This window comes from Cajanus cajan, chromosome 3 (genome assembly GCF_000230855.2).
Source record: "Cajanus cajan strain Asha chromosome 3, NIPB_CcT2T_4, whole genome shotgun sequence".
In the NCBI taxonomy this organism is placed as follows: domain Eukaryota; kingdom Viridiplantae; phylum Streptophyta; class Magnoliopsida; order Fabales; family Fabaceae; genus Cajanus; species Cajanus cajan.
Window position 1 is genome coordinate 53,550,082 of NC_138519.1, and position 72,089 is coordinate 53,622,170.

Below are 72,089 nucleotides of genomic sequence, written 5' to 3' on the forward strand. Positions count from 1 at the left end.
ATTAAATATCCTTTTAATGGCCTTACCAAGACTCAATGGAGAAGGCAACAGAGAATGAGAAAGGCAACTTTCGAGGGACACAAAGGTAATCAATGTTCGATTCCTGTACCTTACGAAAGTGGGGTATCTAAGAAATTCGCAGAGGATGAGGAAAATTTGATCACGGATTGTTTTGAAAGTGGTTTCGAGGACTCTCTCGAAGATATTTGCGGAGTGGTATCAATCTTACCTTCTGAATATGCTGAAGCAATGGAATCTGTGAATGAACAGGAAGACATACACTGTGAAGATTTTTTCGGTGACCCCAACTATGAGTCAAAAATAGTATGGGTGAATCAAATATCTTGAGTCATTCCAAAGTTCAATTCAGCAGTGTTCGATTCACCTACCCCAGAAATGAAGGACCATCTGAAACCTTTATTGTTGACCCTTATGATCGAAGGAATTGAAGTCAACAAAGTCCTAGTGGATGGAGGTGCTGCTATAAACATACTCCCACAGACATTGCTGAAACGTTTTGGGAAGACTTTGGCAGATCTGAAACCTCACAATATCCTTATTTCTGATTATGCTGGAAAATCTTCTCAACCAGAAGGGATGATATTGTTAAATGTGCAAATTGGTAGTGTGAGAAGGACCACCATGTTTATTGTCACTCCCTCGAAAGCTAACTTTAATGTGCTATTAGGAAGAGAATGGATCCACGGAATGGGAGCAGTACCTTCAACAGTGCACCAAAAAATATTTTTCTGGAATGATGATGAACAATTGGAAGTGTTGGATGCAGATCAGAAAGAGTATGAGACGAGAATGTATTTCGCGGATCAACAAATTACTGCGTTCGTGAGAACTAAGCCTTTCGATGCCACAGACCCAGATGTCTTGGAGGCTGAAGAGGGTGTTAAGAAGACTTTCTGTTGGGATGTTCGAAGAGGATTTGTTATCCACAGAGCCAAAATTGAATCGGCTCAAGTGCGAGAATGATGAGACAAGATCCTTGTTCGAGCTTCTTAGCTTGAATTTCAGCCTACATGGCCGAGAAACGGCCAATGAGGCTGAGAAAGGTAGTGAAGTCGAAAGAGCCCAAGGGGGCACGCATTCGATGAATATCGAAACTATAACGGCTCTGCGGGCCAAAAAAAAGCAAAAAACCAAAAAGAGGTAATCGAAACAGCTGCGAAAGAGTCACCCAGAGTAAGACTCGAGGATGAGCAAAAGAGGGATTCGGAAGGAATCAAAGAAAGACTTGATTGTGTCTTTGACGATGCTCCTCTAGGATTCAAGAAAATGGAAAATGATGGGCTTAAAGTGGAATCTCAGGATCCTCTCGAGGAAGTTAATCTAGGTACAATCGAAAAGAGGAGAATGACCTATGTTAGCAAACTAGCGGAGAAGAGTGTTAAAGAACAAATTGTACAGGTCCTGCACGAATATAAAGATTGCTTCGCTTGGGACTATGAAGAAATGCCTGGTTTGGATCAAAATTTAGTAAAACATAGGTTGCCTATGATTTTGGGGAAGAAACCAGTGAAACAAAACCCACGAAGGTTTGCTCCGCAGGTGATCAAAAAAATCAATGAAGAGATCGAGAGGCTACTGAAGGCCAAATTCATTCGTACTTCGAGGTATGCTGATTGGGTATCAAACATTGTGTCTATTATAAAAAAGAATGAAAAAATGAGGGTATGTATCGATTTTCGAGATTTGAATGTAGCCACGCCTAAGGATGCATATCCCATGCCTATTGCGGAAACAATGATTGATGCCGTCGCAGGTAATGAAATTTTAAGTTTATTAGATGGATATTCTGGATACAACTAGATTTATATTGCTAAAAATGATGTGTCGAAAACTACCTTTAGGTGCCCAGGTGCCTTGGGAACTTACGAATGGGTAGTAATGCCTTTTGGCTTGAAAAATGCTGGTGCAACATATCAAAGAGCAATGAACTTAATTTTTCATGACTTGATCAAAAAATTCATGCAGGTTTATATTGATGACATAGTGATTGGATCGAAACGAAAAGTAGATCATATACAACACCTGAAATTGTCTTTTGAAAGAATGAGGAAACATGGGCTGAAAATGAATCCATTGAAATGTGCTTTCAGTGTTTCAGCGGGGGATTTCCTAGGGTTCGTCGTACACCAGAAAGGCATTGAAATAGATAAGAACAAGACTTGAGCCATCATGGAAACTAAGCCTCCTTCGAATAAGAAGGAGTTACAGTCTTTGTTAGGTAAGATAAATTTCCTTCAAAGATTCATTTCAAACTTATCAGGAAAGACTAAGGTGTTTTCCCCTTTGTTACGATTGAAAAAGGAGGAAGAATTTCGATGGGACGAAAATCATCAAAAGGCATTCGAGGAGATCAAGAATTATTTGATCAACCCTCCAGTGATGGTGCCACCCTCTGAAGGAGGAAAGCTAAAATTGTATGTCTCGGCCAATGATTCTAGTATTGCGGGCATGATGTCGCAAGATGACGAAAATGGCATCGAGAGAGCCATTTATTACATTAGTAGGATGTTAGTCGAGGCAGAAATCAGATACACTCCTTTGGAGAAATTATGTCTGAGTTTGTATTATGCTTGTACAAAGCTGAAGCATTATATTAAACCTTATGATGTATTCGTGTTCTGTCGAAATAATGTGATTAAATATATGTTATCTAAACCTATCCTGCACTCTCGAGTTAGGAAATGGCTCTTGCATTGACCGAGTATTCGTTAGCGTTTGTTTCCCTCAAAGCCACAAAAGGACAAGTAATCGCTGATTTTCTCGTGGATCACTCGAATTTAAATGAACAAGTTAATTGTTTAACCAAGAAATCATGGGAATTATTTTTCGATGGATCGAAACACGAGTTAGGAGCAGGAATTGGATTACTGATTATTTCACCGGGTGGGATTCCCACCAAATTCTTATTGAGAACAAAATCTGAATGCTCGAATAATGAAACTAAATACGAAGCATTGATTACTGGGCTAAAATTGCTTAAGGACTTGGGGGCAAGGAACATAATCATTCGAGGTGACTCGCAACTCGTGATTAAACAGATAACTCGAGAATATAAATGCATGAATGAAAAGTTACTTGAATGCAATTCTCGAGCTACAGCTTTGTTAAATTCATTCGATGAGGTCCAATTAGAACATATTTCTCGTAACGAGAACGAAATTGCGAATGAACTAGCTCAGATTGCATCCGGGTACAAGATAAGCAGGGAATGTCTCGAATCTCTTGTTTGTATAAGGAATGAGTTGAGTGACGAACACGAATGCCTCACCATTGACACCTCAACCATTCAGGACTGGAGGAAAGAGCTAATCGAATATCTGCAAAGTCCAAATTCGCAAGCTGAAAGAAAAGTTAAATATCGAGCTCTCAATTATGTGATATTGAATGATGAACTGTTCAAGAGAGGTTTCGATGGAGTTTTGTTTAAGTGCCTCGGAAATCATGAGAGCTACATAGCCATGGCAGAGGTACATGAAGGGATTTGTGGTGCCCATCAAGCGGGGGAGAAAATGAAATGGACTTTGTCCAGAAAAGGATATTTTTGGCCAAGCATGTTCAAAGATTGTATCGAATTTGCAAAAGGTTGCGAAGAGTGCCAGAAACATGGCCCAATACATAGAGTACCAGCAATCGAGTTGCATGCGATTGTTAAACCGTGGCCTTTTCAAGGTTGGGCAATTGACGTAATTGGCCAGATTCATCCTCCGTCAGCAAAAAACCATAAGTACATAATCATGGCCATCGATTATTTTACGAAATGGGTGGAAGCAATTCCTGTAAAAGAGGTTGACCAGAAAGAAGTGATAAATTTTATTGAAGACCATATTATATTTCGATTCGGAATACCCCAGACAATAACTACAGATCAAGGAACGGTGTTCACAGGTCGAAAAGTGGTCTAGTATGCCCAGTCGAGAGGAATCAAAATGATTACTTCGACACCCTACTATGCACAAGCTAACGGCCAAGTCGAGGCTGCTAACAAAGTGATCATAGCTTTGATCAAAAAACATATTTCGGGGAAACCTCGAAATTGGCATGAAACATTGCTGCAAATATTGTGGGCTTACAGAAATTCACCCAGGAATGCCACTCAAACTACGCCATACAAGTTGGTGTATGGTCACGAAGCAATCTTGCCTATTGATATCAATTTGCAATCCATTCACGTGCAAAGGCAAAATGAGTTACCAGTCGAGGATTATTGGAATTTAATGTATGATAAACTAATTCGACTGGATGACGAAAGAATGATAGCCATGCAAAATGTCATTCACCAAAAAGGAAAAATAGCTCGAGTTTATAACAAAAAGGTCAAGAGCAAACAATTTTTGAGTGGAGACTTAGTCCTAAAAGTTATCCTCCCAATGGACCAAAAATCTCGAGATCGGAGTAAGTGGACCTATAATTGGGAAGGACCATTCATTATCGAAAGAATCTACTCGAACAATGAATATTTGATCAAAGAATTAAATTTGAGAAATGCAAGTAAAGTGATCAACGAAAAATACTTGAAGAAATTTCATGAAAGTAGCATGTACTGAGACGAGTGTTCAAAGAGATAAAAAAAAAGGGTACAAGCGGATAAATATTAAATATAGGCATCTCTAGGGCTCTCGATCATTTGCAGAATTTGGATTTAAGTGCTTCATATGCCTGGTAGGCTTGGTCGAGACTTTGCTTCCGTGAAGCACACAATACCTCCAATCTTCTCTTTTGATCCAAAGACTTGGAGAGTCGGAGAGATATGCCTTTCCCTTCATCCCGTAAACCCTTTTGCTTCAACATGTTATCTTGGCTTTGGAGCTTCAAGGCAGCATGTTTAGACTTGATCGAATCAAACTCTCGTTGTAGGGTAGAAATGGTACGCTCCGCATCTTCCTCAGATTGCTTGAGCTTCATAAGTTCAGGAACTATCTGAGAAGTGGAATCCTTGATCGAGAGAAGTTCAGTCTTGAGCTTTTCCAATTTAGTTCGATCCTCTTCCGTATCAGCCTCGATATGAACCATCTCCTGATTCAAAGTAGACCACTTCGTATGCAACTCGGAGGCTGCAGCAATGGTATGCACATATTCATTCAGCTCTATGGTTACCTCCGGAGGAAGATCGGGATATGCATTTAGATCATCAACCATCCACTCAATCTCTAGTTTGAATTGAGGGTCCATGAGAGCTTGGTCAAGATGATCCACATAAGCCTTCGAACGAAAGGAGGATAATAGCAGTTGAAAGCTCGCAACGGTTTCCTGGGTCTTCCCCGAAGCCGAAGTCCCACTAGTCCAATTCTCCAAGACCTCGAAAATGTCGTCTTGAGCAGCTTCGTCATCAAAGAAGCTTATGAGGTCTATGTCATCTGGAGGAATAGAAGAAAGTAGAGTGTTAGAAGGGGTAGCATGAGTCGAACTCGCAAGTTGACCAGAAAGAGGAGTTTGTTTATCCTCAAAAGCTACCTCTACACCTGCATGAAAAGGATATTTCAGTGAGAAAAAATATTCTTTGGGGGAATACCGTGATGTCCAAGAAGTAGTTACCTACCTTGTCCAGAGGACACCCCTGTGTCGAATATGAAGGAAGGTGCACCACCTTGCACAGGACCAGGAGGGGAAGGTTCCTTAGTTGGCATGGTGACAGGAACGGTGGCCGTAAGAACATTGGAAGAAACCACCTATTTTGAAAAAGTAGTGTAACAATGCACAAGTTCGAGAGCGACTAGAAAAGTGAGAAATCGAGATTCAACAGAACATACCTCAGGACGTTTAGGAGGAGATGCTGATTCATGAATTTCGATAACATCGCGAGAAGATGGAGCAGCAGTAGGAGAAATGGGGGCACTTTGAGGGCTCTCAGAGGAAGACTCAGACGCCTCTGAATCAACCTTTTTCTGGAAAAAAGAGAAATCATTACAGAGGACAAAATCAAATCAAAGAGAAGAGTAAGGAAGGTCCAGAAAATTAGCACATTACCTGGACAGGGGATTTCATTGCATCCTTCATAAGCTTCTCAGTGGGAACTTTAGGTCTGGGGATAGACCTAGTCGAAATTGCCTTTTGTTTCCCTTTGTCTCGAGAGGATCTTTGAGTAGTGGAAACTTGAAAAATGTTAAAAGAGAAAAGAGATCAGTATGGCATTTGAGTAGCAATTTCGAGTGCGCTCAGAAAGATAACTTACAGATTGCCTACTTTGAGAGTTTGAACGAAGTTTTTTCTTAGGAACTTCAACCTCCTACAAGAACAAAATGCAAAGTCATGAGCGACCATAAATTCAGTGCAATTCCGGAAGAAGGAACATATTACCTTCGAGCAAGACCGAAGTCGGTCAAAAAGGGTCTTTTGTTTTCGAGGCTTCAACGAAGTATCATCTTCGTCATCCTCTGAAGTTGTCTCCCGTTGTTGAGTATCCTCGAGATCCTGAGGAACTTTTTGGGCAACAGCAGCTATACGAGAAGAAAAGGGAAAATGAGTAGAGATGTGACATTAGAAGCCAACATAAAAAGAAAAGGCAAAGTTTAATTACCAGGATAGACAACAGTATTGTCAACCCAGCATAAAGGCTATTGTTTATCCCTGGGAAAATCATACACAGAACATCTCGTACTCGTCACTCGATCCTTAACAGGAATGTTCTTATTATCCTCATACGAGGGATCAAGGGTTTTCACCCAAGGAGGATAATCAAGACGTTTCGCAAGGCCGAAAAGGGCATTAGGAAGAGGAGGTATGTCCTTAGGACAAAACATTGCAAAAGTAGTTTGACCCTGAGGATCAATGACTTTATTTCGACGGATGTTCCATTGTACCATTCTAGTCAGGGATAAAGTAGCATCGAAAATAGTTCGAAACATATTTTCGGGGCGATAACAAACTCTGTAATATAGTTTGAACTGGGAAATAATGTTGCGATTATCATAAATACCTGAAATCTTCGGGCCCTGCAGAGAAAAGGGAGAATTCGTAAGTTTCCGAGAAAAGTCCTCGAAGGAGAACATCTTGTCGGTGTAATAACTACACCACCATCGAAGGTAGTAATTGGACACCAAGAATGCGGGAAGAAAAGAACAAGGGGTAAGGTTCAATTGGGTGGAAGGCGTCAGGATGAACTTCAAAAAGCCATCATAATCAACATCTTCTACACAAACATCAAAATCAATTCTATCCTTTGGGAAAAGAGGTGTCGGTCTAATCTGACAAAGCCTGAATTGACGGGCAAAGATTTGAGGCTGATAGGGATAAACTCTTACATCCCTTTGTTTCATCCCAGTGAAGATGAGATCCCAAGATAGGAATCCCATCCAGATTTTGAACATCTCCTGGAAAATCTGTCCTACCTGATTATTACCAATTAACCAGGAAAGCCCTACCAAATCAGCGCGGATGAAAGGAGCCAAATCATTCGAGAACTCCTCGAATTCAAGAATTGCTTGGACATAACAGGCAAAACCATCAACAGATTTTTTCTTGGGAGTCAAGGCAGTCAAGCGAGCGCCTTCGAGAGAATATCGAATGGAGGCTTGAAGAGGAAGAAGCTTCAGTTTCTTCTCGAAAATGGCATTAAGCCATAATTGCAAAAGCCAAAGTGGCCCTGTGAGGTTTCGAGGGCCAGTCTCTCGAAACAAGCTTTTCGAGGCTTCATCAAGACAGTTATAAAAAGAGGCAAGTAACAACTTGCTCAAGCAAATCTTTTTCTTCAGATGCAAAGCCTGGGCGAGTGTGTAGTAGTACTTGGGAACTTGCAGAGAAGGGGTACAAAAGACACAAGCAGACAGCCAATAGAGCAAGAAGGCAATGTGCTCAGAGTTAGTAACAGGAGTACCTTCTTCGCCATGATGTGCACTGACAAAGGCCGAATACTTCTTTTTGTCCCAGACGATCGAAGTTTCGGTCATCGGAATCTCTTCTTCAAGAGTGTTAGGAAGATAACGGTCCCCCAAGGGTTTCAGTCCCATGATGGCAGCGATATCCAAGAGAGTGGGACAGACAAAACCACAAGAAAATTCGATAGCACGAGTTTCCCTGTTCCAAAAGAAAATAGCAGATAATAACATCTGAGGATCGAAAACGTTCAGATAGTATTTCGATAATTGAACGAAATCGAATATTCAAGCTTCTTTCTAAATAGATTGCTTCGAGGCCTCAATACGTTCCAACCATTGAATGTGTTTGTCCTTAGGAGGGGGAAAAGCCTGAAACATCTTCGCAGTATCCGAAAAAAGAGAAAGGTCGATGGTTGGAGAGTAAACGAAAGGAAGGGTGGAATCATCTTCCGGAAGTAAATCATTATGAGTCTTCTTCTTGCTTGGATTCGAAAAGGGACCTAGAAAAGCATGCATTGATCCGTCAGAGAGCGAAAAAAGGAGAAGTACCTGTGATTGGAAGATTTTGAGACTGGCTTCCTCCATGCCAGGGATAGGAACGAATGGGTTAGCCCCTTCACTTAAGTAGGAAAGAGTTGCGTTCTCCGTCAGCAAAGGAACAAAAGGAGTAGGGGAAACCGTCGAAGTCGCAGGTGTAGCCGTAGACGCGGATGCAGCGGAAGTTGCCATGGGAACGAGAGGAAGATGATGAAGAAGTCGAAGGTAAAAATGAGATGAGTGCGAGGGTGCAGTAAAACGTACTCAGAAGGTCAAGGTGAAAAGGTTATATGAAAGAGCAAAATGGGCCAAGGCGTAGTAAAAGCCCGCTGTGAAATTCAAAAAGGGGGAATTCAAATTTTTGGGTAACCGAAAATATTCGCTAACGGACAAATTTGAAATCGCGTCAGCATATCCCGGGGAGGCAGAATCAGTGCCGCCAAATTTACTGCAGCAGGTACGAAAAGGAGAAATTTGGAATTAATAATGTCAGAGGCATTTAATTCTCGTGAAGAACACGTACACGTGGCTCTTATCAGATTAGATGATTGAGGTATTAGAAAACATTCTTTCTCAGTTACCTCGAAACAAATGTTTTCCAGGGGGCATTTGTTAGTACCGGAAAATGAATTCGGAGACACTCGAAACACAAGGGTGCTCGAAAATCTTATATGATCGAGAGAAGTTTCTAAAGAAGGTATACGAAGTTTGAAGAGAATCAAGAGATGCGCGAAGACAATTTTAGTGAAACTCTCGAAATCCTCGAACCAGGAAGGGTGCTGCTCAGGAAAAGGGCTCACAGCCTAGCAACCTCTCAAAGTACAAGCAGAATCAGGAAACATTCAACTATAGTTTTCGTTGGTTACTCGAAATCCCAAGAATCCGGACATATACGAATACACTTCATAACCTCTCAGAATGGAGAACTTAAAGGAGACACGAATTAGGAGCGATTGAAGTAACATGGGATAAGTGTCAAAGGCTGCAGAACGGTTTGGGAAAGTTAACGAGCAGTTCAAAGAATTATCCAGAGACGGGCCCAGGAGCAGGCCACTACGTGGAAGTTTAGAACGATTATGCACTTCCGGGGTGCGTCAGAAACAATTATTTTTCCCAAATCTTTGTCTATAAATTAAAAGAGCCATGCTCGTAGCAAGGGGTTAGAAATCTAATTCCCACAATACCTCACACGCACTCCGTAGCCTGCGCATAAGGCATATTGTGCATACGAGACAGCTTTGGGTACGATTTCTTGACCACCTTTCTTTTCCTTTTTTAGGAGTAGCGTAGCATAGCCTAATCTAGCCTAGTGTAGTGTAGTCATTCTGAACATGTTTTGTTATCCTTACGAATTGTAATTATGTTACCATTTAATGAAGGATATGATTTCTGCAGTCAATATACATGTCATCTGTTCAATTCAGGTAAATTATTACATGCATGAATTTGATTGTACAATTACCATAGATCTTTTGATGTGCTGAAACAAGCATAGATCTTCTGAAATGCTAAAACTGGCATAGATCTTCTGACGTGCTTGAAATAGTGAGCATAGATCTTCTGATGTGCCAAACCAGCATAGATCTTCTGAAGTGCTCGAAACAATGAGCATAGATCTTCTGACGTGCTGTAACAACACCCTAATTTAACTCTATTCGTTGCTTGTATGAATTTATTCTTTCACGAAAATTCTTCGATTCTGTCATGTCACGAACACGCATAAATTGAAACGTGAACTCGTGCTAGTTCGAACAAAAAGAACCTACGAACGAAATCCTCCACAAAGAACTTCCCATTTCTTCTGGAGTTTCTTCTTGGTCGTTTGACCATCTTCCGTCTGAGTCTTTATGTGTTACCTTAGATTGTGCTTGCCATGGTCTTGTTCCTGATTTGACTTGTTGAGTGCTAATGTTGGCCTTTCGTTTTGTATCATCTGATGCTTATGCCTCTTCGTCATTTTACTTGTTCTTATGTCTTTCTGAAACACTAACCCACTTGTTAGAGATAACAACGTATATTATATTTGTCTCACTCAAAACCTTTTTGGGAAACTCTTCGTTTGACTTAACAAACTTGCAACAACCAATCAAATTAATTAAAATTAAGAAGTTACAAAAAAAAATACATCAAGAAATATGTGTTAAAACATAAGCTGCCTTTTTTCTCAATTGGAAGAGCTTTCACAATAGCTAACTGTTTTGGAGTGTCAAATAACCATTTAACAGCTTTGGCCCATTAATGTTGATTAAGGTTTGGTATCAAAGCTACTTCAGCTAACACTTCTTGAATAAAAGAATCTTCATCAATCATAATATCAAATGCTTGAACAAGTCATTTTAAAGATTCAGCCACTTTTTTCAACAAATTAGCTATTCCATCTGTTTCTCCTAACTTTCTCCTTTGAGATTGTGTGCTAGTAGAAGCTGAAGATTGACCCCTTCTTTGTGTAGTAGAGCCAGGTTCATCTAAATACATGGTATCACTAACATCCTCTAAACCTAATTCCCCTTCATTTATTTCTCTGCCCATGACCTCATCAGCATCCATAACAATCTCAACTCCATGTCTAGTGGCTCTATCTTTAACACACAAGTCCATTAATCATTCTAGTTTGCAATCACCTTGAATCGGAATTGTCTTGCTTCTTTATGGGCCTTGAAAACAAAAGAAATAAGTCAATAATAGAAAAAATAATACTTACATTGCTTTAAATAATGATAATATAAAATTACTTACATTGACATACTCATTCCAAGCATTTTCATTGTCAATTGTAATCATGTGTTTTGTGTCATCCCAATCAAATCCACTTTGACTAAGGATGTCACTAACAACTCCATACCATGATCTCCAAAGTTTGATATGATTTTTTACATTCTTCCAAGTGACTTGGATTTTGAAGTTGATAGATAACACTACAGCTGCAGCATTGTATGCTACCCTTTTCCAAGCTCCATCACTCTTGTTGCCCAAACTTCTTTGATCTCATAATACATTAGCCAATACACGTTCCATCTTCAAATTCCATGAGAAATAACTTCTTGTTTCTTCATTATTTCTTTGTCATCTTTCGCTTTCCCTTCACGTTCTCTTTGGATGAATCCATTGAAGTTAATACCACCTATTAACCTATATATAAAAAATGTCACATACAACCCACAAAATTAACTTGATCAATCCAATTCATAATTCTAGATCATGTAAATATTTTTTTGTAAACAAATGGAAGTTAGCAAAAGACAATATTTCAAGAAAAAGTTTTCTTCAATCAAGTACAAAAAAGTCCATCAAGTACATAAAAAGTCTTTCTTCAATAGAAAATTACATCAAAAAAAGAAAAAACTCTCCCTAAGCAATGTTTCTTCTAACTTGGTAGTTAGCAAACATATTCATTGCTAATATATCTTGAAATCTTGTTTACTCCTCAGTAACTTGAATAGTTGCAACCTCGTCTATGACATTGTTTTGAACTCTTTCTCTCCGTTGGCTAGTTAGCTCCTCATCAGCAATAGATAAGAGCTCCAAGTCTTGAACCTCTAAAGTTGATCAATTTGTTGCTCATCTCTTATAAAGTTGTATAACACAAAACAAGCATTAATATTTCTTATTTGTGTCTTTATATCAAAAAATGAAGGAGTTCTTAATATACTCCATCTTTTTTTCAGTATTCCAAAAAAACCTTACTATTGCATTTCGTGCACTTGAATGACGAAGATTAAATAACTCCTTGAAATTTTGAGGGGTGTTTCCAATCCACTCATTCAGATGATATCTAGTCCCTCGATATGATGCTAAGAATCCTGGACCATTAGTATATCCCGCATCCACAAGAAAGTACTTACCAACAATTTTAAAAAATGAAAATTACAACTTGGAACTAGATAAAATTAAATAAAATACTATTACATGATATTACCAGTTAGAATTTCAAGTTTATTTTGACGACATAAAGCATCTCGTAATACTCGAGAATCTCCTACTGACCCTTCCCACCCAGGTAACGCATAAATAAACCTTAAATCTGGACCACAAGTTGCTAACACAATTGTAGAAACATCACCTTTTCTATTACAATATTTAGGCCTATCTTCAAGAGAAACTGTTACCGGAATATGTGTTCTATCAAGTGCTCCAACACATTTCTACAAACAACACAAGTGTATTTATATATTTAGTTTTTCAAAAAGGTTTATTATGTTAGAAAAGAATGGCACAATCCAAGAGGGGGGGTGAATTGGATTCTATGACACTTTAAAAATTTTCAGTGTTCTTAGGATCTTTATTTCAATTTAAAATTTTCTAATATGAACTCTCAAAGAAGTTCCTTGAAAGACTTTCTAATGGGAATGAGTCCTATATGCTTTCTTGATTAATCTTTGATAAAGTTCAAAGTTAAGAACACTTAATATGCAACACTTTGATTTAGTTTAAAGCAATGTTGTGCATATAAACATATTAATCAAGATTATTCCCTTTAACACACAATCAAGATATTACTCAAAGTAAAAGATAAGGGTAAGAGAAGAATGCACAAGTCTTTTATCATGGTTCAGCCACTCCACATGTGACCTACATCCAGTTCTTAATCATAACCTGATCAAGATTTGTTCCACTATCTCAATGAAGAAGTTTTACAAGCATACCACACATGCATATACTCCTACATTCAAGATAACCACTTTCTTGACCCCAAGAAAGCACCTCTTGTAGAAATCCACTACAAGAATTCCTTACCACTTGAGACACCTACTCAAGATTTACAATTATTCACAAAGAATTAAAGGAACGAATTCACCTGGAAGCTGAACAAATCAGACTGTGAATTTAGAAGCAAATCTCAATCTTTCTCTTTCAAGAATGTGATGATGATGATGATCTCTTTCAAAGCATTTCAAAAATGTTTTACTTCTTGGTTTCACAAAGAAAACACTCCAAGAAGGTCACAAAGACTTCACAATAACGTTTTTCTCTTTTTAATTGGTAACTCATTCTCTGTTCTGAAATTTCAAAGTGTAAAAACTATTTATAACATTTTCAGAACCAGATAATCGATTATTTTAAAGAATAATCGATTATTTGGTTCTTCATGATTTCTGGAAATCACCCAAGAACATAATAATCGATTATTGTGCAGGATAATCGATTATTCCAGAGAGTGCTTCCTGGGATAATCCGTTATTTCACAAATAATCGATTATTACAGCAAGGCATCCTTTTCACCTATTGCTAGAATAATCGATTATATTTAATGATAATCGATTATTTTGAGTCAGTTTTCAAAAACTCAGTTTTCTATCTCAAAATAACTTTCCAAGTATTTAAATCATCATTATACTTACTCTCAGTCAAATTAGGTTAAGATTAACTCATGCACAAAGCACACACATGCAAAATAAGCTAAACAAATCAATACAACTTATGAGTTATCCCTATTACACAACATAATAGCCATATTTTATTCTTTGACTTGTTGATGTCCTTAGTCAGCTTTGATTCTCAGAATCCATATTTTTTTATCATCAAAACTTTCATTCTCCAAGTTTGAGTTGATTCACCACTCCATGAATCTCAACATATTGTAAGTTTGACTAGCCTTACAATTGATAAACTTACGTCAAACCACTTCCATTTATTTTCACTTGGACCTTCTAGATAGGTATGAAACTTCAAATGATCCTGGCTCACTTTCATTACAGCTTTAAAGACATTATTAAATTGTCGGCTTATTGTTTCTTTAGATCTACAATAACTAAAGTGCACTACTCTGTACTTTAGGTTGTGAGTAAGGATATGTAAAAACATTGCCACCGCTTCAGTTATTGGAACATTTCTTGTTCTTACTAACCCCCCCTCTTTCTTGTAAAATTCTACAAAGCTTGAAAAATGCACTATTACTGAGCCTTAACTGTTCAATGCAATCTTTTTCTGCCCCTCTATAAAGATGATTAAGGAAACTACGCCACTCTAATTCCCAATTATAAGTTGGTTCCTTAACAAAATAATTATTATGATACCATGTTACTACTCCCATAAGCATATAAACCACACAAGAAACAACAAATATGATTATCTCCTTAAACTCTTCTCTTTTACGATTTCTTGAAGTAATTTCAGTATTGTCGCCACCGGCCCAAACGGGCCTCGGCGGTCGCGAAGACGGTCGAGCTCGCTTATTATTTTAGTTTTGAAAATGTATTGGATTATTAGAACGACTTGTTCTCAAACTGAGACCTTGTCGATCTTATCCAATTTATTTATTAAAATGTCTCACCAATCCATATTAATCCCAAGCGGGACCCTCCATGGATTAGTGGTTTTCGTAAAAGGAGGGTTCATGGAGTCGCCACCAATGTTTTACTCAAAACATTGGAAAAAGGGATAAGGCAATTGATTTTATAAATCAACTTTGGCCATTACAACCAGAGTTGGGTAAGGGAGTCGGTTACGCGTGGGGAAGGTGTTAGCACCCCACAGCGCCCCTTTCGGGTTCCCTATGACAGATTATTTTCTAAAATAACAGCGTAAAATTACTAAATTACCCCTATTTATTCTAAGCAATTATAAATTAACTATCTACATGATGACAGTTTAAATATGCACACAGAAAGCAGTAAAAGGAAGGATTTAAAAAGAAACCTCTTGAAGCGTGCTTTTATATATTGAGTAAAACTGGGAAGCTTTTTGGCGTTCCCTCGCTCTACAAGCTCGCTCGCTCCTTCCTAAAACTTTTAACTATGGAAATCCGGAGGATTTCCCTTCGACTAGGTTCGATCCTCAAGCAAAATGGCTCGGGGCTCAAGAACTTTGTCGGATCAACTCTCCGAGTGATTTCTAGGGCAGAACACTGCTCAAAAACCCCAGAATACTCAAGGAGAGGGTTGAAACTATGTGAAAAAGTGTGGAATGACGTCCAATTGACGTCATATTTATAGGGAATAGGCGCAATACGGCCTACAGAAGCAATACGGCCGTATTGAAATTTTTGAACTTCAATACGGTCGTATTGAGTTCAATACGGCCGTATTGAAATTCAGAAATTTCAATGCGCCCGTATTGAGTTCACTGCGACTGTATTGAAGCTTCAATACGGCCGTATTGATTTCAGTACGGCCGTATTGAAGTTTTCAGAAACTTCAATACACCGTATTAAGTTCACTGCGGCCGTATTGAAGCTTCAATACGGCCGTATTAAGTTCAGTACGGCCGTATTGGGCTTCATTCCCTCCACTTCCTGATTTTGAGCTATTCTGAGACCTCTAGACCTACAGAGAACCCTCCTAGGGCCTTCCAGGAGTCCTTCTGGCTGATCTTCCTTCAGTCTTCGAGAGTCTTCAAGCTTTATTTCCGACCCGGACAATTTTAGGGGTCTACAAGTATTAACTATGCTAACATCCATTTCTTCTCAATCTACACCCTGTGAAACTAATATAAGAGAGAAAAGGCTAAAATAATTAAAATGGAATATAAAATAATTTCAAATATATAACAGTGTCATTGGTATTCCTGCTATCATGGACTGGAGGAAAAAAGGTGTGGTGACCCCTATCAAGGACCAAGGAACACGTCGTAAAATATTTTTATGCAATAAAATAGATAAATAAATAAAAAGATAGAGAAAATGAATGATATGACAAAAAGAGATAAATAATAATAATAATAATATGCAAAGGGTATTGTATAAATAATCATAGGAACTCAAAAAAATACAATAGAACTTTTGTTTTTTTTTTCCCTTTTACAAACAGACTATTTTTGCCAAGTTTATATGTTTCATGAAATTGTTGTAGCTCTACTAGAATTCTTCTTTGACTATATTAATGGGAAAGCATAAAGAAATCTCTAACATATGCTTAACGAAAAAGATAAACGTACAAAAGTCAATATTACTGATAGGTGATATATTATATATAAGACTAATATTTAGCTATTAGCATATATTCATTTAATTGATATACATAGATGTGACTGATGATTTCAGTGTGCATTTAACCTGTTTCACTAAATTAACATGCACGATCAAAATCAATTTATTCCACTCTCACACATATATAAAAACTAGGCAATTAATTTGTTCTTTTGACATATATATATATATATATATATATATATATGTAAGTATTAACAATTGTGATTTATTTATGGGTAAACTGTGTTTTACATTCCTAAATTTACTGATTATAATAAATATGAGGATCAAAGTCATTGTTTTTTAAAGTATAGAACTAAGACCAATTTTGACTGAAACTTCACTTTGATGACCAGAGATTTCGGACAACAACCGAAGATAAAGATCTAAGTCCTGTTTGGAATGAAAGTTTTTACTTCAACATTACTAATCCAATGGTTCCAAAGTACTCCTTGGGAAGGCCAGGCTCACTAGAATCTCATTTGTGCCATATTCTGATTGTTCTTTTGCATTACCCTCTTGAAAAGAAAAACATTTTCTCCTGTTCCAAAAAAGAGATTGGTTTGAAAGCAAACAATGAACAAAAACACTAGTTTAAGCCTACAGCAGATGCAAAGCCAAGTGTAACCTTTGGGATGTTTGAGATGAAATCCTCACAGGCTCCTCCGAAATTTGTTCAAGCATTTGGAGGGCAAAGCCTCCAAAAGCAGAGTTTGTAGTGAAAGAAATTAGCCTTACTCTAGGAAGGGGTAAAGTTGTTGGTGGAAGGGTTATTCGTGGGAATAAAGCATGACCAATAACCAATTACATGAATCAATATATAAAGTCAATTAAATAAAATATAGTGTCAAACATGAAATTGAAAATAAAACATAATATCAAAGATGAAATTGAAAAAAAATCTCTTGATCGAAAATGAATTCAATAAAAAATCAAATGAAAACCTAGATTTAACAGAAAATAAAGATGAACCTGAGGTTGAGAAAGAGTGCGAGGATTGCAAATGAGAATAAGGATAGTGAATGAAAGAATGAGAATTGTGACCAATGAGAACAACGAGTGTGAGAATCGCGAGTGCGAGATCCAGGATTACAAGTGAGAGGAGTTTGTGGCTTGCAAGAACGTGTGCAACGGATGTGCTTCACGGAAGGTGGAATTTAAATATCTCAACTTTTTGGTAGAATTTTAAATTCCACAATTTTAGTGAATTAGAATACTCTATATAAATGACACAATTTTAAATTCTTTTAAAATTTCTTATCCAAACAACATATTTAATACTATTTTAATTTCTTTAACAAAATGAATTACCTCATTAAAATGACTTATCCAAACACACTATTAAGCCTAGAAAAGAAAAGAATGGACTTTGACCTCACAAGTCAAGGTCTAAGTCCCAAAATAAATCTTAATACTAGTTGTGCCTCATAATACAAAGGCTAAACAAAAATACAAAATAAAATCCTAATATCTAATGTGCCCCAAAATACAAAGGCAAAATTGGAAAATAATGCAAATAACTAGATAGGCTTAAGGAGAGGGTTCAAAATCCACTAATATTTTACTCAAAATATCGTAAAAATAAAATATTTTGAAATTACAATAACGACCTTCATAGCCTAAATTGGATTCGGGAGTCGATTAAGTGTAGGAAAGATGTTAGGCACCCTATAATGTCCTAAATCGGTACCCTAGGATGATATTAGCATAATAATAAATAATAATTTAAATACCTTATCCCCTTTTATTATTTAATATTATTTACATGACAAAAAATACCTATTATCTACATGATTATTTATTTGCATATAAGAATTATAAATAAAATAATAAAATAATAAATAAAGAAATAAATTAAATAATAATTAAAATAATAAATAAAATAAATAAAAACAATAAATAAAAGAGAAGAATTTAGAACCTCCAAAGCAAACCTTTTATGAAGGAACCTTCCCAAATACGTGCAAGGCGCGTTTTGTCAACCCTTCACTCTACAAAAGTCTTACTATCATTCAAATATTTATATATAGAGGGGGGAAGTTATGCAGCTTCAAGTCCTAATCCCTTGGCTAGAGGGTTTCTTATGTAGTCAACTAGGAGGCAGAAGCATAAGAGAGTTATTCGATGAGGGACTAAATTTTATAAAAATACAAACTTTTTCTAGGCACCATGCAGAACCTCTAGAAAACTCGTTAACCGTCGGATCGTCCTTCTTTTTTTATGGTATTCTAAAAATGTATTGGTATTCAATTTCAATCGTTGGATGGTTGAAATTAGGTCTATAGTGAGAGATACTATCATAGAAAAAACATTGACTGGTATAAGACTCCTGTTTTCTAGCTACAATGTGAGGCCTCTAGAGAATTCATTTACCGTTGGATCATGCCAAAAATTTGGATGATATCTTTTTAATACATTGATCTTTAACTTCAATGATCGGATCATCAAAATTAGGTCTTTAGCAAGAGATATTATCTGAACAAAAATGCTGCCCAACGCAAAATTTTCTAAAAAGCGGAACGAGTCGTTCTGGTTTTGGAACAAGTCAGTCCAACACTGGGAATGGCCCGTTCCAATTTGGGAATGGTCGTTCTGTGCCCTAAATTAGTGTTTTTGAGTTTTTTGGGGCTTATAGAGCTATCTTGGCCCGTTTAGGTTCTCTATTGGGCCCTTAGTGGTCGTACGTGTTGTTCTTTCCAGCTATAGTGCGAGGCCTCTAAAGAATTTGTTAATTGTTGGATCATGCTAAATTTTTTATGATACCTTTTCAATACATTTATCTTTAACTTCAATGGTTGGATCATAAAAATTGGATCTGTAATGAGAGATATTATCATAACAAAAATGTTGCCCAATGTGTTGCCCCCTCAAGGGCCGTTTGTCTCGCTCTAGTAGACCTTTGTCCTTGGTTTGGGTACCCCGAACGAAATTCAGTGTCTACAATGCTTCAAGGATGGTCCTTCATCAACTTCACTCATAAGGCCTCCAACCTCCAATGGAGAAGACCATCCATAGTAGAAGAACAAGATGGAAATGTTCATCAAGTCCACCCAGTACCAGTTTTGGAGAATCATCATCCAAGGTGACATTGAGGTAACTAAGCCTGAGAGCCAGTACACTCAAGAAGACTATAACATCTTGTAGGAGAATACTAAAGCAACATACATACTTGCTTGCTCTCTACCCAAAACTAAGTACAACAAGTTTTGCAATTTTTATACTACAAAGGAAATGTTAGATGTCATCAGGGTAACACATAAGGGCACTGAAGATGTTAGACTCAAACGAGCTGCCACTCTTTAGAGGCACTATGAGTTGTTCTTAATGAAGGAGAACAAAACCATTGACAAAATGTTTATAAGATTCCAAATAACTCTAAATGGATTGAAATCCCTAGGAACTGATTTCTCTAAATGGAATTGTTCTATGAGTTGTTCCCAAGCCAACGCATCAAAGTGTTATTGAAACCAGGTCGATCTTTAGGAATAAGCTTGACGAGCAAGGTAAAATGGTAAGAAACAAAGCTAGATTAGTAGCTTAAGGCTATAATTAACAAGAAGGTATTGACTTTAATAAAACCTTTGCTCTAGATGCCAGACTCAAACCTATTAGAATTGTGCTAGCTTTTGCAGCTCATAAGAGTATCAAACTTTATCAAATGGATGAAAAGAGTTCCTTTTAAATGGAATTAGTGAAGAAGAAGTGCATGTCAAACAACCTCCAGGTTTCGAAAATTTTAAATTTAGAAACCATGTTTTCAAACTCAAAAGGCTCTTTATAGTATGAAACAAGCTCCTTGAGCTTGGTATGATAGACTAAGCAACTTCTTACTTGAAAATGAATTTAAGAGAGGCAAGGTTGACACAACCCCTTTTAGAAGAGAGTTTGGAGCTAATTTTATTGTTGTTCAGATATATGTAGATGATATTATCTTTGGTGCTACTAATGAATCTCTCTACAAGGATTTGTCAAAGCTAATGTAGACCGAGTTTGAAATGAGTATGATGGGAGAACTAATGATGGAACCGACTTCTCCATGAGAGCTAGTGGTTGATTCCTTCTCTTCTCCAAGGTTGATATGATGTGAAGGATGATCTCTTCAAGGGTATGGAAGTGGAGGATTTGGTGTTTGGGAAGGTGAAGGGTGACGCACAAAATGAAGGAGACAAATGGATGGTGTTTGGTGGTGTAGCTCCTTTAGGCTAGCTCACTTCACTTAGGATGATGAAGGCCAACCAAGGAAGACCCAAGCTCACTCTAGGTAGAGAGGAGAGGATAGGGGGCCATAGAGTTCCTAGGGGACTAAGGAAGGAATGAAGAGGCACAAAGGCTCACTCAAATTCATTAATTTCCAAAGTGGCTACAAGGTGGGTTACCTAGAGTACTTATAGGAAAGAAAGGCATCTAGGGTTTCTTGGGAGCATTTGGCCAAAATTTTGGTATCCAAATGCACCCTAAATGAACCCTAAATGCATCCCAAATGAAATGGGTCTCATCCCTCCTAAAAGACTAAAGTACCCTTAGGTCAAAAAAAGAAAGAAATGGACTTTTGACCTTAAAAATAAGGCTTAAGTCCTAAAATAAATCCTAAGGCTAATTTTGCCTCATAATACAAAGGCTAAATAAAAATACAAAATAAAATCCTAATATCTAATGTACCCCAAAATACAAGGGCAAAATGGGAAAAGGAAGCAACAAATTAAGGAGATGGCTAAAATTCCACACACATGATGATCATGGCTTTTGGTGTGGTGTGTTCTTCATCTTCCTCTACTCTCCTAGCCATGGACCTTGTGATAGGCCCTATATGATGCTTCAAGGATGGTCCTCCATCAACTAAAGTTTTTCTTAGGTCTACAGATCAAGCAGAAAAATGAAGGGATCTACATTCATCAACAAAAATACATCAAGGAACTCCTCAAATGATTCAAGATGAAAGAATGCAAGCCAATGCCCACACCTATGCATCCATTTGTTGGGCTGACAAAAGATGAATCTAGAACTTCTGTAGATTAGAAAATTTATAGAGGCATGATTGAGTCCCTACTCTACCTGACTACAAGAAAACTTGACATCATGTTTAGTGTTTTTCTTTGTGTTAGATTTCAATATGATCCTAAAGAGTCTCAACTAAAGTCTGTAAAAAGAATATTTAGATATCTAGTAAATTCTACTAGCCTTAGTCCATTTTATGAGAAACTCAATAATTTCATATTAGCAGGATTCTGTGATGCAGACTATGTTGGGCATAGAGTTGAGAGAAAGAGCATAAGTAGAGGCTATCACTTCTTGGGAAACTATCTCATCTCTTGGGCAAGAAATAAGTAGAACTCTATAGCTCTCTCAATGGTAGGGGCAGAATATATCTCAATTTCTAGGTGTTGCTCATAATTACTACGGGTCAAGTATCGATTAGAAGATTATTCAAGTCTTGAATCCAATATATCTATATTTTGTGATAACACTAGTTCTATAAACCAATCCAAAAATCTTATTCAACATTCCAAAGCTAAGAATATTGAAATAAGATATCACTCCATTCGTAATTATGTTCAAAAAGGAATTTTTGACATAAAATTTATTGACATTAATCATCAGTGGTTTGATATCTTTACAAAGGCTTTAGTTGATGAACAGTTTATGTTCATCAGAAAGCACCTAGGATTAAGATCATCTGCATCAGAATAAATGGTTCATACTTCATCTGATCATTTTGTTATTACATATGATTATTGTTGTGTCTGTCACACTTCATCTGAACACATCTAACATGGAAACTTTATACAGCCTATATGCACTAATGTGTTGTCTAAGTGTACTACGAACTTTGATAATTGTGTGGAACCCTCAGAGACTTGTCAACTCAGCATCAGTTCTATCTCATTTGTCACGTTGTCACGTCTTTCTATGTCCTTCTTGAAGTTATTTGTTTCTATTATTATAAATTTTGTTGTTGTTTTGTGTATGTTGTGTTGCCTTCCTATGCCTATAAAACTTACTCCTCTCTTCTTCTCATCTCATCCAACTCCTTTTCAAAACTCTTTAATATTTCTCCTACTCTTCTCATGTTTTTCCAAATGCTTCACTTAACTTAGTTGACCAAAAACTTGTGCCTTCATTAGCATTTCCTCAATGACAACCCTCCTCTCTGGGAAACCCAATTAAATGAATCTTTTGCCAAGTCATTATGACTCTAGCATCTCATTCCCAAATTCCTCTACCACTCCATCCACTCCACATTCTTCTCTTCTGCTTCGTCATTCACTTTTTCCTCCTTCGTTTCTGCTTCTTTTCCACTTTAATGCTAGTGGAGCCCTCGGCTTTGCTAGTGACAAAAAGGGGGAGACGAAATCCACCAAAACAAAGGGAGAAAAAGATGTTCAAATTTCCTTTAGTTTCTCATGTGTTTTTCTTTTTGTTTTTATCTTTTCTTTTTCTTTTGTGTTATTTTCCGATGTTTGTGTATATTTCTCTGCTATATGATATAAATGATATTTTTATTTAACCATACATGTTTTCAAGGGTAGCCCTCTATGTTGTGCCTTATGTCTAAAATTTCTTGTAACTACTTTTTGATAATTCTTAGATCTAATATGATACAATCTGTCTATCAAAATATCATATCACTTGACTAATGAGACTAAGAAAGTATGAAGAATCAAATGTCATGAGAAAAATATCATATCTTAATCAAATATTCTCATATGATCTCTTGCATCTTGGCTTGTAGACACCCAATTTCGTTTGGGGTACCCAAACCAAGGACAAAGGTCTACTAGAGAGAGACAAACGACCCTTGAGGGGCCTCACACGTTGGGTAGTATTTTTGTCATGATAATATCTCTCTTTAAAGACTTAATTTTGAAGATCCGACCGTTGTAGTTAAAGATCAATTTATTGAGAAGATATTATCAAACTTTTAGCATGATCCAATGGTTAACGAATTCAAATGAAGCCTCGCATTGCAACTGGAGAAAAGCAGCACGTACAGCCCCTAAGGGCCCAATAGAGCACCTAAACAGGCCAAGATGGCTCCGGAAGGCTCAGAAAACTCAAAAAAATTGATTCCAGGCGCGGAATAGTCATTCCCAAATTGGAATGGGTTGTTCCCAATGTTGGGAAATCAGAATGACGTGTTCCCTTTTTCAAAAAATTTTGTTGAGCAACATTTTTGTTTTGATAATATATCTCTCTAAAGACCTAATTTTCATGATCTGACCACTGAAGTTAAAGATCAATGTATTAAGAAGATATGATCATATTTTTAGCATGATCCAACGGTTAATAATCTCTCTCGAGTCCTCGTATTGCAGCTGGAAAAATATGAATCGTATACTAGACAATGTTTTTGTTATGATAACATCTCTCACTACAGACCTAATTTCAATGATCCAATCATTGAAATTGAAGACCAATATATTTTGAGAATACCTTAAAATAATCAGCACGATCTGACGGTTAACAAGTTCTCTAGAGGTCTTACATGGTGCCTATAAAAAGATTATATTTTTATAAAATTTAGTCCCATATCGGATAACTCTCTTATGCTTCTATCTCCTAGTTGGCTATATAAGAAACCCACTGGCCAAGGGATTAGGAAAAAAAAGTTGCATAGCTTCCCCCCTCTCTATATAAACCTTTGAGTGATAGTGAGGTTTTTGTAGAGCGAAGGACTGCCAAAACGCCCATCGCACACATTTGGAAAGATTCCCTTATAAAATGTTTGCTTCAGAGGTTCTAAATTCTTCTCTTTTATTGATTCTTTTTATTTATTTTATTTATTATTTTATTTATTATTTCATTTATTATTCTATTTATTATTTTATTTCTTTATTTATCATTTATTTTAATTATAATTCTTATATGCCAATAATTAATCATATAGATAATAGGTAGTTTTAGTCATGTAAATAATATTAAATAATAAAAAGGGATAAGATATTTAAAATATTAATTATTATTATTACGCTAATTTCATCATAGGGTACTAATTTAGGGTATTATAAGGATGTTTAATACCTTTCCTACACGTAATTGATCCCTGAACCCAATTTTGGCTATGAAGACCTTTATTTTAATTTCAAAATCTTTTCTTTTTCCAATGTTTTGAGTAAAACATTGGTGGGGACTCTATGAACTCATTTTTCAAAACTATTATTTGAGGATTAGTCTAACGTCCAGGCATTCCTTAATTAATGAGATTTTTCAATAAGGTAGTCCAAACCATTGGTCGTAAGATCAAAATTCTTCGGGTTACGACATGGTTATGCATAACTCACATCAGTCTGATAAATTTTAATTGAACTTTTCATATAAACTCTTTTTGAAATATAAAAACTCTTCTCAAAGAAAAAGAAAATTGCTTTTAGAATAAAACAAAGAAATATTTTTGGATGTTTGTCACCATTAAAAAGGGAGAGATTGTTAAATCAAAAATCCTGCTTTAAGATAATAGAGGATCCTTTAAGTTTTAATGATTATAAACAAAATATTTTCTTCAAGCAAAAGTCATCATTTTTCAAAGATAGAACATATCAGACGAAATGTGAAGAAAATACATATCATCTGTAAGATGAAAGAAATCAAATGAAGCATACAGTGTATCTGATGACATCAAATAAAAACTGTTATACAAGACTAACATTATAACATCTTTTAATATATTATTCCTTGAAAGATTGAACAAAAAAGAACTTCATAAGTTTTGAAATGCATTAAAGAGGAACAAGAAAAAAATTTTGTGAGTAGCCAAAAAGCAAGATCCCATATATCACGAAAAGGGTATTGAAAAAGAGTATTATATACCCCAATTGCTTTACATTGACACTTCTCTGTTGCATTCAAAATGAAAGGAAATGATGGTAAGTGGTTGTCTAGATCAGATAAGAGTTGAAAGTTTCATTGATAAGCATTTAATGCGAGCATTAAATGCGTCAATGGTAATCTCTAGGATCAACAAAGAAGACAGATGAACCAACCTATGAAGAATTTTTTAACGTTTAAATCCAACATTGTTGCAACGGTCATCTTCTCTAAATCTACTATATAAGGATCAAGCCTTCATACTAAAAAACGAAGGACACTAGAATACTTATAAAAAGAAAAGGCATTGTACATAAAAATTTCAACATTCATTGAGTAGTTCAAACTGATCAAACGCTTTGAGAAAAAAGCTAAATCACTACAAAGAATATATTCATTGTAAATATCATATATAGTTCTTTGTAGTTTATTTATGTTGTATTTTTCATAGCATCATGTCTAGAAGAGACGAAGCTATCATTGTAACTCTTGTCAAATTTATTTGTAAGTGTTGAGCTTGAAGAGGTTTGTTGAAAGAATACTTGGGTTTGAGCTTGGAGAGGCTTATTGAAAGAATACTTGGGTTAAGCCTGAAGAGGCTTGGTGAAATAATACTTGGTGTTGAGCCAGAAGTGGCTTGTGAAAGAATACTTTTATCTTGTACAAGATAGTGGAACTCAATCTAGTTGGATTAAGAATTGGATGTAGTCTCTGTGTTTGAGATGAACCAATATAAAACACTTATGTCACTTTGTCTATTGATTCCCAGTATTTCGTTTGTTACAGTTTTACTACTTCACTACAAAAAATGCGAGTTTTTGATATACACTATTCAACCTCCCTTCTAGTGTATATCTTTTTCTCCAATAGTCTTGAAAACAATTTTTCATTCATTTCCTTTAATTCTTATTTGGTGATAACCACTTTTAAGATCAACTTCGAAAAATATAGTTGCACCATGAAGCTTGTCAAACATGTCATCCAACCTTGGAATTGGGTGTTTGTACTTAATACTAATGTTGTTGATGGCCCTAAAATCTCAACATATTCTCCATTTGTCATCCTTTCTAGGCACTAACAACACTGGAACAACACAAGGACTTAGAATCTTTTGAATATAGCCCTTCTCCAACAATTCGTGAACATGGGATTTTATTTCTTTTATTTCTTAGGAGCTAGTCCTATAAGTTGGCCTATTAGTAGGCTTGCTACAAGAATGAAATCAATTTGATGTTTTGTCCCTTTTAGAGGTGGAAGTCCCTCTGAAACTTCTTGAGGAAATAGATCACCAAAGTTTAGAGGGGACACTAACCTCCATAACCTTTTCCTTCCCATTTTCACTCTTTAGGGTTTTTTTTTCCTTTCATTTTTTTATCCCTCTTGTTTTGCATTTGTAATTGATCCTCAACCATTTGTGAGGGTGAAAGAGATGAAACACAAATTTCTTGTCCATGAGTGTGAAGGTTATTTTATTGGTAAAACTATTATAAATTTTTTTCTTATCAAATTGTCATGACCTTTCCAACAAAATATGGCTTGCTTCCATAGGTACTACATCACATAAAATATCATCTTTATAGTTTCCTATGAAAAGTGTTACCACTATTTGTTGATCCACTACCATTTCTCCTTTGTCATTTAACTATTGAAGCCTATAAGGTTTACGATGGGGAATGATAGTGAGGGCTAAATAGTTAACCAACCTTGTACTACAAATGTTACAATAAGAACCATTATCAAAATGAGTGAGCAAGTTTTATCTAAAACTTTGTATCTTGTATGAAACAAGTTCTCCCTAAGAGTAAGGTTAAGTTATTCAAGATTGGTGCTCAAAGTAATGGAGGCCAAGGAATTCTTTGAAAAGAGATGTCATAATTATATTGTAAGGAATATGTCAATGTGAGGGATAGGTGACAACATGATGCCTTGCACTAGAAATTATAGCTTGTAAAGCTAAGGGATGAACGGAAAGGGGTCTCACACTAGTGGGAATACCTTGGGGTAAAGTGTTAGGTGGTTGCAAAAGTTAAAGGTCAAGGTAGCACCTTGTGTTGGAATCTCAACCTAATCAACTCGACATCCCTGAAAACTGCTCTAACATTACAAGATTGGTGTGAAAGTAGATCCCAAATTTGGACAAAGAAAGATGTGTCTCATTGGTATATTGATATTCATCCAAGGGATGGAATCATACCATTTATTAGTCAAGACATTTGTGCTCCCAATCACTTCTAAAATGAGGTAGCATTGATCCATATTGTGTTAGTGTCAAGTAAGTGCAACTAGAAAAAATTCTAGTTCCCACTTATAGTTTTGTGTGTCTGATGGTAAGTGTTCTTACCTTTGTATTTAACAAAGTTAGTGTCCTGTAAGTACAACTAGAACTAATTCTAGTTTTCTCCTATAAATTATTATGTGTCTTTTGGTAAGTATTTTTACCCTCAGTATATATATAAGTTGATATTATTAAAGTTTCATTCCTTTGCTTTCTTTTTGTGCATGTACTTGATGAACATACATGAAGATAGCGACCAAGCATAGTGATCGGGTTAATTTAACAATATGAATATCAAGAAGATTGTGACGACTGTCAAAAAAATAAGATGCCTAAAGACTATTTTCACTTATACTTGTGTTTAGGGTAAAATAGAATTTTGTATTATTCTAGTTAGGTTTTATGAAGTTTAACGAAAATAGTTAATACATATTTTTACAAAATTTATTTGTAATCATATTTATATTTAAGAACATCATGGTTCTTTATATTTTATGGTAATAACATATTATAATAAACGTGAAAATTTTATCACCATTTTTATAATAACAAATAAGTAAATAGTTAGTAAGGAGTTGTGTCTAATGTAACAGGGTGTTACATTTATACCCCTTTTAAGATAGAGTGTACCCAATAAAAACACACATTTTCCCCTGAGGATCAAGTTTACTTCAATTTGGTACATTAACATGTAAAAAAGTTGTGGATCCAAATATTTTTAGGGGTAACTTAGAAGACAACCTATTTTTTGGAAAGTGGCTCAAGAACATATCAAGAGGCGTATTGAATTTTAAAACTTTACACCACATCCTATTAATTAAATAAGTTGTTGTTAGGATGATCTCACTCCAAAGGTATTTAGGAACCATGTTCTGAAAAAGAATGGCTTTAGAAACTTCTAAGAAATGCTTAATTTTTCTCTCGGCTACCCCATTTTATTAAGGACTATCAACACAAGAACTTTGATGAACAATGTCTTTTTCCACAAAAAATTTGTTGAAGTATTATCTCCCATTATTACTTCTAAAAATCTAGGTTTTTTTTTTTAAATTAGGTTTGAACCATAGCAAAAAAAGGTTTTAAAGATTACTTCAACCTCAAAATTTTCTTTCATCAAATACATCCAAGTTAACCTGGTGCAATCATCAATAAAACTCATAAACCAATTTGTACTCGTAGGGGTGGTTACACGACTTGGCCCCCAAGCATCACTACCAATTATGGTGAAAGGATTATATGGTTTATATGCTTCTGTAGGATAAACAATTTTAGCTACCACAATGAGAGTTCCATCAGCAATTTTGATTTTGTTATTCCCAACATAAGGACTATAGGAAGAAAATAGTTTTGAGCAATCATTCAAGTGATCAATGGCTCTAGAGTTAGTTACCTAAGGATTTTATGATATTTGGGTAAAAAGAGTAATGGTGAGATATGTATCATTTTGGGCCAATGAACAAGAAGGATTTACTATCATTTTTGGAGAAAATACGAGTGCTCTAGTTTTTCCTTTTTGAATAGGGTTACCTCAAAATTAGATGAAGCCTCTTAAGTGTCCTTAACCATTGTTTAGAAGGATGAAAAAAATATTACAAGAATGAAAATCAAAATTTGCTCATTTTATAGGAATTAAAATCATATTTAAGTCTATATATTAATATAATGTATATAATTAACTAATGTTTTGAAATTATACAATTTTTAACCTATTTAAGTGACATGTCATGTATCAAATGGTATATATTTATTATTACTAAATAAGTAAAATTATATGTATTATTAGTAAATTTATAGATAAATTAATAATTTTATAAATATAAATTAATATATATATATATATATATATATAAATTAATATACTTTTACAAAAATATGTCTTGAGCATGAGGTCAACCTAGTGGTCTCAAGTTTGATTCTTGTCCATGTTAGAATAATACTTGGTCTATGAAAGTTACGACTCATAAATGCAGATTAATTTTTATTTGTTGATTTTGGGACATTGTGTGGACCATATCCATAAATAAAGAAATTACTTTTAAAAGATATATAATATTAGATAAGATAAATATGTTGAAAGAAAGTTAATTAAAAATATCAATACTTAAGTCACCAATTAACGCCACATCAATAAAAATTATTAAATTTTTAATAAAAAAGACTAAAATTATATAATTATAAAATTTGAAGACTAAAATTATTAAATTAAAATTTAAAAGATTATAATATAATATATAAAAAAAATTAAAATTGTTCTATTAAAATTTGAGAGTTAAAATTATACATATGCAAGAGAGAGATAAAATCAACCGAGGAAAAAAAAACAATTGAATAATCTCGGACTGGTAGTAAAAGTCCACTTTGGACACACAATCCAGCATGTGATAATGCAGGAGTGAAAAATAAGCAGATAAGGCAACCACTCAGAATCACACACACCAATCACCACTTGGAGCCAGTGAAGGCTCAAGAGAATGGCATCAATTGCTGGCTTGCATGGTTCCTCCCAGGTTGTGTTGGAAGGGAGTGGCTCCACACGGTTGAATGTGGGGAGTGGAAGCAGGGTCACACGTGCGGGGTTAGCAGCTAGAGCACAAAGTAGCCGCAGGCCAGTGCTTTCTCTTGTTGCTGCTGGTTTGCCCACTGCCTCTTCTGTTCAAACTGATGCCAAGCCTCCCCCATCTTCTGCCCGATTGCGTAAGTCTCTCTTCCTCTTATACTTCAATTTCTTTTCAAAAAATAAAATACTTTTTTTCAATTTCATTAATTAGAATGTATTTGTCAACAATGTGACATAGTTGGTAGATATGTTTATCCTTAGTATGATTTGATTCCTTATCTGTGTATGAAAAAACAATTATTCAGAAATGACAATCTTTTTTAATGGATTTCAATTCCTTGAGGGAGTAGTCCTTAGCTTCCTATTAGGGACATATTCTAGTTTACCAAAAAGAGTTAGAATGTATTTTATCTTGTTATCCAGTTTCAGATTGTTCGGGGTGATAAATTTATCAATTTTATGGAAATTATCTTAAAAGTGGAGTCCATCTAAGATGAATTCAAATTGATTGATAATATAAGATTTTTCAAGTCTTGTATATGGAAATGGTGGGAAGGGGAGATGCCACTAAAGGTAATCAATCAAGTTCTCTAATGGAGATTAGTCATTAGTGAAGTCGGTAAATACTTTATACTAAAAATATGGTTACCAAAAATTGATTTATGATATAAAAAAATTTATGGAAAAGTTGTTTCTTTAAAGTTGAACTTTTTCCCAAAGTACATTTAATGTTGATCACTAAATTGAATAGTTAAGATTAACTGTTTTTTGCCTTCTATCTCTCACTTGATGTACATCGTGTATGTGTGTGCAATGATCAAAACTTGTCTATTGGAAATCATTAATGGGTCATGGGTGTTGCAATGAATGATGAGTGATGGAAAATGGAAATGAGGTAGAAGAATCTGGACTCTGGAGGTAGAGTTGAGATTGATTTTAGCAAGTTTCATTTATGAAAACTGGGTTAGAGGCCAAGACAGGACACCAAAAAGGAAAAGTCAGAAATGGGGCTGTGACATTATAAGTATTGTACTTATAATTTTCATGTGACATTCTAGTGTTGTACCGAAGTACAATAGGTTTTGAACAGAAAATAGGTCATGCATGTCGCATCAAATGATGAGGGATGAAAAATAAAGTTTAGAGTTAGACAACTCAAAGTGAGACAGAATTGAGTTCAATTTTAGGATATTTCATTCATGATAAAGGGTTTAGAGGCAAATACAAGGAAAATAAGTTGTTATTACTATTAGGGACATAAAGAATGGAGTTTGTAGATAATTATGACCATGATTTGTGTGTTATGGAATATGGCATGCAGCTGGAACATTGAACTCAGATGAAGCAAGAGACCTTAAGCTGCCACTGAAAGAAAGGTTCCCCCTATACCGGCAAACATTAACAAAGTAGATACTACTAATGTAGAAGCAACACAAAACGGGTGTTTGTTGTGTGCTTCTACTCCTCATGTCATCTTTTCATTGTAAGTTTTTCTCAAACACCATCCGCATCAAAATCCAAAATTTGGATTTGAATGCCACTTTCATACCTCTATGTATATGTTCAATGTTCTGTGAACTATGTTGGTTTTATGCTTCTTCTTGATGTTAATGTTAATATGTAGTGTTAGATGTAATGTGATGTTTGATGTTATATGATATTATAATGTTTTATTAGATGTTAGAATCAGTCTTCTAATTCCGATTGAAAGTTTAAATTCTCACTTGTGTGTTGACCTGAGTGGGAGTGAAATTCAGTATAAATAAGGTTGATCATTGAACTAATTGGAGCTGGCAATGTTGCTTTAAGGTTTACTAACGTGTGTTTGGTTCCATTCTAAATTTTTCACATTTACTGAGGAGCTAATAGTAACAGTTTTGAGGAGCTAGTAACTATGGCTTCGGCATCCCGAACATCATATTTTACTTCTCAAGGGGTTTCCAAGTGATACCAACACAGTTGGGCTCAAGTCCCTTTAGTAGGGTCTAGGGTTTAAGCCTTGTAGCCGGAAAAAAAGTGGTTGGAAAGAGAACTTTCACTAAAGGTAGTCAATTATGTTTTTTGCGAAAGTTATTCATCGATAAAGGTGGTGGGTTTTTGCATGAATAGCATAAACTAAAAAATGGGTTTCTAATGATTAGAAAAAAATTAGTTAATGGAAATTTTTGCAAGTACTAAAAGGGTTATACTTTCTTGGCCAGTGAATTTCCCTTGTGCTGTCCTAGGAACTGTATTTTGTCAAAGGAAGCAATTAACTCATGGATGCACAAACCAAAAATCAAAGGATTACCTGTAAGAATGGCATGTGGATTGATATGCTTTTGCGAAATTTCGTGAATGGATTGTCATTTGGTGGGTTGTTTTTGTCTGTGATGACAGAGTCATGCTGCATTCTGAGAAGGCATTGAGGAGGACTCTCATCCTTTCTGTCTTGGTCTCAACTGGTGTTTTTCCAGCTTTATCTTCTTATGGGAAGACAAAGAGTAAGAATCCGTATGATGAGAAACGTTTGCTACAACAAAATCAGCGGATACAAAAAGAAAACAATGCACCGGAGGACTTCCCAAATTTTATTAGAGAAGGTGAGAATGATTTTTTTTTATCCATCTCTTTGATGATCAGTAGCTGATTTAGGAGCCTAGTGTGAAATTTATTTGTTGTGTACCTCTTGGATATATTGTAGTCTGATTAATTGTTATACGTTTCAGGTTTTCAAGTTAAAGTAGTGTCATCAGATAACTATGTAACGAGTGATTCAGGTCTCATATACCGAGATTTTGTAGTTGGTCAAGGTGATTGCCCAAAGGATGGTCAGCAGGTTTTTGTTTTATTATTTTTCCAATCTATTGCTTATTCCTTTGTAAATTAATAAGTCAATCGTTCAGCAGAAGCACTTTACAAGAATATTAGGCAATAAGCATCAATGAGAACTAGAATTGACCCTATGTAGTGTTTAGAAACTGGCTACGCCTCTAAGTATTATTAGAGAACGGAAAGTATATTTTGCTTTAGAATTAAATCATTTGTTATATGTTAAGGAAACCATGGAGGCAATTATTTTCTCTGCGGTATTAATTGCATACTAAGTTGTTTTGAGGAATATAATTTGTTGAGATGAGGATATTTGGACATTGATATTTGAGTGGTTTAATTTGGGAGGTAATATAATTTTTCTCCAAATCTATAGCTTTTTCAGCTATTGATGTATGTCCATCAAACAGTTTGTCTTTGTAAAAACTATTGCTTTTACAGTTGTCTTTCAAGTAAAATGTTTAGCAATCAGCCTAAAATTTCACTATGACAACAACATAAAAAAAATTCTTGGATTAAGACAATGACTTCTTGATGCTTTTATGTTATATATGCTAGCTTTTGTGTCAATATAATATTTGGTTATTTATGTTTTCCAAATTTTTAGTGCATATCAAAATAAACTTCCGGTTGCTATAAAATTGTATGTTTTTTAACTTCATTTTATCATCCATCTATATTGGGGTCAGACTTTCATTATCCACTCGGGCAAGGTGATTAGTTGAAAATGGGAAGCTATCTAAAAAAATGTCCTTTTCAGCACTGCAAAACTTCAAATTTTAGAACACATTAAAGCTTGACTTTAGTTTAAATTGCATATACTAATTTTCTTGTTATCTGATTGTACTTGCAGATCACTTTTCACTATGTTGGCTATAACGAATCTGGCCGTCGTATTGACAGCACTTATTTGCAGGGTTCTCCTGCCAAAATTCGCATGGGTAACAAGTCATTAGTTCCAGGTTAAAATTTCTATGATTTAGTACTATGAATTTCCTTAAAACTTTATTGAAATAGTATTCATCCTTTGCTTGATTTTTATCTCTCCCTTAAAGAACCCAAAAGGGGAGGAAATAAGTGCACAAGGAAGTGAAACAAGTACATTTCCTGATGTAGGATTTGAGGAAGGAATTAAAGACATGAGACCAGGTGGGAAGAGAAGAATCATTATTCCCCCTGAACTTGGACCACCAGTGAGTTTTAACATCTCTCATTTTCTTTTATGTTCTTTCTCTAACTTATTTTGTGGTCTTTCCATATTATTTGATATTGACTACTTAGAACTTGGTGGTGCATGCTAAGGTCAAAGAATTTTTCCTTGTTAAAACACACCAAATTATCATATTACAATTTACAGCACTGAAGGCACATTTAACTTTGACATTTGGTAGGATCTAGTTTGGACAAAATAAATATCTAATCAAAAATGAAGAAATAATCTATTCGACTTTGGATATATACAAACTTGCTGGATCTCTTCCTCTGGTCTAGGAAAAAGCATACCTAATGTGTAGTGTTATGTTGAGAATTATTATCTTAACTACTTTTTGTCATTAATTATTGTTTCCTTTATTTTGTATCTGATTTGCTTTATTAACTATTGATATATCATAAATGTGTATAGCATTTGCTGAAATGGATTCTATAGATTTCTCTTTAAAAAATGTCTGATACAATGTTAGAATCAAATTGATGCACACTTCTTGCCCCCAATCCTTAGAGGAGCTTTTTATGATTAATGTTGATCCTTTCATTTAAGTGGGTCTAATTTGATCTTTTACACCGCCAAATACTGGAGAAGTTTCGGCAGAAGAGTGAGGTCTATTACTTGGATTAAACTTACTCTTTCTGTGATAACTAATCAGAACTATTATTATGTGATTAAATAATCTGTTGAATTCACTAAAAGTAAAACAAATAAAATTATCTGTTGGGAACTGTTACTAAGCATATTATACTCTACTTTTCCCCCCCTATTTTTCAGCATAAGAAAACTTTATTTCAATATTATGTCCAAATTGGAGTAACATGGTTTTCAATTCTGATTCATGAGCATTTTTTAACGATTGCTCATTATTCTTAGTAATACTTTCTGATTTTCAGTTCTTTCAACTGTACTCAACTTCTCTCAGAAACACAATTTTGGGATAAATAATCTCTCCTGGGTAGCAAGCCTAATGTTTTTGTGTTCTGCAGGTAGGACCCTCAACCTTTTTCAGCGCAAAACAGTTTGAAGTTTTTGATATTGAACTATTAAGCATACAAAACTGTGAAAGAAGGACCATAGCCTTTTACTCAGATGTGGTTTGCAATTGAGATAAGGATGCCATCTGAGCTTTCTAAAGCATGACCACTAAAGGCCTAGAGCACAGATTATTATAGCTAAGAACTAAGTTATGATTTTACATAGTAACTACACAACCTTTAGCTTCTTGCTTTGAGGCAATCATCAAATGTCATTGTTGAGATTTTTTCTTCATTTTCTTTGAGCATATTGGCTAGTGTTTTTTTATTGATCTGGTATGTAAGATGTTAACCTTGTCAATCATCAAGAAAGGGTATAGTCTTCATTGGTAAATTGGTTAAGAACTTTTCATAGTAGTGGGATCCTCTTATCTTCATTTGATTGGATGACAAACCAACCAAGCTTTGTAGCGTGGACATGAAACCGTACCATTCTTGTTCCCAAAATAATTTGGTACGCACCCAACTCATTTTTGGATACAAAATCAGAAAGTATTTTCCACTTTGGTTGAATAAATTAGCTTTACGTTTTCCACCCGCAATGTGCATTCATCATTGGAGTTTCGTGGTTATTCTAAATAGAGAGGCCAACAACAAAGTTTTTATTATCTATTGAAATTTATTAAAAATTATAAATTAGTTTATTGTAATTTTATTTAATGTGTTCTCACTTTAATTTGTAGCTTCAAATAATTTTTAATCAACTATAAAAAAATAACACATAAGTATACCGATTAATTTATACTCTTGGGTCTATAATAATAGAAAGAAAATTATCTAAAATGTCCAATACAAATCAAAGGGTTTAACATATACCTAATTGACTATTAGAATCCAAATCCACCAACATATATTTAATTGTCTAACTACTCAAAGTCATATATTTATTATGTTAACCAATATAAAATAATAATAGAATAGGGCAAAAGTGACACACTATACCTCTATATTTGTTATTTAAGAAATAATAAGTTATTAATAGTAGAAAGATTTAAGTGATAAACCACATTGAGTGTGCATTATTATAAAAGGAATCCAAAGATTAAATTGTTAAAAAACATTTACAGTTTATACTTTAAAATAATAATAATAATAATAAAAAGATAATGTAAATTTATCATAATAAATTAAGGATAAAAAGATCTTAAAATAAATGTGTACATAAAAAGATTTTATTATCTTTATTAATATTATAAAGTGAAAATTTGATATCTAAATCAGTTAAGGTCATATTTTAATTAGTTTAAATTGAATTCAATATAAATTAGAAATTTTTTTTGAATCAATTTAATTAATTTGATTCAAATTATTAAATTCCTTGAATCGATTCGAAGCAATGAACAATTATATTGATATTCTTAACATGCATAGTTTTTTCCTTCAAATTAATACATAATTAATTTATTTTTAATTTACTTATCTTATACCTAATCAATCGACACCTTTTATTAGTTTTATCTCCTAATCATTGTCGCGTCATATTGTTTATTACGTATACATCTTTCTTGCTTTTATTTCTTCCACTTCCTTGTGTAAAATGGATTTTTGCATCGATGATTCATTTTATATATAAAATACTTTTCTTTTAAAATACAGAAAAGATGAGAAAGAGAGAAAAAGCAACAAGCATGTAACTAAATAGCAGCAACATTAAACATTAAATTAAACCCGTTGACCGTTTCTTTGCCTCCAAAATCCATAACGGTAACCTACCTCTCATTCTTCCCTTCTTTTTCTCTCTTTCATTTCCTCTGCCCCCAAACACCGAAACCCAACCACAAACCAAACCAAACCAAAAATTCAACCCAATTGCGACTCCATCCATCACCCAACCCCTGTTTCCACCCCCCCAATGCACCGCCATGGCACGCCGGAAAACGCTGACGATGGACTGGGACAGCCTCAGCGACGTTGACGACGACGACGCCTTCTTCGAGTCTTACAGCCGCCTCTCCACCGCCGTTCCCGTGGACCTCGCTTCTTCCTCTGACGATGACGACGATGACGACGACAAATTCGACGACCCCCGCATGTCCTTTGCCTCCGCCGTCTCCTCTGTTCACCCGCGAAAAAACAGAGCCCCTTCCCCCACCGACGCCGACGCCGACGCCGCCCCCGATTACGGCATATGGATGGCCGCCCCGACCTCAATCAACGAACGCCGAAAACGATTGCTCCACGGCATGGGCCTCGACGACGACAAAGAGTTCTCAAAAAACCCCAGCATGAAGCTTAACCAAACAATTTCAATTAAAGAATACACTCTTCCCTCCTCCAACATTAACTCCAATACCCCCGAGAAAAAGCCAACAATTTTGGTTACTTCCGCGCCGGTTACCGTCGCACCTCCAAAATCCTCTGTTTCGGCAGAGAAGAAAACAGAGCACTCTGTTCCAACAGGGTCAAAAACAGAGCACTCTGTTTCAACAGGGGAGAAAAACACAGAGCAATCCTCTGTTCACATAGTCCCAGTCCGTTCCCGCTCCGAGGGCGACATCGAGTTGTTCTCCGTGGAGAGGTCGAGAAAGGAGGATTTCATCGGGAAGGTGTCGAAGCAGCGCCTGAGGCGGACCGCCACCGCGGTGGCGATCCCGCGCGCCCGAACCACAGCCCGAAACCGAGCGATCACGCGGGACTCCGAAAAACGGAGCGCGGTCAAAGCGGAGGACTCAGCAGTGGGAGCGTTCTTACTGATAAAGAACCTGGACACGGGAACGGAGTTCATCGTGAACGAGTGCGGCGAGAACGGAGCGTGGAACAGGCTGAGCGACTTGCGAACGGGGAAGCAACTAACGATGGAGGAGTTCGAGAGGACGGTGGGGAAGTCGCGCGTGGTGAGCGAGCTGATGAAGCGCGGCAACACGGACCGCAAGCTCTCCTCGTCGACCTCGTACATTTCGAGGAGTCTGAGGCTGAGCAAGAAGAGGGGCGCGGCGTTTCTGAAGAACATAAGAGGCGTGGCGAGCGGGTTCATCGGGGAGCGCGAGAGGGACGCGGTGCACGTGGTGGCGGTGCCCGAGGCGAGGAGCCAGTGGGTGCGCGTGCGCCAGAGCGGGAAGTCGCACAAGGAGCTCTCGGCGCTGCACCTGTGCCAGGAGCTTCGGGGTCACGAGGGGTGCGTGTGGGCCATTAAGTTTAGCTTCGACGGGCGGTACCTCGCGAGTGCGGGGGAGGATAGGGTGGTTCGCTTGTGGGAGGTGCAGGAGTGTGAGGTTATGTCGTTGCGGCCTGAGGATGGGAGCCTCACTCCTCTTCACCCCTCGCTGCTTGCTTCTAACGAGTTTTCTTCTCCCTTCGCCTCTGACAAGAAGAAGAAGGGCAAATTCGGAAGCAAAAGAGGACCTGCTGTTCCTGAATATGTTCATGTTCCGGAAACTGTTTTCTCGCTTTCCGAGAAACCATGTTGCTCTCTTCGCGGACATACTGACGATGTTTTGGACTTGGCATGGTCTAAATCTCAGGTCCAATTTCCTTCATTTTAGTATTAAGAGACTGTTGCTCGCTCTTTCATGAGTTTGCATGGAAAATTTAAATAAAATAATTTATTTATTTAAAAATTTTAAGTTTTTTTAAAGTAAAGTAATTTGTTTGGATAAAAAATTTATAAAAAATTTAAAATTTAAATATATATGAAATTATTTAAAATAGTAAAATTTTAAATTTTTTAAATAAAAAAAATTTAAAATTTTTTATATTTATTTTTTTTATTTCACTTATATATTTTATCGTATCTTTTATCATTTCATTCTTTTAATTATTAAATATTTAAAAATATTTTTAAGATTATTAAATATTATCTAATATTAATTTTTAAAATTATTAAATATTTAAAAATTAGCTATTATTTATTTTTAAAAATTTTATTTTGAAATTTTCAATATATAAATATATTTTTAAATCAATTTTATTATGATAGAATCAAATTATCATATCTAACTTAATAATTTAGAATTTAAAAAATTTGAATTGACTTATTTAAATAAAATATTTTAAAATAATAAAAATTAGAATCAAAGTAATTCAAATATCAAAAATTTAAATTTCTTGAATTTATTATCCAAACACACGGCTATATGAATGAATATAGTGTATGTATTCTAAGTGCTAAAATATAAATAAGTAAGAAGTCAGATTGTTATTTTGTGTAGTTAAATTGAAGAATAATTTTCGGTTATTCGATTTATTATATATTGCATTCCGTTCAACATTTTTTAACTATTCATGGAAGAATGGGCTCAAGCAAAAACTATGAATATCCTAACTAGAAAGGTTTTAGATAAAGGGTGAGTTTCTGCATATAAATTTAAGGATAAAGTGTAATAGTAATTTTTATTAAAAACTTGTGATAAAATCAAATATTTGTATAATAAAATTTAAAATTAATTATAATATATATATGATTAATTCTGTCATTTATGATTATCATTACATTTTATTCTTTAAAATGAAATTTCTTCATTTAAGAAAAATCAAAATCTTTTTTAACCATTTTGATTTTTAATTTTTTAACAATGACAAGGATTGTCTAATTATGATGACACAAAGTTTAAGCTATGATTAAAAATATATTTAAATAAAAATACTTTTAAGAGAGAAGAATAAAATAAAATTTTTCATAACTTAATATACTAAAATAAGATTTAAAAAAAACTAATTTATGTGTAAACTAATTTTAATTTATAAAAAAAAAAATTATTGTATTTTTTTGTTTTTATATTTTTATCTCTTACAAATAGTTATCGAAGAAGGACAAGTGAAATTTCTCTCTTATTTTGAGGTTTTGATGGGATTTTATTTTCCCCTGCAGTTACTTCTATCATCTTCAATGGATAAAACGGTCAGATTATGGGATTTGGAAACTAAGACTTGCTTGAACACGTTTGCCCATAATGACTATGGTGAGAGTGAGATGCTAGAGTCTGGTCCATTATTTTAATGTTGTATATGGTTTTTAACCCTTTGGAAGGAAAGAGTTTGAGTTGAGTTGAGTTAATTACATTTTGTTGGCTACTTGTTTGATGAGGGATTGGATATTGCAGTAACCTGCATACAATTCAATCCAATCGACGATGATTATTTCATAAGTGGTTCGCTCGATACCAAGGTCAGGATATGGAGCATCTCTGAACGCCAAGTTGTGAATTGGATTGATATCCATGAAATGGTTACCGCAGTGTCCTATACACCTGATGGTCAGGTACACCGTTTCTTATTTCTACCCTTTCCTTCATGTAATTTAATTCTCTTCCAACCCAATTATGCAATGATTTTGATCCTTGTTCATTACTATTGTAGGGTGCTCTTGTTGGTACCCATAAAGGGAGTTGTCGTACATATAGTACACAAGGTATTAGCTACTCAAACCTTGTTGGAATCTTATCAGAAATTTACCAACTCATATTGTTAATTTGTATTTCCTTATGGTGAAGCAGATTGTGTACTATCTCAAACAGGCACAATTGAGCTTCGACACAAGAAGAAATCTCAACTAAGAAAGATCACTGGTTTCCAGGTAATTCTTATCCCAATGTGCAATAATAAGTCAGATTCTGTTTGATGCAAGGACAACACATTTACTGGCTTTGTTTCTTACATTACAGTTTGCTCCAGGCAAACCATCACAAGTTCTTGTCACTTCAGGCGATTCCAGGATAAAAATTTTGGATGGTTCAGAGGTTGTTCAAAAGTATAAAGGTGCTACATAATACCCATTAAAAATATGATTAATTTCCCTTTTGATCCTCATATATGTGTAGTTGGTGTTATTTTCTATCAAAACTTGAAATTTTAACTCGGGAGTAAGCAGGAATATATATTAATAATATTTACATTAAATACAAGTATATAATATTAAGATAAAACTCTAATTCTGTTTGGAAAACATCAACAACAGCACTTAAGGAATTATACCTAGTTCAAACCGTTCCATTTTAATTTTTATGCATACTACTTTTATTTTCTTTTAATCTATGTCATCTATTGTCATTGAAACTAAAAAGTAAACTTTATGAAACTATATACTAAAAGGAAACAAAAATGTACCCTCTGCATGTGTCATGTTAGCCAATATATTGTTGTTGAACATGAACAGGTTTTCGAAATTCAAACAGCCAAATTGCAGCTTCATTTAGTCCAGATGGGAGATACATCATAAGTGCAAGTGAAGATTCTCAAGTATATATCTGGAAGCGTGAAGAGCATCATAAAAGTGGAGGCAGTGGTAAAGGTAGAAACGTGCTAGTTATCCGTTCCCATGAGCACTTCCAATGCAAAGACGTTTCAGTAGCAATAGCATGGCCTTATACCATAAGAGGTGACCCCCCAGTAGTGCCAATGCACCATTCCAAAAGACATTCAAAGCGTTTTCAGGCAGCATCTGGTAGTGGTGGAGAAGACACAGCATCGCCATCTGGTAAGAGAACACTTCCACCCCTTCCCAGCAAGAAGTGTGCCTCTCCAAAGGAAGACACAGATTCATTTGCAAGCAGCAAGAGACATCATGTGCCATTGTCTCCAATGAGAGCTAACTGGCGCACCCAAGATGAAGAAGACCTTGATGCTATTTCACGCACAGATTCAGGAATTGGTGACTCTTTTAGTTCAGGGTCATCCTCAGTTAGGTATGGTGATTCACCTTCATCTGCATCATGGTCCTCTTCTTATTCACTATTGGACACTAGCCATGCTTCCTCATCAATTATTCCTTCAGCATGGGGCTTGGTAATTGTCACAGCCGGGTTTGGAGGTGAAATCAAATGTTATCAAAATTTGGGGTTGCCCAGAAAGATGGGCATGCAACCCCATCTTTTTGGAGGCCATAACAGTTTCTCACATGCCAACACATAGAACATTTTCTCATTTCTTTCCTCCACACAAAACTTCTATCGTAGACCATGCATTAGTCCCCATCATAGAGAGACACATGGGTCTCCTACACTAGTGCCGTCAAACTTTTAAATGCAGGATGAAAGCCTCAATTTTATAGAGATTGTTTATGAGTTAATCACCTATATACTGTCAGTGTAAAAAAATTTTATACTAGTAACTAATTATATCTTTTAATTGTACTGTCAAACTTTTAAATGTATTTATAGTGACATGACACAATTAAAATATATAATTGGTTGCCAGTGTAAAAAAATTTTACACTGACAGTATATAGATAATTAACTCATTGTTTATTTAATGGCAATTTTTATGCATGTATGACTAAGCTTGACAAGAAATTAACATTGGGATTGTTCGGATAAATTTACTTATAATTTAGAAGAAAATAAAATAAAATACTTGAAAAAATGCAAAGTACATTCAAGTTTGATTAGAGGAGGAAAAAAACAAAAAGAAGAGGAAACTGACAAAATTTTTCTTTCTGTTCTCGTGAATTTGTAGGTCAAGCAACATTTGTACATTAGTATGGCTGATTGTGTGCTAGATATCTTTATACTGATGTACATAGAAAAGTGAATGCGTATTGTTGGTGGTGGAATTTGGTTTATGTTTCTTAAATAAATTAAACATGCACGAGATAAACTCGAAGGAGTCTTGAAGAATAAATAAATATTAAAATTAAAGACTTTATTTTACATTAAAGAAAAATTAAATACCCTTTTATTATCAACTATTTTCGATTATGAGTTTTTTTAACAAGCAACTACTATGTTTATAACCTGGTATGTATGAATTTGTGAATTGGTTCAATTAATTTATCTTTCAAATTATCTTTAAACACTTCTTCAAAAGTAAATTTGATTATTTAACAAAAAATTAAGAATTATGATGTCATTCAATTCAACAAGTATCAATACTTATAATAAATAGTAATCAATGACTAATTTAAAATTGTTATGTTGTTTTCCACTTCAAGTTTTAATTAATTCTAAATCACAACAAATCATATATTTTAATTTGGATTTTTAAGATATGATTCAAACGAAACATAAAAGAAAGATATGAGAAGTAGACATAAATAAATGAAAAAGAAAGGGATTAGATATCAGAGTTGCATAAAATGTAAATTGCACAAACGAAAGTACAAGGGGGTGAGAAATCAGAGTGCAAAGTAAATTGCATGAAATGTAAATAGAAGGATGAGAAATGTGAGTTGCAATAAAATTAAATCGGATATAAGTGTTAGTTAGAAAAGATGGCTAGATGGATGGGTGAATTGAATCTTTAAAAAAATTGTTTAAAGAAATTTTTGGTTAAAATCTTTTCAAAAGTTTTCAATTAATTCAATTGATTTTCAGCATTTGCAGGGATGAAGATGCTGAATATGGACCATGCAAAATGGTTATGCACTATCCTATATTATGTGCATTCATTTAGATCAAACAAATATATGATTAATTTACAAGAGCACCAATAAAAAAATTATTTAAGATAGAATAAAAAAAATTACACAATAATTAATATTAGTTCAATTATTATTATTGTGATCTACATCCAACTTCAATCAATCCGACTAAGATATTATCGATCTTTAATTTCTGGAAGGTTTATAATCACACATACAATATATTTCTGAAAGAATTAAAGAAATCACTTTGTAAACTCCAAAAGAACACCCTTGTAGAAAATTCATTTTTTTCATAATTTTGGAAATCCGCCAACAAAAGAATAACCGGTTATTTGTGAAACAAATTCATAAATAACCGATTATTTTATGATTTAATCAATTATAAATGACACATGAAAATTTTGTAAAAACTATAACAAAGGAACTAATGAATATTAGAAAAAAAATATAAAAATTAAACAAATTTGTAAAATTATATAATGACACAATCACACTTACAAATATACAAAAAGTAATTATAACAAACAAGTAGAAAAACAAATAAACATAAAATAAGGTAGAAGCAACAAAATTAATCATACAACATAAATATGAATAATAAAAAAAATTATGAGTGAAAGAAAAAAAATTACATTAGAATTCTTATTTCATTATATTGACCCTCTTACATATTACATTAAAAAAAAATCATTTTCTATTATTTCACACTCGTGTTTTATCATCATTTTGGAATCTCTGTCATATATTTTTTTCTCTCAAATTTTAGTTCTTTAGCAAGGTGTTTTGTCCCAAGATGTCTCAACCTTGACTTACATCGGTGAATTGCATGCCATCACTAGTGTAGTAAAGAGATGGAGATAATATTTGTTGGGCAATTTTTTCACTATCCAAACTGATCACAAGAGTATGAAGGAGTTGTTTTCTCAAGTTATACAAACTTCCAAACAACATTATCACACTAACCTCCTTGGTTATCATTACAAGATCCAATACAAACTAGACAAGTTTTGTAGTGGATGGACTCTCCCACTCCTATGAAACCCCAGTGGCCACATGGCATATGATATTGGTCCCTGATCAGTTTGTTTTTTTCGATAATTTTAAGTCATAATCTCATACCCTTTTAGAGACCCAAACGATCTTTTACCATTAAAAAAAGTGAGGTATAATAACTTTATTTAAATATTGAAATAAAAAAATGTTTTGTCTACACATTAGGCTTGGGCAAAAATTTCCGGCCGATCCGAAACCGGCCAAACCGACGATCAGATCGGGTGAAGCGGATTGATTCTCAGGTATTTCGAATTTTTTCTGAAGCAAATTTTGGGTTCAAACGGGTTTGATTGGTCGGATTCGGTGTTGGAATTTTCTCATCCGATGTACCCGAATCCGACCGTTTATCTTCTTCTTCTTCACCGTTTATTTTCTCCGTCTTTACCGTTCTTCTTTCTTCTTCTTCTTCACTCCGTCTTCTTTCTTCTTCTTCTTCACACTGTTTTCTTTCTTCTTCTTCTTCACTCCGTAACCATCCTCTTTTCTTCAACTTTTTCCTGCCATGGCTACCGCCGCTGAGAAGCTCCCTGTTCTGGTTGATGAAGGTGGTGATGTGGAGATCTGAAACTCCGTGATTTCCCCCAAATGAAGTAGTGATAGAGACCGGCAAAGAGTGACGACGGATGGCGGCACCCGATGAATCCATCCGATGAACCCGTAACCCGCACGGATTGAACCCGCCAAAATCTGAGTTCTTCGTCAGTCGGAAATGGTCCCTGATTTTTCTTAATCGGTTTCGGACGATTTTAAGAATTTTGGTCCGAAACCGATCGTGCCCGACCGATGCTCAGGCCTAGACTACACATAATCCTGTGACTCTGAGTATTCTTCTGAATTCTGACCACCCTATTGCAGTGTCCTTTATTTAGCTAGTGTAAAGAATATTCCCACTAGTACACTGCTGCTCAATCTATTTGTCTCCTAAACAAGAGCTCACACTGTTACCCAAAAAAGCTGATAAGAGTCACTCTCACGTCACCCTCTTGGTTGTCTCATTTTTGACTTCCAGAGACTATGCACCTAAATTGCATTTCCTTGCAGCCAGAATAAAAGCTCTCACGTCCATATCCACTCTACCATGCTCACAATTTTATTGCCACTATCTGACCAATGCCGCTTCCTTTGTCTTGTTCCCTATGCATTTGTTGAATTCTACTATTTTTCTTTTTTGTTGCGTTGGTCAGAGGACACAATCAGTAAATTATGACAATTTTTCTTTTCCTTTTTTTATTTTTCTCTATCAACTTAAGTGACTGCTCTGGACTCTTCTTCCTAGTGTTTAAATCCAGTATCATTCATTCCACTCCAACATATCCAATTTACTCAAACACAATAATGGCTCTACAGGTATCATTTTCCTCTCTCTCATACCCATCCTCCTAGTACTAGTATTTCAATTATACCTCTTAAAAGTCTATATATAAATCACACAACCCCATTATATCTTGTTAATTGTGTAAGTTTTCGGATATATCATCATAAAACTCCTCTTAATGTTTTTCTTGGTCTCTCTCCCATTTCATAGGAATAAAATTCATCAGTACACTTCTTAGATGTGATTATTGTTAACTTTCGATCAGAGTCGGAGTTTTATTATTTCAATATGTATAAATATATATTAAATATGTATAAATATATATTAATGAAACTTAGCATAATATCAAATTAAAACTCCAATTATAATTGAAGAACAGTATGAACTATATTTAAAGAATTATACCTAAGATTTCTCATAAAAATATTTTAATCTACTCGAGTAACCTCTATTTTGGTTATGACAAAAATAAATGTTTATCGTGTTCTGTTTGTCTTTAGTGTTTTTTAATGTTACCTTTGGGTGGTTTTGGAGCTGATGCAGGAAGAAGGGTGGCCTTTGGGTTTGAGATTATTGAATGCAAGAATTGGGTTAGTAAGAAATGGTGATTTCTCTGGATCAGTCTCCTTCAGCACTATGCTCACTGCTTCTCCCACCCCTTCAACTGATTCTTCCTCAGATCTTGACACACAGGTAAGTAATTTTCTTTCAACAAATGTATAATAGAGAATATTGAAGCTATTCCACTTTGTTTTCCTCTGTAATTTCTCCCTATATATATTTTTTTGCTTTTATCCATGTCCCCTCTTTATTTACTCAACAATAATTAACTGCATTCATCGTAGTATAGAAAAGCGACTGTTGAAATGTTTTGTTTGTTCTTATTCGCCTTTAATTATTTTTTTTTAAATTACCTCCAATATGTTATTAGGATTAAAATAATTTTTTAAAATTAATAATAATATTTTTTTATAAAAAAGTAAAAATATTTTAGATATGAATCTTGATAAAAAAAAATTATATTTATATAATTTTTTAGATAAATTTCTGTAAATAGATTTTTAACAATAAAAAGTAATTTTTAAATTATAAAATCTTAAAAAATTATATAAATATTAATATAATATTTTTTTTTTTTGAATGAGGCTTAAAATGAGGACTTCGTTGACTGTGCCCATTGTATAGATAGTTATTAGAAGTAACTACCCATGGTGACTTGATGATAGGACTTTCAATGGTTATTTTCTGGTCAGTAACTTCAAAACCCTGTAGAGCATGGCATGCCTCATGTGTAAGTTTTAAAGTTGTTCGGATATAACTTTTGTTTGAATTAACTGATTAAATAGACTTTTAAGAGAGAAAAGTAATAAGTTTTTATAAAGTTTAAATTAATTTATGTCCGAGTTATTATAAATAATATTTTTTAAAAATTAATATGGGAAAATTACAAATTAACTTATATATAATATAATTTTAGCTTATAAAAACTTTTTATTTTTTTCTATTTTTATTTTCTGTAAGTATCTCTATAAAAAAAAATAGTTCATTCAAAAAAACTAATAAACTTAGAAGAGTTTCACAATCGAAAATAAATAAATTTTTTAATGGAAAAATCTTTCAAAATTCTAATATTTATATACTTAATTATAAAAATAGTAACGATGGGGAAAGAAAAACATAATTCAAGGTACTTAACCTTTACTGTTTTTACTAGTTTGAACTTTGAACCAAGGTTTTTGACCAAGTACTTTGTGTTGTAATTAATTCTCTCATTCATGAAGATGAAGCTTATTTTAACTTTTGTATGATCAATCCAAAAGAGTAGTACAGATAAAGGAAACTTCATGCAATAAACGCAACCTAAAGCAAGTCTATCTTCTTGTTGCTCTCTTCTCATTAACTTTGATTGGTTCCCATGGGGTCCAGAAAGTATGAGAAAGGATAAATCATATTCTAAATACTAATCAAATACAGATCATCTCATCATAAAGATAAACAATTTTCCTTATTCTTAATTTGAATAACTTTTTTATTTCAATTTTATCTGGACAAATCAATTTAAGTTTTAAATTCTTAATTTCAGTACAACAAATCAATTTAAGTTTTAAATTCTTGAATACAACGATTTGATTTCCCCTTATACGTGTATATATTAAAATTTTAAGATTAAATTTTATAAAAAAATAAATAAATATTAAATAATTTTAGAAATTAACATTAGATAATATATAATAAATTAAAAATAATTTGAACTATTCAATAATTTTTAAAAAATATTGATATTTTTATATCGACTATGAAAAAAAGAAATAGAAATAAAAAAAATTTAAAATTTTTTAAGAACTTGAAATTCTATTATTTTAAATTTTTTTATAAATTCTTAAATTCTATTTTATTTTTTTTATCTATACATAAGATTTCATTTCAAAACGTTTAAAATTCTTAAAAAAATTAAAATAAAACAAATTACTCTATTAAAAATGTATCATCCAAACACACATGGAATAATTCTAAATTTCTAATATAAAATTAATTTGCACAAACATATAATTTCAAGATAAATTTGAGACTAGATTATGCATGTTAATAGAAGTTTTATGAGTCATTTTGCTAACTTGATATGGCTGGGTATAGTCCACTGGATCATTCTTCCAAGAGAAGAGCAACACACTTGGCAGCCTCTTTGGTATTTCTAGCTTCCTAGAACTCTCAAGGAGATCAACCAGAGGAAGAATAGTTGAACCCTCAAAGGACAACAAAAAGACTCACAAGCTGAGTCCTTCTTGGTTCTTCTCACTTTGTTCAAAGCTAACTACTGATGCAGTGATCGTGAATGATGCTCCCTCTCTTGGTCACTATCTCGTGGCTGAGAGAAGAGCTCACAGAAGGAATCTCAATAATCAGTGTTCAACCATTTATGGACCTAATGATTTCTTCACAAAAGAGCCAAATAAAGCATTGGATTTGGACCAAAGCAATGGATATGAAGCACCAATAGTTCTATGTTGTTTGTGTAGATTAAACGATAAATGATGACACACTTTGTCACTCATTTCCTTTGTATTTTCCAAGGATCCTGAATTTCTTTAATGGATTACATATGTTTTCAGTTTGGAACTCTTATTAATTTTAATTTTTAGAACCCAAAAAGTTTCATTTGATTTTAGTTTGTGAAATTTTTTTCTGTGAATAAAATTTTGTTATGTTAAGGATTAAAATGTTTATAGCAAAAAATTAAAGACTAAAAGCGAAAATTAGTTAAAATATAGAGACAAAAATACTTCTCTAACACTCTTTAGTAATTAAATAATAAAATAACAATTTTTATAGAGTATTAGAGAAGTATTTTTAAGTTAAAAATATAAAATTATATGCTTTACTCAACTTTTTTTCTTATGAATGGGTGTTTCCAACTCATTATTGGGTACTAAAAAACCAAATATCTTTGAAAATAAACAAAATCCAGAGTTCAACTTTTTTTCTTCAAATTCAAAATGGATAAATAGATGCTCCAGACAATAAATTTGAAGCTTTACAAAACTTACAACAATTACCTACAGTTACCCTGATAGTTATTACAAGCTACCGATTTTCTGCTTAGTGATTTTTATTATATTTCTTGAAGATGAACAATGACGATAAATTAATACATAGATCTTTCCATCTTATTCCACTGTTCAGAAAATCTCTCGAATGACAATTTATCTCACTATCTAACTATAAAAAGAAAAAGAGGTGAATATATAGTACTTTAGAAGATAATCTTCTTCCTTATTATCGAAGGCTCTCTAGTACCTACGCAACAAAGAAACAAACTGCTAAATTATCTGATTACCATACTTTTGGAGCCCAAATTAAGAATGTACACTGTGGAACCGTAGAAGAATAATATGACGGGCCTATCTGGTTACTGTGTAACTAGTTGGGCCCACTACTTTTTAGTGTATCAGAATTGTTTGAGATAATGGAAGTGATTTATAAAGGAGGAGAATCATCTGAATACCATACTTCGCGTGTGTTTGCATTCGTCGTTGAAACGTGAGAAATCACGTTTAACGTGGAAACAATAATAATTTTTTCATTAAACGTGATTTTTTACATTTTAAACGCGAATGCAAACACACGTTTCATTAGTTCCTTTTTATTACAGTTTTAATAATGACAGATTTTTTTTTAACATCAGGTAATTGACTAATTTGAATTGTTTGGCAAACAAAATATCGAAGTGAGAGTCATTCTAAACAATTATCTATATTTACTTTGAGATAGTCAGTGAGAAATTGTTAGTCAACATAACTGCACTCTCGCCATACATTTTTTTTTTAGTTAATCATCTATATAATATTATTAAAATAAATTTTTTTATATTAACAATCAATTATATCTTTTAAATTATTGTATTTTATTTTTATTAGATTAAATAAATAAATAACATGACACTATTAAAAGATATTAAAAGATATGATTGATTATCAATGTAGTAAAGCTTTACACTAATAATGTAGAATGATTAACTTCTTTTTTATTTTTAAAGTAAGGTGCAATATTTCACTTGACACCGAAGGCGAAAATTACTGTAGTGTGTAATTTTCTTTTTAATTTATCATTATGGCCATAACGATACAATTTCTTTTTTTCTCTTACTTGTTATTGTGCCTCAAAGTTACAATATTTTTTAAGGTTGTTGATTTTTATTTTTTATTTTATTTCTAAAAGTTATATATATATATATATATTGAGTTATCGCTAAAGCCTAGTGAGACTTTATTTTTTTATTTGTTACACGGTCCACTTTTTTACTGTTTACGCCATATACAATTGTGTTTTGTTTTCAATAAATACCTTCCTCTCAAGTGACAATTATTTAATAACAATAATTAAATAAAAATGTTAATAATTAATACATAATAATAATTAATACATAATAGTTACTAAAAATATATTTATATTACACCAAAATTTACTATTAGTAATAATTATTTATTGAAAAAAAATTTAAGTCCTACAGCGACTAGAGATAAGATAATTAAATAATATATAAGTGAATGACAAATCTTACAAGTTAATTTTGTATGTTTGAATTAGAATCGTAACTCACTGTTGTAAGTTAGTACCAGATTACTCACTATTAACAAGCTCAATAGTCTTAGACTTAAGGGAGTGTATTGAGAAAAGTCCAGGTAAATAGTATGTAAGTAGAGAGTAACTTTTATCTTACAAGTCTCACATCTCTCAATAGATAAGATAATTAAAAAAAAACAAGAAAATTAAAGAATATATAAATAGAGGACAATCCTCATCTTACAAATCTCACATTGACTAGAAATAAGATAATTAAAGAGTATATAAGTTATGAATCATTTTTTAAACTTTTAGTAGAAATTAATAGTTCAGTCAACCAAAAATAAATTATAAATATATTTTAAGATAAATTTGAATAAAAATAATTAAGATTAAAAAAAAAACTCCGTTTTTATAAAGAAAAACATATAAAAACTGGAAAAAAAAAATGAATTTTTTTAAAAAAAAATATATTAAAAAAATGAAAATAAGTAATACGAAAAAAAAGGGTCACTATGCACAATAACAACATTCGTAACATTTAATAAAATAAATTTAAATAAAAATAATTAACATTAAAAAATTCCATTTTTATAAAGAAAAGTTTTTTAAAAAATGAAAAAAAAACTCTAAAAAAAAGGTGTATGGCCTCAATGATAAAAAAAAAACAAAAAATTTGAAAAAAAAAAGGCATTCACTATGGACTATAAGATCTAATTGATAAAAAAAACTGAGGGAAAAGAAAAAAAAGTACAAAATTTTAAAAATAGTAAACAAAAATTGTTAAAATACATCTGGAAAAGAAATAAAAAATATAAAGAAAAACATAAGTGAAGCGAAAAAATGTAAAAAAAAAGTGCAAAAGAAAAAAAAATGAATTACAAAATAACTTTTTTAAAAAAAATTGGTCAAATAAATCTGGAAAAAAAAGGTGACGTCGCTATGGGCCATAGCGACTTCTTTGGCTGTATGTCTTCAATGACCAAAAAAAAATGAAAATTTTGAAACAAAAAAAAGGTAGTCACTATAGGCTATAGGATCTGACTAATAAAAAAAATTAAATAAAAAAAGGTGGTCCAAAAATAAAGTAATGCAAATGCTTTCTACATGCTCGCCACATGTCATTTTTACCATAAAAACACCCAATAGGAATTCAACATGTGGCACCGTAACAATAAAAATAAAATAAAATAAAATAACTTGTCACCTATATAACCCAATTATCCTAATAGTGTGTTTGGATGAGGAATTTAAATGGAGTAATTCATTTATTTGAAGAATTTCAAATTCTTTGAGGTGAAATATCTTGTTTGGATGAAGAATTTATAAGGAATTTGAAATTCAAGCATTTGTGAAATTTCTTGAAATAGTAGAATTTCAAATTCTCCAAAAAAAAGTAAGAATTGGAAATTCTTCATATTTTTTTTCTTCTTATTTCACTTATATATTTTATCTTATCTCTTATCTCTTCATGTTTTTAATTATTGAATATTCAAAAATATTTTTAAAATTATTAAATATTATCTAATATTAATTTTTAAAATTATTAAATATTATCTAATATTAATTTTTAAAATTATGAAATATTTAAAAATTAGCTAATATTTATTTTTATAAAATTTAATTTAAAAATTCTCAACATATAAATATATTTTTAAAATTAATTTTACCATAGTGGAATCAAATTATCATATCCAACCTAATAATTTAAAATTTGATAAATTTGAATTGATTTATCCAAACAAAATATTTTAAGAATGATAGAAATTGAAATCAAAGTAATTCAAATACCAAGAATTTAAAATTTCTTGAATTTGTAAAATTCCTCATCCAAACACACCATAATGGTCCCTACTTCCCCCACATCGGTCTCCAGATCAGCCGATCAGGTATGCAATTTTTTTATATTTTTCAGTTGGCATAATTTTTTTTTATAAGTTTATATAATTATAAATTTTTAGTTTAATTATTAATTTTATTATATTTTTTGTTATTTAATTTAATTTGATTGTAACATTTATATTTTTGAATTTTTTCAGGTTATTGTTGTTTTATTTTGAATTCTTCATGTCAAGTATTTTTAATTTTAGGTAAATATTTAGTTATTCATAATAAATATTTAATGTTTGAAAAAAATTGTGAGTTATTCATGTCAGGTATCTTTTTATATTTTATTTAAACGTTTATGTGAGGTATTTTTATTTTTATTTTAGGTAAACGTTTATGTCAGGTTTTTTTAGGTAAACATTTATTTGATGGTTGTAAAGTCGCTATAGGTTATATTATCTTAATTAATTTATTTAATCAATAATTTTATTTTGTTTCTAAATTATTTAATTTAATTGTATGTAATTTATTTATATTTCTATTTTATTTTAAGGTTGTTAGTGTTATATTTTGATTTATTTATATCACTTTATTTATGTTTTTTTATGTTTTAAAAATAATATTAACATAATATTTAAAAGATAATTATTAATATTTTATAATTTTAAAGAAATTTTGTTGAAATAATTTAGTTTATAAAATTATATTTCCTAAAAAAATGGTAAATAATTTTATGAAAATAAATCTTATAATTTGTCCCATATAAATTTTATTATTTAAAATAAATTATAAAAAAAATTGGTAATAAAATCGCTATAGATTATGTCATCTTAATTTATTTAATTAATCAATAATTTTATTTTTTTTAAAATTATTTAATTTCATTGTATGTAATTTATTTATATTTCTGTTTTATTTTAAGGTTGTTAGTGTTATATTTGATTTCTTGATATCACTTTATTTATATTTTTTAATTATTTTATGTTTTAATAAATCGTGTTAATGTAATATTTACAAAATAATTATTTATATTTTATAATTTTAAATGTTTTTTTTAAAATGCTTTATTGTTTAAAATTAGTTTTCCTAAAACAAATTGGTATATAATTTTATGAAAATAAAACTTTTAATTTATTTTAATTAAATTTTATTATTTAAAATAATATCTAAAAAAATTGGTTATAAAGTCGATATAAGTTATACGATCTTAATTCATTTAATTAATTAGTAGTTATATTTTGTTTTATTATTATTTAAATTAATTTTGTGTAATTTATTTCTATTTCTATTTTATTTTCAAATTGTTGGTGATTTTTTTGGTTTCTTCATATCAGGTAACATATGCCTGTTTTTAATTATTTTATGTAGTTATTTAGATGTTAATGTTTTCTATTTTATATTTTTTTTTAAAAGAATTAACATAATTTTTAAAGATTCTATTTATATAATAAATGAATTACTTTTACTCTAAAAAATCATTAAATATGTTTATTAAATTATATTTTATAATGCTGTATAATTTTTTTATTGGTAATTATTGAGTTGTTAATATTAATTAAAATTTTGAAATAATGTTACTTTGTTATATTTTTGGATAATGTTTGTTTTTTATGGATCGAGTTTTCAATTGTTATTATAATTTATTGGTATTGTTGAAAATAATTTATTACAAAATGTTATTAAAATATTTTTATAAAATGTGTTAATATTTGTTTATTATTTAAAATAATTTTTGTTATAGATGACATCATCTTCTAGAGGTATACGTGTGACATGTGGACCAATTGAAGATGATTTATTGACATTGCAAAATAGAAATGTTTCACATGTTTGGAATAGAGAAAATGATAGGAGATTAATAGCACGACATGCTACTCCAATGCGCACTAGAATTTTGGGAGTTCCATACCAAATAGTTTCATTATTAGAGCAAGCGGGTTTCGGATGGATTGCTCGTTAAAATTATATCAAAGTTAGTCCTGGTTTGTTAACAACTTTGGTAGAACAATGGAGACCAGAAACACACACATTTCACATGTCATTCGGAGAATGCACAATTACTCTTCAAGATGTTGGTATGCTTGTTGGTCTTCCAGTTGACGATGAACCTCTATTAACTCGAGCAAGTGGAAATATATTGGGATTAGGTAAAAAAAAACTTGACTTTAACTTAATTTTAAATTTATAGTATTTTTTTATTATAATATTGGTTAAAAACCTAATTTGGTCCCTTATAATATTTTTTGTTTCAATTCAGTCCCACTTTAATTTTTTGTTTCAATTTGGTCCCCAATAATTTAAATTATTGCAATTTGGGACTTCCGTCCAAATGATTTAAACGAGATTAACTCCTGGTAACGTGGACGTCACTTGGATGCGGACGTGGATGCATACGTGGATGCTTAATTTTTTCATGCATCTGAAACCAGAACGGCCCGTTCTAAAACCGGAACAAATCGTTCTGAAACTGGAACATACCATTCTGGTTGTACTCATGGGCGTAAATTTTGCATCCGGAACGGGAGTTCCGGATGCATTATTTAACACCAACGAGTGCATCAGAACGGACAGTTCTAATATCGGAACGAGCTGTTCTGGTTTCCAAAACAGGCCGTTCCAGATTTCGAACGGGTTGTTCCAGATTCAGAACGGGCTGTTCCAGAACGCCAACCAACACACAATGTGGTTCAAAGATCAAAGACAAACCATTTACACATACATAATTTTTTTTATCTAAAAAATAATATATTTTAAAAAATAAAAATAAAAATAATAATAAATAAATATATATATTTAAATTATCATTTGTATAAAATATAAATTTCGAAGAATTATTCATTCATCTCATATTTGTCAAACTTTTATGCTTTCTATTTATTGTATATGTTGATAAAAAAAATTAAAATTGTAAAAATTTATATCACATATCAAAAACATCTTATATGATAAATAAATTAAATTTGATTTTTATAAGATTTAACATAATTATTTTTATGTTTTTATTAGTGTTAAATTATTATTAAGTAGGTTTTTAAGATTGTAGTTCTAACCAAACATTTTAAAAAATGTCTATGACAGATAAATATATCATATTAATAACATGTATTTTTAATAAAAATTAGGTTTAATTCTGTTAGATTATAATATAACATAATCTGACCTAGTTTATTTTCATCCTTAATCGTAATTGTAGATATAAAAACTTGTAAAAAATAACTATAATATATATTTATACTTTTAAAAATTATATGTAAAATTTTTAATATTACAAATATATAAATAAGTATTTCTCCCACGATCTAAAATTTCTGGATCTGTCACTGACTATAATCATCGAGTTTGTGTTTGGCATTTTGGAACCAGAACGGCCCGTTCTGAAACCAGAATGGCCCGTTCTGGTTGCACTCTTGATGTGTTAATTTTGCATCCGGAACGACCCGTTCTAGGTGCAAAATTAACACACCAAAAGTGTGCAACCAAAACAAGCTGTTCTGGTTTCAGAACGGTCCATTCTGACTCCAGATGCATTAAAAAAATTTGGCATCCACATGTGCATTTACGTGGCATCCATGTGGCTAACAGTTAACTCCGTCTAAATAATTTGGACGGAAGTCCGACATTGCAATAATTTAAATTATTAGGGACCAAATTGAAACAAAAATTAAAGTTGGACTAAATTGAAACAAACAAATATTATAAGGGACTAAATTAGGGTTAATATTAATAATGGCTAAATATTTTGTTTTATTTTATGCAGCTTACGATTTGTTAGGGGTTGTTCCACCCCAGTCTGAAATAAAAGGACATCGCGTTAGGTTATCTTGGTTGGAAACAAACTTTAATGACATTGCAAATGACATAATTGATCTAGATCGGCTGCTTCGTTATGCTAGAGCCTATATATTACATTTTCTAGGAGGACTTCTTGTTCCAGATAGATCATCGTGCTTTGTGTCATTAAGGTGGTTGGCATTTTTACGTGACTTTCAAACTACAAAGACATATGCATGGGGTGTAGCTGTGCTTGGATGTTTGTATCACAATTTATGCACCTGTACTGATTACAAAATGCCAAGTTGTGGTGGGTTTACACTTTTATTACAGTTATGGACATGGAAACAATTCCCAACCATTGTCTCTTCACCGTTGCCACCTATTCCTCCAGGTAGTCCTATTGCTTTAAGGTATGAGCAAATTCAAATGTTTACATTTTTATAATTATTCAATCAATTTAAGAGAATTTAAATGTTTACATTTTTATTTCCGGTGGTCCAACATAGCCACTAAAATAAGTATGAGCGATGATATTAAATTTTATCGCAAATTCTTTGACTATATGACCAGAAAATTTGTAAGTAATTTAAATTTTGGGTTTTTATAAATAAATTTTGTTAATTATTTGTATTTGAATATATACTAATTAAAAAATATATTTTACAAATTATTTGGCAACCATATCCGCCTGTTGAGCAGATGCCCGATGACTGCACACAAGGGAGTTGTATTTGGGGTTTGGTAGTCCCCTCACTTTCCCTATGTATTTGTGAATGTCATCAACCAGATAGGGTCATGAGGAAATTCGGTTACCAACAACCAATTCCACATCCTCTGATGACTCCTGGTAATGTGCATGCATTGACCCTACGCGGAAAGCCTAAAGATGATTGGGCTACAATATTAAGTCCAGCACTAGAGCATTGGGGCAATCGATATGCATACCACTTTGCACCTACTCCTCCACAGGTTGGACTATTAGGTCCAAATTTAGAATACATGAGGTGGTATCGTAGAAAATGAAAGTTGTACATTGATCCAGAAGAAATTAAATACTCAATTGTGGTATGTGCACATTAATAATTAAATTTTAATACACATTTTTGTTAAAATATAAAGTTTTTAATTAATTGTTTGATTTCTTCTATATGTAGGGAGATGTTACAGAATGTTTGGTATACTTGACATCTCCTAATGGCAGAGATGAATTTTTAGTTGAATCAGTCGTAGAGCAAACTAATCGATTATTATCCATATTTGACGACTATGTTGCACGTTTCGTAGAGCCAACTAAGGCAGCACACCCTCCCTCTGATTCATATGAGGTGGGGACATTCAATGTTCCTCCATACTCTAGGGAGGCTGAAGGTTTATCACGACGAAGAAGGGCAATTGAGGCTATGGATCACACATACCCTACATTGCCAGAAAGACTAGCAGGGTTGTACTATGTTCCTTCACAAGAGGCTAGTTATCCTTCTCAACCACAATCTACATATTGGTACACACCACCATGCCCACCAAGTTTTGAGACATCAATTTTGATGACAACAACAGACATTTTTGAGTCACTTGGTTTACATTCATCGCCTATACCATCACCCAAACCTTTTATGTCAACAGAAATGATGGATGATATCTTTGGACAATCCCCTTTACTAACTCCACAACCAAGTGTGTCACAGAATGGCACACAACAGAGTCAGCAAGCACGTTTTCATATTCCATATGATGATGATTATATGACTCGTGCTTATACAACAGGTCATATAATATTTTCTTCTTTTGTTCTTTTTATTCTTCTTATAATAATTATTAATATTTTAAATTTGTGTCAAATTTGACACTATAGGTGTTGATTTGCGTCCACTATTTTCTGCGGAGGCTAGTATCCAACACCGTAACCACAACAATTAGTTGTTAGGAGAAATCCTCAAAAGGCAACAAGACAACGACCACAATGATGTATTCTGGCTCCTACTACTGTTAGAGGTCATCATCATGACGATGATCATCATTGGGACGACTAGGGACAAGTGTAACAATATGATAATGATGAGGACCAGGAAGAGGACAACGAAGACGATGACTAGACATTATATAATTATGATTTGGATATGTTTTCGTTCAATTATCCATATTTGCTACAAATTAAATGGAATAGTTACATTAACTTTGAAAAACCCTAAACATGCTAAAAACTGATAGACTGATCATCAGAGTTAGACACTAACAGATAATTATGCCTGTTGTGACCTTCTTGTTTGCATATGCTACATTTTTGTCGTCGTTGTGAGCTTTCAACCCAGTCTATTTCGTTTCTTATTCTTGTTGATTTTGGTTGCCCTTTCCCACACACAAATGTTGGATCTGGGACAAGTATCCAGTCTTCATTACTCAGAGGGATTAAATCTTCATTTCCAATCGGTTCCCACAGACCAGAGTATGCTTTTAAAACATAATTAATTGTATAAACTGGATCTATAAACTAGTAGTAATCAATGCTAACAACACCACATGCAGTTATAACATGAGAATAAGGATAATGAAATGCTGTAAACTTTTCACATTGACAGTATCGTTCCTTTAAATTGACTATCCATTTCTTCCCCCCTATTTGTCTTATAGATCAAATGCCTCTTCAACCTCAAATTTTGAAGATTGAATGTCATATCTACAAACTTGGTGGGAACTAGCCTCTTCTTGTTTTTTTTTGCAAAACTTTAACCAACTTTGAAACGAAAAACTTTTCCTAATGAAACCTCGGCTAAAGCACGACTACCACAATTACTAAAATACTCAGCGCACTTCGTATAAGTTGATCGAACTAATGCAATGATAGGCAGATTTCTACAATCCTTTAAAACCTTATTAACACATTCAGACAAATTCGTTGTCATGTGACCATATCTCTGACCATCTGCATCATATGCCATGCTCCATTTTTCTTTTAATATTCCTCCTATTCACCTTTCAACATCAGGGCTAGATTGACAAAACTTTTGCAAATTGCGATAAAAAATGTGTCTACATGGTGTATACCATGCATACACATTATGAATAATGCACAATTAGAATATTGAATTTAGTAAAATTTTCAAAATAAGTTTTCTTACCTAACTTCACAAGCTTTTGTTTTAGTTCGACATCCTTGAATCGATTATTAAAATTATTTGCAATGTGCCTAATGCAATACTTGTGATATGCATTTGGCGGTTTCCAGCCAAGTGCCTCATTGTCAATGGTTGATTTAATGCTACGATGTCGATCAAAAATTAAACATATTTCTTGTTTATTTGTAACGTGTAAACGCAAATGAGCCAAAAACCATGACCACACAAGTAATGTTTCTCCTTCGACCACAACAAATGCAAGAGGAAGAACATTGTTATTACCGTCCTATGTTGTGGCAATGAGCAATGTGCCTCAATACTTGCCATATATATGAGTGCCATCAACTTGTATCAAGGGTTTACAATAATTAAATGCATCACAACATGCCTTGAATGTCCAAAATAATCTGTGAAATTGACGGTAACCACGATCACAACGATTACAGTGACACCCTTACTACCCTTACACATATATATTGTAACAATGTAAATAAACTAAAGAATAAAATTTTTAACGTTGGTAAAAGGGTTCACATAAAACCTTCATAATTGTTCTTCAATATCCAAAATAATTGAAAATAAAACTTAGAAAGTAAAACTTAAGAGTTTACAAATTGTTTTCAAAAGGTACAACTCCAAATACATATAAAAATTTATATCCTAGAATCCTCTACCCCGATGTCACAATACCAGAGCACACCCACAATTCAATTGTTGACATTCTAGATGTCACTCAAAGTCGGATCTTCCTCACCTAAAACATTCACAAATTATACGGTGAGAAAAGAAAACATCTATATGTAAAGCACATACAAACACACCACAATGTAATCTCATCATAACTCATTACATAATGAAATATTTACCATCATTTCTACATATCATAATTCTATCAATCATGCATCAACTTTTCATTACAATTTCACAATCACACCAATCCATCACAAATCTTGCAATTAATACTATGCCAAGGTCACGCCACCCCTATAGCAGCCCAAGGTCGTGCTCACCCCTGATATAACAATGTGCCAAGGTCACGTCACACATGTAGCATTTCTTGCCCAAGGTCGTGCTCACCCCTAACATGTTATCCAAGGTCACGGTACCCATGTAGCATTTCTTGCGCAAGGTCGTGCTCACCCCTGACATGTTATCCAAGGACACGGTACCCATGTAACATTTCTTGCCCAAGGTCGTGCCACCCCTGACATAAGTGATACATATTAATTGCCTCACACATCCCACACTATGCCAAGGTCACACCATCCCTGTAGCATCACTTACCCAAGGTCGTGCCACCCCTGGTCATAAGTGTGAGGAACCACAATCACATTCACATTCACATTCACATTCGATAACTCAATTCCACAACACATACACAAAATCCACACAAAATAGTGGTTCACATACTCATCAAGCAATTCACCATGAATCCTCATCTAGATCATCAATTTTTACCATATAATATAACAATAACATTTATAAATTAATATAATACTCAATTGAATCACCAATTTAATAGAATCTTAACTCAAATAGTAAAACCCCCAATTTTTCCAAAACCTAACTCACAGGCACTTTTCTACGATTTCATTCTCTCCCAGGGCATCATTTTTACAAATTAATCATATATTCATAATCCTTAACACATACAGAATCTCATAATACCATTAATTCTCCAAACAGAAACAATTATAAAATTATTAAAAAATTCCACAAGAACTTTTCTCCCCCTATTTCCTCATGTAACTCTACACATAAATCTCCCCTTTCCCCCGTACCTTGATAAGTAGTAGCTAAAACTAAGCAGGATTTGGTTGGTCTCCTCCGTTGGGTTCCCTTTGGTCTTCAAAGAGTGTAGAAGAAAAGAAGAGAGTGTAGAAGAAAAGAAGTCAGAAATGAAAAGTGTGCTTTTTAGGAGTGCTAGAGTGCTCTATTTATAGGCATCAGGAGTCGCTGGAACGACCTGTTTCAAATCTGGAATGACCCGTTCTGGAGTTGAATTTTAACCCATAACGGTCATGTTTGGAACGGCCCGTTCCCAACTAGGGTTATAGGTCTTTTTAGTATTTTGGAATGACCCGTTCCAGTTTGGGAACGACCCGTTCTGGGCTACTAAATCACCCCTATAAATTTATGAAAATTACTAAATTACCCTCAATAAAGTATAAAAACTGGGGTGTTACAATTACCAATAAAATACTCATCATGACACAGATCATAAAATGACCCTGGAGAAATTTCTTTCATGAATTTAAGCCATCGAGGTAAAAAAGCATACGATTATTCCCAATTACCAAAAATTTTAATAATTGCTTTTTATTTAGCCATCTAAGCCTTTCTATAAGATATTTTAAACCCAATTTGAGATGTTATTCTCTCTTAGATAAGGCTAATCATGATTGCTGGATCTTGGTTAACCATTCCTACATATTAAATATTAGTAATCAGTAATATAAATTATTATTAATATAAAGTATAAACTTTGTAGAACTTACCTTATATAAATAATGCAATTAACTCAGAATCTAACTTATCATGATCTTGTGACAAAGACATGTTCAAACAAGTATGACGTCCACCTCACTGAGTCACTTTCCACTTTTCAGATTTCTTTGACTCAATGGCTCTCATGTACCATCCACATCCATCATGTGCATTTGGACATCTAACAACCCACTTGGCCTTTTTTGACTCAACCACATAAAAACTTTGATGCATTCTCATTACATTTTGCTTTATTGCATTTTTTACTACATCTTTATTCTCAAACTCCAATCCAACATATAAATCTTGGCCAATTGACCAAGTATTAGGCACATCCATCCCCGAAAAATCTTCTTGATTTGGATGATTTCAATTGATGTTAGTGTAGTGGGGTAAATTACCCCAAAATTGACTTCAACCTATTTTCATAATAATAAATATAGTAATTTGAATAAAATAAATTTCAACTCAATTTTTTTAAACAAGTAACAAACATTATTGAAAAATTTAATTTTCAAATGTTACCTTCAGTAGATGGATAAATTGAAATTGGTTCAACCATTGGACTATAAACACTAACATTTGAATCCACTTCACTATTAGATGCTTCACAATCATCTATTTTATCTTCATTTGATTCATCAACGCTTTCATATGATAATGAAACATGATAGTCTTCATTCGCTTTGTCATCTTCATCTTCGTCTCTTGTCATCAATGGTAATCATTGAATTGACAAATTTTCTATTGAAATTGTTGAAGATTCTTTCATACCTATTTTAGCATATAATTCCATTATTGGCATGACATTCTGGCTCTGAAATGCTTCTATCATGCATTGTACATCATCATTGTCGCTCAATTCCAATGAAGAATATATGTTGTCATCATGGTGTGAAACTACAAATCTATAAGTTACAGATAATATTACTTGATTTGACTGAAGACGAAATTTGTTGTGAATCTTTTTCTTTAATATATCCAAAGTTAAACCTCGTTTAATATACATTTCTTTTCTTGGTCCATCAAATGTATCACCTTTAGAACTTTCAAACATCCTTCCAATGTAAATATAAGCTATAACTTGATCCATAATATCTGCAAAATAATTTTTTTAGTACAAATAACTATAATTTTTATTTCAATTAAAATAAAATTTCACTCACAAATTTGAATACAGAACTCCAAATATTATACTTATCAATGTGATTTCAAATGTCACCAAAATATAAGTGGTAGAATATGTATATATACTACAATGATTGTTATGACCTATAGCGATACTCATTTAAATTATAATAAAAAATAAAAATAAATAATATCGAAGATAAAACGTGGGTCCACATTGGTGTCGCAATAGACTGTAGCGACTTCATTGAATAAACTGCATAAAAATTAAATTTTATAAATTAAATTTTTTATAATTAAATTTATGTTAGTCTTAAACATTATTAAATAAATTTAATTTTCTAAATATTCTATATGTTAAAAAATTTAAATAATTTTTTTAAAAAATTATTTAATTGATGTTGCTATAGCTTGCAGCGACTTCATTTAATTAATTTTCATAAAAAAAAAAATTAGGCGTTATTTAATTATTGTACATTTATTTTTTTAAAATTATATTACCTTCATTTTTTAAAATATAAATTAATATTTTAAAACCGTTAATATATTTACATATTATATAAATAAAATTTTAACAAACAAATAAATCGCTAGGAACATAAAGACTTTAAATTTCATATTTTTAATTAATATTTATAAACTAATTTTATTTATTTAATAATATATGAAAAATTTATATTTTACTGCTAGTAAAAAAAATTACTTACTTTATTATATTTATATTTACCATAATATATATATATATATATATTTCATAATTATATTTCTTATATTAAATAATTCAATTAAAAAATAATTTTTTTTCTTTATTTTTTAATAGTATATGATAGTTGCTTAAAAAAAACAGTATATGATAGTTTTAAAAATTATAAAATAAATTTAATTTTTCTAAAAATGTTATGTCAAAATTTAAATAAACTAATTTTTAAAAAATAATAAATAATTGGTGTCGCTATAGTCTGTAGCAACTTCATTAAATTATTATTTTTTAAATTCCCAGCCGAACATGAAGTCGTTGTGTGTCGTTAGTGGTTGTAGCGACTTTAGTTGAAGCCCTACCGGCTGTGACAACTTTTATTATATGACTTTCATGGTTTCTAAAAAAAAATACACGTGGCACTAGTGTCGCTATAGGCCATAGCGACACTGTAGTAAACTGCCCCAAAGGTGTAAATAGTTTCAAAATAGCCTCATTTACGTAATTAATTTTAAAAAATACCCTACAATTGTCAATCAACCCCATGAACATGATCAAATCAATTCTTAAAAACTTTCTTGAGGTTACCACAAAGGTTAAAAAACCTCTTCTTGAAAAGAAAAATGTATCTTAAGGAGTATTTTCAAAAAAGATATCACAAAGAATCAAGTCTCTCTTTTCAAAATGTGAAAAATGATATATATATATATATATATATATATATATATATATATATATATATATATAAGTTTTCTAACTGATTATTTATATGAATAATCGATTATTTTATTCTTAGCAATTTTGAAAATCAACTAAGAATGGTTTAATCAATTATTTTAAGAAATAATTGATTATGCTAGAAACCTGTCTCTGAAATAATCAATTTATTTTGCTAAATAATCGATTATTACAGCAACTGCTCCTTAGGTAACTGAAAAATAGAGCAAATTATAGATTATTTTAAGTGAAAACTTAATATCTCCATTTTTCCTCACAATTCAATTCTAACACATATCTAAATCATCAATCATCATCTAGGCAAAGATAAAAGGCTAAGATACTTATCAAGCACAAAGTACACAAGTAACAAAGCTTAAAACACACAAAACAAGATATAACTTGAACTCCTATCTATCAAGAGACTCAAAACTCAAAGTAAGCTACAACACTACTAGAAAAATTAATATTTGTGACGAATTTTGTGACGGAAAAAATAGCATCGCTAATAGTGACGGATTTTGTGAGGGAATTTTAAGTTTTGTGACGGACTAGAATTTATTGACTTTTGTGACGGATTTTGTGACGGAATATATTCCGTCTCTAAAAATCCGTCACAAATTTCGTCACTGAATAAAAAAAAAAAAATTTGTGACGGATTTTGTGACGGAAAAATTTTCGTCTCTAAAAATCCGTCACAAATTTCATCGCTAAATAAAAAAAAAATTTTGTGACGGATTTTGTGACGGAATGAACTTCTTCTCTAAAAAATCCGTCACAAATTTCGTCACTAAAATGAAACAATTTAGTGACGGATTTTTCCCTCTCAAAATTCCGTCACAAATAGGTTAAAATATTTTGTGAAAAATTTGTGACAAATTGTTTCCTCTCAAAATATTAAATTTTATTTATGAAACTTTTATATTTAAGAATTATGCATAATTAAAGAAAATATGTTAAATTTTTTTTAAGAAAATAATAAAATTAAAAATATTTTATTTCATTAAAGGACTAAAAAAATTATGAAATTCATTTAATTAAATAAAAAATTGTCAATTTTGAACATAAGAAACTAAGACATTCATTAAAAATATTTTAAAAAAAACTTGTGAAATTAAAAAAAAAAATATTAATTTAATTTTGGCTTAATTACATTTTTGATCCCTCAAGTATTGTAATTGTGCAATTTTGATCCCTAAGATTTTAATTGGATAATTTTAGTCCCTAAAGGATTGTAATTGTGCAATTTTAGTCGTTTAATTTTTAATTGAACAATTATAGTCCCTCAAAAATCATAATTGTGCAATTTGAATCTCTCCCATTAAAAATTTAATAATTTTAAAATTTTAATATATATATATATAATAATAATTTAAAATTATACAATTATTTGCTTATTTAAGTTAACATATACTATAATTTTTATTAATGTAACAAATGATATATATTTATTATTACTAAATAAATAAAATTTATATATTATTAATAATTTAATATTGCTAATAAATTAATATCAATAATATTTTTAGTATATTTATAGATAAATTGATAATTTGATAAATATAACTTAGTATATATTAATATACTTTTACAAAAATATAAATATAATAGATAAGATATGTATATTTATATTTTTGTAAAAGTATATTAATATATAATAAGTTATATTTATCAAATTATTAGTTTATGTATAAATATACTAATAATATTATTGATATTAATTTATGAATAATATTATAAAAATATAATATATATATATATATATATATTATGTATTTATTAATAATAAATATATATCATTTGTGTGACACCCTCTATCCCACATACCATAACACAAATAACAAAAATTGAATAACATAATATTTTTCACAATTGAAATACCAAACATGTTTAATTCAAATCAAAACTCATGTATTTGTGGAATTAAATAGATATTCATACATGTCTTGCAACAAGGAATACAACAGAACAATCAAAAAGCAAAATATAAACTTGCATAGTTTGTTTGTTTCTCTCAGGATTCTCTTAAGAGCCTACATAGTATTCTAATTCATACAATAAACATCTTACTCATATAATTGTCTCTTACAATTGCATTCTCTTATGGTGTGTTTGGATGAAGAATTTTACAAATTCAAGATTGCATTCTCTTATGGTGTGTTTGGATGAAGAATTTTACAAATTCAAGGAATTTTAAATTCTTGGTATTTGAATTACTTTGATTTCAATTTCTATCATTCTTAAAATATTTTGTTTGGATAATTAAGTCAATTCAAATATCTCAAATTTTAAATTATTAGGTTAGATATGATAATTTGATTCCATCATGATAAAATTAATTTTAAAAATATATTTATATGTTGAGATTTTTAAAATAAATTTTATAAAAATAAATATTAGCTAATTTTTAAATATTTAATAATTTTAAAAATTAATATAAGATAATATTTAGTAGAAAATCTTGTTTTTAATTTTAATGTGTGCAAAATATTTTCATATGACAAAGAAAAAGTTTCCAAGACAATAAATTTCAAACAAATAGTCAATTTATCTGCTAGAATTGAGGATTTAGACAATTTTATAATTTGCCACACAATCTATTATATTTTTCATTTATTTCATTCATTGTCAATATAAATTTAATTATAACATTATTTCCAATTAAATTATTTTTATTTTCACTATTTTTTTCTTAAATTGTTATATGCATTATAATTTGTCACATACTATATTATATATTTTCATTTATAGTAAAAAATATGAATTTAAATTTTAACAAAAATATTCTTTTTTAGAATTTGTTTGATCTTTCTAGATTTGTTTTGATTTCAATTTCAATGTTTACTTAAATGAGTGATGAGTATCCTCTATTTCCATATTTCTTTTAGAATTAGGCTATAAATATAACAAAAAATTTAGAATTAGATTGATTTTCTGGATTTTATCTTCTGAATTTATTTATCTTGATTTCATTTTCAATTTTTATATAATCGGGTGATAAATATGAATAAAAAATTATATATAGTTAGATTTAATTTTTCTAAATTTATGTGTTGTTATATATATATATATATATTAATTTCTTTTTTTTTTATATTTTAAATTTCACAATGAAGATAAAAACATATTTAACAATTACTTTGATCTCTTGACTTGATTATGTGAATTTAATTTATTTAATTGAATGATCAATATTAAAATATTTTAAGAACTAACTCTAATCTTTTCAAATCACTCGGTTTTTATTTGAGAATAATAATCAATACTACCAGAGAGTTGTTATATGGTATACTTAAGAGTGATTTTTTTTTTTTTAAATCTGTCGATCTAGATTGTGTTTGAGAGAAGGCATTTAAGTAGCTTATTAAGTTATTTTAACTAGTTTACAAGCTAATTCGATTAAATAAGCTTGTTTAGTATGAGTGTTTATAATTTATTTTTATAAATTAATTGAAATAACTCAGTTTGTAAGTCTTTTTTTTTATTCTTTTTACTTTTTTATCCTTATTATTTTTTTGAAATTATTTTTTATTCTTTTTAATTTAAAAACTACTTTATCTTTCATGTCATTTTCTCATCCTCGTTATAAGAATTATTTCTTGACATTTTATAATTATCAATTATCCTACAAATCAAAACTCATGTATATGTAAAATATGACATTGTTCTATTTTTAAAGATGTCATTATTATTTGTTTCTAAACTAAACTTATTTTTCTCTCAAATTTAACTAAATGAATTTTGAAATTTGAATTCCCATTTTTTGTCTTTTATTATTTATTAAGTAGATATTCATTTTATTAATTATTTAAAAAATTCTTTAAGAAATTTTAAAAACTTAAAACTATAAATTAAATTGAATCTTAATTAATTAGAAATATTAATACTTTGTTGGAAGGATATTAATATTGCTTGCAAATAATAGCTGATTGCACTAAAAAAAATGCTAAATAAGAGAGGTTATTTTGTAAAGATTTTTAAAATTTTTTGTAAATTATTAAAAATTTAAGAATTTGATTTAACGTTGCAAAGTTGAAAAGTTCAATTTTTTTTTTACTTAATCTATGGAGGTTTATGACCTCTTCTAATTAAAATTTTCATTTTCCCGCTTAAATTATTTTTTCCCTCTTTAAAATATAAAAAATTAGAGTAAATTAATTTTTTCCCTCTCAAATTTCTACCCAAAAAAAATCTGGAAATCATTCACTTTCCTTTCTCTCGTACATTTCCAAAAAGAAACCCCTAAACCTAATTGCTTAGTTCTCCTTTCCCTCCGCCTCTTCCGCCTCGCAGTCCACATCCGCGAGGTCTGCGTCCTCACCGCCCTCTTCTTCGCCTCCAACACCACCCTCGTCGCTTACTTCTTCGCCAAGGAGGTTTGGGACTCCGGTGCCGGCCTCGTTGCCGCCGCGCTCATCGCGATCTGCCCCGGCTACATCTCCCGCTCCGTTGCTGGCTCCTACGACAATGAGGGGGTCGCAATCTTCGCCCTCTTGCTCACGTTTTACCTCTTTGTGAAGGCTGTGAATACTGGGTCGCTGGCGTGGGCTTTGGGCTCGGCGTTTGGGTATTTCTACATGGTTTCGGCGTGGGGGGTTATGTGTTTATAATCAACCTGGTGCCGCTTTATGTGTTGGAGCTGCTGGTCACGGGGAGGTACTCGTTGAGGCTCTATGTGGCGTATAACTGCATGTATGTGTTGGGGATGTTGTTGGCTATGCAGATTTTATTTTTTCAGTGTGATTGGTTTTGCCCACTAACTGTTTGATGTAGGTTCTAAACAAGAAGAGCGGCAAATTGTGATTCATGGGGCCCATTCATTTTTATTATTGAATTTCTGATGGTCTTTAATGCAACCCAGTTGATAGCATTTCTGATGGAAGAGAGTTTTTAAAGACGTAAATTGATGGGGATTCAAGCTTCTTCTATGCTCAAATCCCAGGTGGCACAATTCTGCTGCATCATGTTGAAGAGAAAGAGAGATTTCCTGCCCAATTTGGTTGTGAGGTATCTGTCCAATAGGGATGCACTGAGCAAATATAGAATTGTATCAATATATTTCTTAACAATTTCCTTTTTAAGAAGAGGTCTTCAATGATTAGATGTTTTTGTTATAAGATTGCAACTCTTTCTATTTTTTTTTTTGAGAGAAAATCTTTGTATTTATTAGTAAGAGTTTACACTTGTAAACATGAATCAGGTTCTGGCCGGGTTCCTTAATGCTGATTGGAGGAATCGCAAACATAGCAAAGATGAAGAAATGAAAATTGTTGTAGATTTCAAGAGACGATTTCAAAAATATGATCAAAACTGTTGATTGTTCATGCATTGATTTCTTAATTTACTGCAATGCCATCATGATTATGGCAGTTCCTTGTGCATCTTTCGGTTATATGTCCTAATTTCTTCGGTGCTGAATGGCAGACTGAAAGGTGCATATTTATTCAATTTTGTAATCATCAACCTGTTTACTTGATTATTAGAGTGAACTACTTTTATCTATTAATTGGTGCATAGGAGATTTTATAGTCTTGCTGGATTTCAATTAGTACCCTTGTAGTGTGATATATTCACTACAAAAAAAATATTAAATAATAGAGGTTATTTTGCAGAGGTTTTTAAAACCTCCTTAAATTATTAAATTAGATAGAATGTTTGTGGGAATGTTTATTATACTGTCTCTTCTCTTTGTGTTGTGGAATTGTGTTACAGGTGTTGCTGGTTTTGGGTGCTGCTAGAGGTGTGGGCCTTGCTGCTGTGCAAATTGGAAAAAGCTTGTGGGACCATTGTTGTACTGCTGAGTTGGCTGGTTTTGGGCGCACTGTTGTCTTTCATAAGGTAACTGACATTCCTTTTTTGTTTACTAGAGCAATTGTTTGATCAGTGTAATAAAACTCTTAGATTCTCCCTTAAGAAAGTTTGCCATATTGAATCATGTGTTCCTATGATGATATTTATGCATCAAACCAATCAAACCAATATATTATTTAGTTAGTTTACCTCTCCTGCATGAATGGTCAAAGAAAGATCTTTGAATACAAGAACCTTAGGCCTGGTTGGATACTTGAAAGTGACTTGGTGAAACTCAATCTCTCCCTTCACCTCTGGCAGTGTCATTCCAGACTCATCCTTGGGGTCTATTCTTGATTTTTGATCAAGAATAGTAAATATAGAAGCAATAGAGTGCTTGCAAGTTTTTTTTAAAAAAAATATTAAAAAAATGCATTTTAAAATAGATTTGAAATGATTTGAACTTAATTTCAAAACATTTTTAGTTAAATGAGATATTAACATAAAGAATTAGTAGATGATAGTATATAAAAAAGTTTACTTAGCTGCACACAATTAGGCCGTGATTTAAAAATTGAGTCCTGTTTTTATTATTCTACTTTAAAGATATTTGTATAACTGGAAGCTAATATTCAGTCCTATCATTTTTTTCCTTACATTATATCATATTATTCAAACTGATCCAATCTTATTTTCTACTGTATGACTTTCGCACATTCGAATTATCAATCAAATTGACTGTTCAAATAAGGCTTCCTCTATTTTTCAAAAGAAAATGTATCCATAGACCTAGTCTTTAGAAATTTGATACATAACGTCATTTTAATTTAATTGACTTACAACATTTTTAAGTATATGGAATTTTATGAGAAATAGGAACATACTGATTTGAGATCTCAAATGAAAGTGGTAAGAATACACCACTCATCTTTAGGTAAGAAAAGACATGCAGTAGATCTCTTGACTAACATGCATAATTTCATATACTTCCAATAATACACCACTCATCTTTAGGTTTGAAAACAATGCATAAGCTCAATTCTTTTTTACTTACGCTAATTCTAGCAAGATTCATTTTTCTTGGGAAGTAAACCATTGAGATACAGGAATACCCTAAAGAAAGGTCTAAGACTTCTTGAAGTTATAAACTTCAATTAATACAAAAAAAAATTACCATTAAACTTTAATTTAAAATCTTCTACTTTCTTCATGTCATTCCCTCTTATAAGTATTTTCAGAAACAATCTTCCACAAAACATTGGAATCTTCGGTTCTTTACTACAAAAATTTGGTGCTCAATACTATTTCATAGACATGGATCTTCAAATTTTAGTCTCCTAAGCTATCCTACCAAACATTTCCATTGGTTGCCTCAACTTTCTTTCTACCACCCAGTACAAACTATATTCTCTCTATATCAATGTCAATATTTCTGTAAGCCTTGGATATATCAGAGTTGAAATATTTCTCAAGAAATTTCCCATACTTGCTGAGTGCTACATTTAGCTCCTTCTGTGTACCTTCCATTTGACTAACCAGAGCAATTTTAAGTAAACTAGCCTTAAGCTCATTTAGAAAAATTTTATAACCAAGTCCATGGCCAGCGTTCTTCACTGACTGCATTGTGTCTGAAAAACTCTCAATTTCCTGTCTGATCTGATCAATTGCTTCTTGGGTCTTGGAACAAGATGATTTCTGTTTCTTAATTGTATCTACAACTTGTAATGCCTTAAAGCTAAGACGTAATTCACCTGGCCACCTGCAAAGGTTCATATATAGTGTTAATACAATAATCTAGAGACATGCATGAAATCAAAGGTTGTTCATGATGCTTTCTAACAAATTGTCCATTCTTTATTTTTTTTTA

The 72,089-nt window shown here is 32.3% G+C and overlaps 6 protein-coding genes across 8 annotated transcripts in view; 5 read left to right on the top strand and 1 right to left on the bottom strand.

The window, feature by feature from the left end:
• Positions 1-2,702: 2,702 nt before the first annotated feature.
• Positions 2,703-3,923, top strand: LOC145956319 (uncharacterized). The gene has a single exon (XM_083071903.1). The coding sequence runs from the start codon at positions 2,703-2,705 to the stop codon at positions 3,921-3,923; it is 1,221 nt and encodes a 406-aa protein (XP_082928029.1).
• Positions 3,924-11,786: 7,863 nt separating this feature from the next.
• LOC109817553 (uncharacterized) lies at positions 11,787-14,398 on the bottom strand. The gene is made up of 4 exons (XM_020382833.3): positions 13,983-14,398; positions 12,288-12,511; positions 12,167-12,213; positions 11,787-11,839 (listed from the first exon to the last, which is right to left on the bottom strand). The coding sequence occupies exons 1-4, from the start codon at positions 14,169-14,171 to the stop codon at positions 11,787-11,789; spliced, it is 513 nt and encodes a 170-aa protein (XP_020238422.1). The 5' UTR covers positions 14,172-14,398.
• A 15,329-nt stretch (positions 14,399-29,727) lies between these two features.
• LOC109817556 (FKBP-like peptidyl-prolyl cis-trans isomerase family protein) lies at positions 29,728-35,298 on the top strand. The gene is made up of 7 exons (XM_020382835.3): positions 29,728-30,046; positions 32,111-32,201; positions 32,289-32,491; positions 32,618-32,727; positions 33,574-33,682; positions 33,837-33,913; positions 34,917-35,298. The coding sequence occupies exons 1-7, from the start codon at positions 29,824-29,826 to the stop codon at positions 35,034-35,036; spliced, it is 933 nt and encodes a 310-aa protein (XP_020238424.1). The 5' UTR covers positions 29,728-29,823; the 3' UTR covers positions 35,037-35,298.
• Positions 35,299-36,293: 995 nt separating this feature from the next.
• On the top strand, positions 36,294-42,481 carry LOC109817555 (uncharacterized). The gene is made up of 7 exons (XM_083070951.1): positions 36,294-38,425; positions 39,772-39,862; positions 40,004-40,161; positions 40,260-40,311; positions 40,397-40,476; positions 40,565-40,658; positions 41,056-42,481. The coding sequence occupies exons 1-7, from the start codon at positions 36,827-36,829 to the stop codon at positions 41,808-41,810; spliced, it is 2,829 nt and encodes a 942-aa protein (XP_082927077.1). The 5' UTR covers positions 36,294-36,826; the 3' UTR covers positions 41,811-42,481.
• A 2,815-nt stretch (positions 42,482-45,296) lies between these two features.
• Positions 45,297-48,737, top strand: LOC109817562 (uncharacterized). The gene is made up of 3 exons (XM_020382842.3): positions 45,297-45,660; positions 46,172-46,321; positions 48,263-48,737. Exons 1-3 carry the CDS (start codon positions 45,517-45,519, stop codon positions 48,659-48,661), a joined length of 693 nt encoding a protein of 230 aa, XP_020238431.1. The 5' UTR covers positions 45,297-45,516; the 3' UTR covers positions 48,662-48,737.
• Positions 48,738-68,646: 19,909 nt separating this feature from the next.
• Positions 68,647-72,089, top strand: part of LOC114915808 (CAAX prenyl protease 1 homolog) — an 11,361-nt gene continuing 7,918 nt past the window's right edge. The window contains exons 1-3 of one of the 3 annotated variants that reach the window (XR_014432480.1): positions 68,647-69,124; positions 69,206-69,864; positions 70,145-70,270. The gene's annotated coding sequence lies outside the window, so the exon portion shown is untranslated. Of the gene's footprint in view, positions 69,125-69,205; positions 69,865-70,144; positions 70,271-72,089 lie in introns of those variants that run through there. The other 2 variants (XR_014432481.1, XR_014432482.1) reach the window with 2 other exon arrangements.

What these genes read in the sequence shown, in the direction of transcription:
- LOC145956319 (XM_083071903.1), top strand. Translation starts at nt 2,703, where the DNA reads ATGGCTCTTGCATTGACCGAGTATTCGTTAGCGTTTGTTTCCCTCAAA.
- LOC109817553 (XM_020382833.3), bottom strand. Translation starts at nt 14,171, where the DNA reads ATGTTTTTACATATCCTTACTCACAACCTAAAGTACAGAGTAGTGCAC. An exon ending in ATAAATGGAAGTGGTTTGAC is followed by an intron (nt 12,512 to 13,982) that starts GTAAGTTTATCA and finishes TGTTGTTTGTAG; the next exon opens with AAATGTGTTGGAGCACTTGA. An exon ending in ATATACTAATGGTCCAGGAT is followed by an intron (nt 11,840 to 12,166) that starts TCTTAGCATCAT and finishes GGAGAGAAAGAG; the next exon opens with TTCAAAACAATGTCATAGAC.
- LOC109817556 (XM_020382835.3), top strand. Translation starts at nt 29,824, where the DNA reads ATGGCATCAATTGCTGGCTTGCATGGTTCCTCCCAGGTTGTGTTGGAA. An exon ending in CCCAAATTTTATTAGAGAAG is followed by an intron (nt 32,492 to 32,617) that starts GTGAGAATGATT and finishes TATACGTTTCAG; the next exon opens with GTTTTCAAGTTAAAGTAGTG. An exon ending in TAACAAGTCATTAGTTCCAG is followed by an intron (nt 33,683 to 33,836) that starts GTTAAAATTTCT and finishes TTCCTGATGTAG; the next exon opens with GATTTGAGGAAGGAATTAAA.
- LOC109817555 (XM_083070951.1), top strand. Translation starts at nt 36,827, where the DNA reads ATGGCACGCCGGAAAACGCTGACGATGGACTGGGACAGCCTCAGCGAC. An exon ending in GAAAGATCACTGGTTTCCAG is followed by an intron (nt 40,477 to 40,564) that starts GTAATTCTTATC and finishes CTTACATTACAG; the next exon opens with TTTGCTCCAGGCAAACCATC. An exon ending in GGTTGTTCAAAAGTATAAAG is followed by an intron (nt 40,659 to 41,055) that starts GTGCTACATAAT and finishes GAACATGAACAG; the next exon opens with GTTTTCGAAATTCAAACAGC.
- LOC109817562 (XM_020382842.3), top strand. Translation starts at nt 45,517, where the DNA reads ATGACAATTTTTCTTTTCCTTTTTTTATTTTTCTCTATCAACTTAAGT. An exon ending in ACACAATAATGGCTCTACAG is followed by an intron (nt 45,661 to 46,171) that starts GTATCATTTTCC and finishes GAGCTGATGCAG; the next exon opens with GAAGAAGGGTGGCCTTTGGG. An exon ending in CCTCAGATCTTGACACACAG is followed by an intron (nt 46,322 to 48,262) that starts GTAAGTAATTTT and finishes GGCTGGGTATAG; the next exon opens with TCCACTGGATCATTCTTCCA.